Source organism: Coregonus clupeaformis, chromosome 31, assembly GCF_020615455.1.
Source record: "Coregonus clupeaformis isolate EN_2021a chromosome 31, ASM2061545v1, whole genome shotgun sequence".
NCBI classification, from domain to species: Eukaryota; Metazoa; Chordata; class Actinopteri; order Salmoniformes; family Salmonidae; genus Coregonus; species Coregonus clupeaformis.
This window is the reverse complement of record NC_059222.1, coordinates 10490158-10562054: the sequence shown is the minus strand read 5'-3', so window position 1 is coordinate 10562054 and position 71897 is coordinate 10490158. Positions and strand designations below refer to the sequence as shown.

Genomic DNA, 71897 nt, shown 5'->3' with positions numbered 1-71897 from the left:
CTCGATGCAGAAAAAGCTTTTAATAGACTAAAATGGTCATATCTCTGGTCTGTCTTGGAACATGGGAATTGGCTCTAATTTTATTCATATGATTAAAATACTACAAGCGAATCCCTCAACCACAGTTATAACAGGCAATATCTGCTCGGCTCCGTGCAGAATCACTAGAAGCAGCAGACAAGGTGATCCGATTTCTCCTTTGCTATTTTTATTATCCATGGAACCCCTGGCTCAGAAAATGTGTCAATCGAAGGAAATAACACACATTTTCCTCAAATCTACTGATCACTTCATCTTATTATATATACAGATGATATTTTACTATATCTAGACAATGTATTTCAATTGCTCCGAAACTCATTGAAGATCATAGATCAATTCAACTTAATCTCAAATTATACAATTAATCTAACGAAATCAGCCCTACTGCCTCTCAAGACCCTGATGGAGGACTTCATCTCTATTTATGGAATCCCAATTGTTTCCCATTTTAAATATTTGGGATTAGTTATATTTCCTTTCTTAGATAAAACCGTTGACAAAGAAACTTTAACAGAACGCTCAAATTGATTCAACCTGACCTCAGTAGATGGACTAACATCCCAGTTGCTTTAACCAGGAGAATATCTATTGTCAAAATGAATATACTGCCAAGGCTGAATTTCTGTAGTTCAATGCTTCCCCTTCTGGCTATTGGGATAAAATTCATAGTGCGGTTTCAAAATCTATATGACAAGGTAAGCGATCCTGGATAAAATTACCACATTTACAAAGAGGGAAAGACATAGGAGGACTATCCGTACCAAACCTTAAATTATATTTCCAGGAACTAGCATTTCACCCCATCCTAAATTGGTTTAGACATGATTCTTCCGCCCCCTGGCTGAATATAGAGATAAATATTGTGTCTCCTATTGCCCTGAAAGAGGTGGTCTTCACTGATATATCCCTTAAAGTCCCAATGCACTTGTTTTTATTAGTAGCGGTGCGTGGGTAAAATAACTGTGGAAGCCAGAACAAAATGGCATATTACAACAAAGGCTGAGACAAAAAGATGACACAGTGGCAGAATAAATTCAACCACACATTTGTTTCATCACAAAACCGGAGAGCAACCTTTGTCCGGTGAAGTCCACAAAGCATATTGCACGTAACAAACAGTTACATGACCTGCAGCATGGTCAAGCAAGTTAATGTTTCTTTTCGGACTACTAAACAACTATTGATTTAGAACCATGGAGAGATACCACAAGTCACAAAGAAAACAGGAGCTTCCTCCACTATTCCAGCACTATTTCAACTTCAACATTTCAACATCATCAAATCATCTATGCTTAGTGACAACTAAAATATACCAAAAACGATTTAATCCAATCAACATAAGCTAAATATGATGTGGTTTTCCATGGTTCTGATTTCTGTGTATGTGTGCTTGCATTCGTGCTAGTAGAAAAAACATGTTCACCCTACTTGTAGAGAAACGCCAATGCCATCCTCCTCTCTTTTATGTTGATGAAACAGTCTATGACTCTGTCATACAGTACACACTTTTAGTTTTTGTTGTCTTAGGCTACCTGGCTAAAATGCTTGCTCGCTAGCCTTCCATTCATGGGCAAAGATGAGCCAGCTAGTTAACATTACCCTACTACATCAAGCTGATCATGTTGAACTTCCATCCTCTCTGGCCAGGGGCACAATGTATGAATTTATGGTTGGATCAGAATCGTCGTTATAATCATTGGCCAGTACGGAGAATTAAGTAAAACCACAATCCAAATCCCTATCTCCATCCATGGCTAATTTAGGAAAGGGCCACTTTTAGCTAGCTAGCTACAACAACAAGAGATGCAACAATTGAATTTTTTTCTGTCAATTACGTTTTGCTCTCGATGTGATGTGATTGGTGTGAAGCAAAATCCAAACTGGCTTCCCTTGACATGTATTTTTGGTGCACCAGGATCATTCACAGTTGAGCTCACTCAGTTTAGCTCAATGCTGAATAGCTATTATTTTATACTTTTCTTATCAAGGGAGGCCAAATGCTCGCTGGCTTCCTTTGCATTCAACGCTACAGGCGGTAACAATGTCATACTCTTTTTGACCAGATAGCATCAGATAGATGGGCTACACATACAGAGACAGAGGGGCGCTGTTTCACTCGCTCAGATGCTTTCTCCGGTGAGATACATTCAGCCTCTTGCGAATTGAAGGAAAATTATGAAACACAGAGAGACGAAAGATAAATTATTTAATCTTTAAAGAAAACATTATTGGACAATTTTGGGGGGAAGCCTGGCTTTCCTTGGCATCCATGAATACACACCACTGTTTTTTATATCAATATCAAATCATTTCTGGGTAACAATGAAGTACCTTACTGTAATAGATTTCCATTAAAATGGGCAAAAATAGCTTTTTCGCAAAAAAACTATTTCTCAAGCAAGACTTGCTAGGACTGTCTGGGAGTGGTCTGAGTGGGGAGGGGGGAACTGTAAACTAGCTGTTATTGGCAGAGAGGTTTGGAACTCTTTGTTATTGGTCTATTAACCTATTTACCTCATGGTGATCTCACCATGGAAAGCCGAATCTCCCGGCAAATTATAAGTATTTTCAACCAGCAACTATCAAGAAATTACACAAATCATTTTTTTTTACACTTTTCAGTGTTAGTTTCATCAGCTGTCGTAAAATATGATATAAAACACAGGAAAAACTGAATTCTGACTGCACTGGACCTTTAAACATTGTAAACTATGCTTTGGTCCTATTATTGCTCACACAATTACTATTTGGCTCAAAATTTAAAATCAATGTAACTGGGAATGAAAATGGTATGCCCATACTCCAATAATTCACAATAATGCCTAGAGAGGCCGTCCTTTTGCATGCCCCCAATGGTCCAAATGTGGACTCCGTACCCTTACCGATATCATGGACAGTAATGGTTTGAGAATATTCCAGGATTTGAAAGACACATACACATTACCAGGCAACTCCTTTTTTCTATATTTACAACTTAGGTCAGCTATCCTGGGAAAACCCAACTACCGAACCATCCAATGATGGGATTTATAAATAAATTATCTGGGCTCCCCTGAAAGGACTGATCTCTATAATATATAAACAACTTTTGGAAAGCTCATATTCTAAGCTAGTCATTAAAAAAGTATGGTCCACAGATCTAAGTGAATCTGAACAGCCCTTTAACTGGAAAAATATGGCCTTGGCATCCTGTAATCCAAACCATCAACTTACACATTTTAAGTTTGTTCACAGACTGTATTTAAAACCAAGGAAACATTTAATTATTTTTTGCTTTCAGGCCCACGGGGAAGAAGTGGTATGGGGAGGGTTTTCTCTGGTCGCCAGGGGGATAATAATTTGGGGGGTGCTTATATTTGTCCTGTTACTGTCAAGGCGTCAGTGTAATGCGGTAGGCGAAATCAGGCGCAGGACACAGAGTTAATCAAAAGGCGTACTTTACTTGTAGGTAAAAGAATGAACAATAACCTCCACGAAGGGAGGGAACAAACCCGCACACTAACGACAACCAAAACATGAACAAACACGCACAACACACAGTGTGAGACAGAGGGTTAAATAGGGAAGACATAACTATATAATGGGAAACAGGTGTGACCAATTAAGACAAAATTAAGACAAAACAAGTCGAACATAGATACATGGATCGGTAGCAGCTAGTACTCCGGTGACGACGAACGCCGAAGCCTGCCTGAGCAAGGAGGAGGGGCAGCCTCGGCTGAATCCGTGACAGTACCCCCCCCTTGACGCGCGGCTCCAGCCGTGCTCCGACCCCGGCCTCGGGGACGGCCAGGAGGACGCGGAGCAGGGCAGGTCGGATGACTCTGGTGGAAATCCCTCAACATGGAGGGATCGAGGATGTCCCTCCTAGGGACCCAGCACCGTTCCGGACCGTACCCCTCCCACTCCACGAGATACTGCAGGCCCCCCACCCGACGCCTCGAATCCAAGATGGAACGGACCGAGTATGCCGGAGCCCCCTCGATGTCCAGTGGGGGCGGAGGAACCTCCCGTACCTCAGACTCCTGGAGTGGGCCAGCTACTACCTGCCTGAGACACATGGGACGAGGGGTTAATACGGTAATTAATAGGAAGTTGTAACCTATAACAAACCTCGTTCAATCTCCTCAGGACTTTAAATGGCCCCACAAACCGCCGACCCAGCTTCCGGCAGGGCAGGCGAAGGGGCAGGTTTCGGGTCGAGAGCCAGACCCGGTCCCCCGGTGCAGTGGCGATCGGCGCTCGCCTTTTGTCGCCTGATTGCCCGCTGCAGGTGTACATGAGCAGCGTTCCAGGTCTCTTCTGAGCGCCGAAACCACTCATCCACCGCAGGAGCCTCGATCTGGCTCTGATGCCAAGGTGCCAGGACCGGCTGATAACCTAACACACACTGGAAAGGCGTAAGGTTAGTAGAGGAGTGGCGGAGTGAGTTTTGGGCTATCTCTGCCCAGGGGATATAACCTGACCACTCCCCCTGCTGGTCCTGACAATAGGACCTCAGAAACCTACCCACATCCTGGTTAACTCTCTCCACCTGCCCATTACTCTCGGGGTGAAAACCTGAGGTAAGGCTAATCGAGACCCCCAGACGTTCCATGAATGCCCTCCAGACCCTTGAGGTGAACTGGGGACCCCGATCCGACACAGTATCCTCAGGTACCCCGTAGTGGCGGAAGACGTGTGTAAACAGGGCCTCAGCAGTTTGTAGGGCTGTAGGGAGACCTGGCAAAGGAATGAGACGGCAGGACTTCGAAAACCGATCCACAACGACCAGGATCGTGGTGTTCCCTTGTGAGGGGGGATGATCCGTCACAAAATCCACCGATAGGTGGGACCACGGCCGTTGTGGAATGGGTAGGGGTTGTAATTTCCCTCTGGGCAGGTGTCTAGGTGCCTTACACTGGGCGCACACCGAGCAGGGGGAAACATAAACTCTCACGTCCTTGGCTAAAGTGGGCCACCAGTACTTCCCACTAAAACAGTGCACTGTCCGACCGATGCCAGGATGACCAGAGGAGGGTGACGTGTGAGCCCAATAGATCAATCGATCACGAACCTCGAGCGGCACGTACATCCGACCCTCTGGACACTGGGGGGGAGTGGGCTCGGTACGTAACGCCCGCTCGATGTCCGCGTCAACCTCCCACACCACCGGTGCCACCAGACACGACGCCGGGAGTATGGGAGTGGGCTCAATGGACCTCTCCTCTGTGTCATACAGTCGGGACAGGGCGTCTGCCTTAGCGTTCTGGGAACCTGGTCTGTAAGTGAGAGTAAACACAAAACGAGTGAAGAACATGGCCCACCTTGCCTGACGAGGATTCATCCTCCTCGCCGCCCGGATGTACTCCAGATTACGATGGTCAGTCAAAATGAGAAAAGGGTGTTTAGCCCCCTCAAGCCAATGCCTCCACACTTTCAGAGCTTGAACCACAGCTAACAGCTCCTGGTCCCCCACATCATAATTGCGCTCCGCCGGACTGAGCTTCTTAGAAAAGAAAGCACAGTGGCGGAGTTTTGGTGGCGTACCCGAGCGCTGAGACAGTACAGCTCCAATCCCAGCCTCGGACGCATCCACCTCAACCTGGAATGCCAAGGAAGGATCCGGAAGAGCCAGCACCAGAGCCAAAGTAAACAGGTCCTTCAGATGCCCAAAAGCCCTGTCCGCCTCAGCTGACCACTGTAGACGCACCGGTCCTCCCTTTAGCAAGGAGGTAATGGGAGCCGCTACCTGACCAAAGCCCCGGATAAACCTCTGGTAGTAATTGGCAAAACCCAAGAATCGCTGCACCTCCTTCACCGTGGTTGGAGTCGGCCAATTACGCACGGCCGAAATGCGGTCAATCTCCATCTCCACACCTGACGTGGACAGGCGGTGTCCTAGGAAGGAGATGGACTCTTGGAAGAACAGACATTTCTCCGCCTTCACATACAGGTCATGCTCCAACAGTCTACCAAGCACCTGACGCACCAGGGACACATGCTCGGCCCGTGTAGCGGAGTATAGGAGAATGTCATCAATATACACCACTACACCCTGTCCATGCAGGTCCCTGAAAATCTCATCAACAAAAGATTGGAAGACTGAAGGAGCATTCATCAAACCGTATGGCATGACGAGGTACTCATAGTGCCCCTAGGTGGTACTAAATGCCGTCTTCCACTCATCTCCCTCCCGGATACGCACCAGGTTGTACGCGCTCCTGAGATCCAATTTCGTGACGAAGCGCGCCCCGTGCAATGACTCCGTCATACTCGCAATCAGAGGTAATGGATAGCTGTATTTTACAGTGATCTGATTTAGACCACGGTAGTCAATGCACGGGCGTAAGCCACCATCCTTCTTCTTCACAAAAAAGAAACTCGATGACACAGGGGAAGTGGACGGCCGAATGTATCCTTGTCTCAGAGATTCAGTGACATGTTTCCATAGCCGCCGTCTCTTCCTGTGACAGAGGATACACGTGACTCCAGGGAAGCGCAGTGCCTTCCTGGAGGTTTATCGCACAATCCCCCTGTCTATCCCTGTTCTCTCCTCTCCGCACAGGCTATACAAACGCCTCACACCGCGTGGCTGCTGTCTCTCTAACCTGGTGGTCCCTGCACGCACGACCCACGTGGAGTTCCAGGTCTCCGGCAGCCTCTGGAACTGCCGTTCTGCGGCCAACAAGGCAGAGTTCATCTCAGCCTATGCTACCCTCCAGTCCCTCGACTTCTTGGCGCTGACGGAAACATGGATTACCACTGAAAACACTGCTACTACTACTGCTCTCTCCTCGTCTGACCATGTGTTCTCGCATACCCGAGAGCATCTGGTCAGCGGGGTGGTGGCACAGGAATCCTCATCTCTCCCAAGTTGACATTCTCTCTTTTTCCCCTGACCCATCTGTCTATCTCCTCATTTGAATTCCATGCTGTCACAGTCACTAGCCCATTCAAGCTTGACATCCTTATCATTTATCGCCCTCCAGGTTCCCTTGGAGAGTTCATCAATGAGCTTGACGCCTTGATAAGTTCCTTTCCTGAGGATGGCTCACCCCTCACAGTTCTGGGTGACTTTAACCTCCCTGCGTCTACCTTTGACTCATTTCTCTCTGCCTCCTTCTTTCCACTTCTCTCCTCTTTTGACCTCACCCTCTCACCGCCCCCCCCCCTACTCACAAGGCAGGCAATACGCTTGACCTCATCTTTACTAGATGCTGTTCTTCTACTAATCTCACTGCAACTCCCCTCCATGTCTCTGACCACTACTTTGTATCCTTTTCTCTCTCGCTCTCCTCCAACACTACTCACTCTGCCTCTACTCAGATGGTAATGCGCCGTCGCAACCTTCGCTCTCTCTCTCCCGCTACTCTCTCCTATTCCATCCTATCATCTCTTCCCTCTGCTCAATCCTTCTCCCTCCAATCTCCTGATTCTGCCTCCTCAACCCTCCTCTCCTCCCTTTCTGCATCCTTTGACTCTCTATGTCCCCTATCCTCCCGGCCGGCTCGGTCCTCCCCTCCTGCTCCGTGGCTTGATGACTCATTGCGAGCTCACAGGGCTCCGGGCAGCCGAGCGGAAATGGAGGAAAACTAGACTCCCTGCGGACCTGGCATCTTTTCACTCCCTCCTCTCTACATTTTCTTCCTCTGTTTCTGCTGCTAAAGCCACTTGCTACCACTCTAAATTCCAAGCATCTGCCTCTAACCCTAGGAAGCTCTTTGCCACCTTCTCCTCCCTGCTGAATCCTCCTCCCCCTCCCCCCTCCTCCCTCTCTGTGGATGACTTCGTCAACCATTTTGAAAAGAAGGTTGACGACATCCGATCCTCGTTTGTTAAGTAAAATGACACTGCTGGTCCTGCTCACACTGCCCTACCCTATGCTTTGACTTCTTTCTCCCCTCTCTCTCCAGATGAAATCTTGCGACTTGTGACGGCCGGCCGCCCAACAACCTGCCCGCTTGACCCTATCCCCTCCTCTCTTCTCCAGACCATTTCCAGTGACCTTCTCCCTTACCTCACCTCGCTCATCAACTCATCATTGACCACTGGCTATGTCCCTTCCGTCTTCAAGAGAGCGAGAGTTGCACCCCTTCTCAAAAAACCAACACTCGATCCCTCCGATGTCAACAACTACAGACCAGTATCCCTTCTTTCTTTTCTCTCCAAAACTCTTGAGCGTGCCGTCTTTAGCCAACTCTCTTGCTATCTCTCTCAGAATGACCTTCTTGATCCAAACCAGTCAGGTTTCAAGACTGGTCATTCAACTGATACTGCTCTTCTCTGTGTCACGGAGGCTCTCCGCACTGCTAAAGCTAACTCTCTCTCCTCTGCTCTTGTCCTTCTAGACCTGTCTGATGCCTTTGATACTGTGAACCATCAGATCCTCCTCTCCACCCTCTCCGAGTTGGGCATCTCTTGCGCGGCTCACTCCTGGATTGCGTCCTACCTGACAGGTCGCTCCTACCAAGTGGCGTGGCGAGAATCTGTCTCCGCACCACGTGCTCTCACCACTGGTGTCCCCCAGGGCTCAGTTCTAGGCCCTCTCCTCTTCTCGCTATACACCAAGTCACTTGGCTCTGTCATATCCTCACATGGCCTCTCCTGTCATTGCTACGCAGACGACACGCAACTAATCTTCTCCTTTCCCCCTTCTGTTAACCAGGTGGCAAATCGCATCTCTGCATGTCTGGCAGACATATCAGTGTGGATGATGGATCACCACCTCAAGCTGAACCTCGGCAAGACGGAGCTGCTCTTCCTCCCGGGGAAGGACTGCCCGTTCCATGATCTCGCCATCACAGTTGACAACTCCGTTGTGTCCTCCTCCCAGAGTGCAAAGAGCCTTGGCGTGACCCTGGACAACACCATGTCATTCTCCGCTAACATCAAGGCGGTGACCTGATCCTGTAGGTTCATGCTCTACAACATTCGGAGAGTACGACCCTGCCTTACACAGGAAGCGGCACAGGTCCTAATCCAGGCACTTGTCATCTCCCGTCTGGATTACTGCAACTCGCTGTTGGCTGGGCTCCCTGCCTGTGCCATTAAACCCCTACAACTCATCCAGAATGCCGCAGCCCGTCTGGTGTTCAACCTTCCCAAGTTCTCTCACGTCACCCCGCTGCTCCGCACACTCCACTGGCTTCCAGTTGAAGCTCGCATCTGCTACAAGACCATCTGCTACAAGACCCCACCTCTTCAAGGAATACCCCCCCAAAAAAAATAAAAGAAATAATAATAATAATAATATTGTAAAGTGGTTATCCCACTGGCTATAAGGTGAATGCACCAATTTGTAAGTCGCTCTGGATAAGAGCGTCTGCTAAATGACGTAAATGTAAATGTAAATGTAATTGAGTCAAATCGGCATATTCAGGTGGAATGTGCATGGTGGGAACCTGGTTTGGACTTTCCACCGTAGTTGCCCCTACGGAAACACCTACACACCTCCCCAAGCACTGACTTGACCATCCCTTGAGAGCCCTCTGTTGCCATGAAATAGTGGGGTCATGAGAAGTTAACCAGGGAAGCCCCAACACCACTGGAAACGCAGGAAAATCAATCAGATATAGACTAATTATTTCCTCATGCCCCTCCTGCGTCTTCATCCAGAGTGGCGCTGTGACCTCCCTAATCAGACCTGACCCTAAAGGGCGACTATCTAGGGCATGTATAGGGAAGGGCACATCGACTGGCACAATAGGAATCCCTAACCTACGGGTAAACTGACGATCAATAAAGTTCCCAGCTGCACCTGAATCTACTAGCGCCTTATGCTGGGAATGAGAAGAAAACTCTGGAAATACAACATTAATACACATATGCGCAACAGGGAGCTCTGGGTGAGCCTACTCACCTGAAACGGTTCACCAGTGCTCTGCCTACTGCCTCGACTCCTTGAAGGTCCTCCCCAGCACCGACCAGCAGTGTGTCCTCTGCGGCCACAGTTGATGCAGGGGACGCCCCTCTACCAGTCTCCCTCATAGCAGCACCTCCGAGCTCCATAGGGGTAGGGTCGGAGGTGCTGGGGGATGGAATGGACGGCCCCTGATCCGGACGTCCGCGGGTGGCCAACAGGTTATCCAGTCGAATTGATATATCCACCAGTTGGTCCAGGTTTAGGTTGGTGTCCCTGCAGGCCAATTCCCGACGAACATCCTCCCTTAAGCTGTAACGGTAGTGGTCGATGAGGGCCCTCTCATTCCATCCTGCGCTGGCAGCCAGAGTCCGAAAGTCCAGAGCAAATTCCTGCGTGCTCCTCTTCCCCTGTCTGAGGTGGAATAGACACTCACCCGCCGCTCTCCCCTCTGGTGGATGATCGAATACCGCCCTAAAGCGGTGGGTAAACTCTGCATAGCTTACAGTTGCGGCGTCTATTCCCCCCCACTCGGCGTTGGCCCACTCCAGCGGTAGGCGAAATCAGGCGCAGGACACAGAGCTAATCAAAAAGCGTACTTGAACGAACAATACTTGAATGAACAATAACCTCCACGCAGGGAGGGAACAAACCCGCACACTAACGACAACCAAAACATGAACAAACACGCACAACACACAGTGTGAGACAGAGGGTTAAATAGGGAAGACATAACTACATAATGGGAAACAGGTGTGACCAATTAAGACAAAACAAGTCGAACATAGATCGGTAGCAGCTAGTACTCCGGTGACAAAGAACGCCGAAGCCTGCCCGAGCAAGGAGGAGGGGCAGCCTCGGCTGAATCCGTGACAGTTACACACAAGTGTGGAATGGAAATGTGTTTCTTGCATATCCCAACTCCCCCTGAGACACAAGTGCCTTGCTCAAGGGCACAGCGACAGATTTGTTCATCTTGTCGGCTCCGGAATTCAACCCAGCGACCTTACGTTTACTGGCCCAACGCTCTATCCTCGAGGCTACCTGCCACCCCATCATTATTACAAAATCTTGTGTGATCAAAATGATAATCTCTGTATGTATTTCTTACTTTTGTTTTTATTTTGAGTGTCAGCCTACGGGTACATGTGGTATAAACTGAGTGTGTGAATTGATATGAATATTGTACCTGTAACCCCCTCAACAATAAAAATGACAAAGCAAATAAAAACTTAGTAACTGGCTGACTGGCTGATGGGCTGACTGACTGGCTGACTGGCTGCTGGGTGACTGGCTGACTGACTGATTGACTGACTGACTGACTGGCTAACTGATTGGCTGGCTGACAGACTGGTTGACTGACTGGTTGGGTGACTGGGTGACTGACTGGTCACTAAGGCCATGGTTGGAGATTGGTCAGGAGATCAGTGGCTCAGTAATCTCATAGAAAGGAACTGGGAGAGAAAGAACAGGGATTTAGAAAAAGAGAGAGACTGGCTGAGGGAAAGAGAGAGAGAGACTGGGAGAGGCAGACAGGCAAATAAGCAGACACGAGTGAGAGGGAGAGAGAGAAACAGAGGGAGGGAAGCACAGAGGAAGAGCGTTAGAGTGAGACAGAGCCAAAGGTAACGATTGAGTGGGAGGAAGACTTTAAGAGAGGAAGAGAGAGAAGGGGAGAGGTAGTCTGAAAGAAGTTGTGAGAGGAAAGGGGAAGAGGGTGACATCACTCGTTGGATTGCAGTATTGAGTCCTGCTGATTACTATAATCCTGATTAGGAAACCGAAGGAAAAAAAACCCAGGAGCCCTGAATGACAGAAAGAGAGAAGAAGAGAAAGAGTCCCTCACTAACACCAGAGAGAGAGAGGAGACTGAGAAGGGAGGAGAGACAGAATAAGAAGAGGAGTAATTTGAAAGGAAACATTTTAATCTGGGAATTAGGAGCATAGGAATCACAGAAACTACAGAAAAGGAACCACATAACCACAGTAAGTAGATTATAAATATGTGTAAAAAAAAAGTCCCTGCATTATAGCTACCTTCCTCATTGATTTCTTCTCATATTTCATTGCCTCTTTCTGCCCACCCTTTTTACCTCACCTCATACTTGTCATTCATTCCCCCATGCCCTCCCCTCCCCACTCTCCCCCTCCGCCACACATTCTTCTTCCTCCCATCCCTCCTCCTCTTCCTCCCCCTCTCCCCTCCCTCTCCCCCTCCCCAGGCCAGGATGCCCACTAACGGTACAAACGGTCCGTTGAAGCTGCAGTTTGGTCTGATCAACCACGAAAGTCGCTACCTCACCGCAGAGGCCTTTGGCTTCAAGGTGAGATACCTCATCTGACACAGATTAGTGTGTGCTGGGAGTTGTGTTCCTGTCTAGACTGGTGCCAGTCTGGTTCTGCTTTAGCCAACTCCTTTGTCGTTTTCATGCCAGAGTAGAGTAGATGTCAAAGAAGTTTGGCTAAAGCAGGAAAGAGTTAGAAAGGGCAAAGACAGAGGAAGAGGGAAGGCGTATTAGGTAGACAAGTGGAAACTGTCTATTCCCAGTGCTCTTGACAGTGATCTCTCCTCCATCAGGTGAATGCGTCGGCCCCCAGTCTGAAGAGGAAGCAGGTGTGGACGTTAGAGCAGGACTCCCAGGATCCACAGGTGGTTTACCTCCGCAGCCATCTGGGCCGCTACCTGGCCTCCGACAAGGATGGCAAGGTCACCTGCGAGGCCGAGGGCCGGAACACAGACTGTCGCTTCCTAATCGCTGCCCAATCAGACGGCCGCTGGGCGCTGCAGTCGGAACCCTACCTGAGGTTATTCGGAGGTTCTCGGGACTACCTGTCCTGCTTCGCCCAAGTGATCACAGAGGCAGAGCTATGGGCGGTACACCTGGCGCTCCACCCGCAGGCCAACCTCCTCAGTGTCGCCCGTAAGCGTTACGCCCACCTGTCACCCGACGATGGCGAGATCGCCGTGGACCGGAACATTCCGTGGGGCGTGGCGGCGCTCCTGACGCTCGTCTACCTGGACGGGAAGTACCGGCTCAAGACCTGTGACAGCCGTTACCTAAGCAACGACGGGAAGCTGTCAGCGGAGAGTGGGCGGGGCACGGGGTACACGCTGGAGCTGAAGTGTGGGAAGCTGGCGTTTAAGGACTGTGAGGGGAAGTACCTGAGTCCGATGGGCCCCACGGGGACACTGAGGTCTGGCAGGTGCAGCAAGCCGGGGAAGGACGAGCTGTTTGACCTGGAGGAGAGCCACCCTCAGGTGGTGCTGATGGCAGCCAATGGGAAATACGTATCTATACGGCAAGGTAAGACATACACAGTATACACAGTAGAGAAAAAACAGACGTCACACACGCATAAATATACAGTATACATGTGTCACTTCTAAAACTACTCAACTACAACTACTGGCTGATGGGCTGACTGACAGGCTGACTACTATTACTACTACTACTACTACTACTACTGCTACTACAACTACTACTACTACAACCTCATATTCTCGTACCACTTGATACCTACTGTGGTAACTGAGCTTTCAGATGTACAGAAAATACATTAGTGGCCATATTGAATATGCATGGTGGTTCACTACTGCCATGCGATAGGGATGATTGACAGCCGATAGAGACTGTTCCATAATTATGGGTAATGTAGTCTTCAGGTTCCTTATCTTATTACATTGTCTGAGGTTGGGTGTTTCCTCAAAGACAAGATGAACGCAGTTGATATGTTGTCGTATGTGTGAGTGCGTGCGTTGATCGATTGTTCTGTTTCTAACATATTATTATTGTATTGTTAAAGGGAAATTATAGTGTTGTAGTATCATTCCACTACCTCCTTACAGTATCTTAACTTTAGAGTGCTTTGAAACCCACTCTGCAGCATACTGCTCTTTTTGTATTTCATGCTCAGGCTCAGAAAACTTGTGACCAGGTCAGTGAGAATGAGATTTGCACATTATAATGGCTGATTATTTCAGTGCAGCTTATGTGTAGACTTCCTCTCTGGCATACCCCGCATGCATAATCACTGTGAAAAGCGTGTTACTGATTAATAGTGTCAGCATTACTGTGTAATATGATAATGTAGTAACTTGTGCCTCTTTCCCATTGCCCGAGCCACAAACAACTACATTATCATAGACCCGGTAACTGATTCCAGAATCGACAGTGTTATTAGAATCTCATCTCTTAGAATTTAATCTCGAGGGAATCTATTCCTAGAATCTAGAGTGTTCTGTGTATGGTCCGTGTGTTTGATGATGTGGTCTTTGGCCCATGCCTCTTGCTCTGAGGTGAATATTCTTGTCTGAGGAGTAGTGTTACTCTAACCTGAGGGTTGTAACTGTAGCTGTGGTTCATTGTTCCTGGTTAGCACTACGATCTGCAATAACCAAATGACTGAGTGAGACAAGCAGAAAGAGATTACCTCGAGGCCTGGGGAGTATAGGAAACGTCATGAGGGTAGGGAAGATAGGGTGGTGACGCACCTCTCTACTAGTGCTGAAAGACACTCATGCAGGATACGCAAAACATTTTTGCTCGCAGACAAACACATAAAAACTTAGTTTTTCCACTCTCTCTCTCTCTCTCTCTCTCTCTCTCTCTCTCTCTCTCTCTCTCACACACACACACACACACACACACACATACAACAAGTGCACAGACACACATGCACTCACACACTTTCTCTCCCTCTCCATCTTGTACCTACAAACATACATTACACACACTCTCTCTTTCACAAACACAAGCTTTGTCTCTCTCTTTCTCTCTCACTTACACACACTCCTGTATTGGTGAGTGATGAGGTGCAGAGTGTGTTAAATAATTGATAGTGCCAGGGCGGTTGTTCATTGAAGGCGGGGAGTCTGTTTTCAGAAACCCAAGCCCTGCTCTAACTGTATGGGTCTCTGGCCAACAGCACACCATGGGCATAGCCCATAGCAACTCAGCCCACAAATCAGAAAGACAACTGGGTCAGTCAGTCAGCCACAGACCCCAGCCCAGGGATGGAGATAAAGGTGGAGAGGAGGACCCAGGGAGAGAGCTGGGAAGAGAATAGAGTAGGAGAGGGAAGGGAAGGCCAAGTGAGGAAAAAACTGTTCATGGAGAAGAGAAAGGGAAAGACTGTAGGGAACAGCAAGGGAAGAGGGTGGGGAGAGAGGGCTAGTGAGGTGGACAGGAGGAGAAGGGTGGAAAGGAGGAAAGCGTATATAGGGAGAGTGATGAGGAAATAGGTAAAAGAGAAAGTGAACAGAGAGTGGTTGTGAAAGTGCATGAGGAGGAGAAGGAGGAGGAGGAGGAGGAGGAGGAGGAGGAGAGAGAGCATAGAGCATAGTCAGATATAGAAGAAGTCTCAATGGACCTGAGGACAATAGATGTGTGAGACAGGTGTGCTGCACGCCTTCTCTATGTGTTCGCACATAAATCAACAGCACTGCCAGTTTTCCCTGAAGAGCAGACGTGTCACCGTCAGATTAGTTTACAAACACACAAAACGAGTGAAAACTAGGCTCAGAAACTGACTTTATACTTCTTTCTCTCTTCAGTCCACTTCCTCTCTCTCTCTTCCTCCTTCTGTTTCTCTCTCCTGCCTTCCCTCCCTCTCTCTTTCTATTATAGCGCCCATGTGGTGTGTGTGTGTGTGTGTGTACGTGTGTGCTTGCGTGTGTGCGTGCATGTGTACTTGTGTGTGTGTGCATGTGTGTGTACGTGTGTGCTTGCGTGTGTGCGTGCATGTGTACTTGTGTGTGTGTGTGCATGTGTGTGTACGTGTGTGCTTGCGTGTGTGCGTGCATGTGTACTTGTGTGTGTGCGTGTGTGTCAGATCTGTTATCATGTCTGTCGTCACCTCTCTCTGCTCCCTCGGGTACATCGATCTGGTCTGGCCAGAAATTGAAAGAGAGACGAACACTCAAATACACACACACACATCATCCCGCCACGGTCTGATAGACAGATAAAGGATGCAGTGAAATAAACAAAGAGAAAGAGGAAAAAAAATGAGAATAGCAATGGAGGAGAGCAAGTGAGAGAGACACAAAGGGGAGAAAGAGAGGGATAGAGAGAGGACGAGAGGGACAGTGGGCTGTGGCATCATTAATAATGGATGGCAGAGCGACTCTCTGATGGATTAGTCGTGCCTGATCCAGTTTTGGGTGGGCAAGCGGGTGGGCGGGCTTCCAGGTAGGTCAACACCAGGAAGTCTGCGGTCTGTTTTAAACCTTACACTACACTCTTAGAAAAAAGGGTTCCAAAAGGGTTCTTTGGCTGTCCCCATAGGAGAACCCTTTTTGGTTCTACCTGGAACTAAAAGGGTTCTACCTGGAACCAAAAATAGTTATCAAAAGGGTTCTCCTATGGGTACAGCCAAATAACCCTTTTAGGTTCTAGATAGCACCTTTTTTTCTGAGAGTGTAGACTAGCACACTCTACCCTAGGCCAGTAGTTTTCAAACCTCTCCTCGGGGACCCCCAGCCGTTCAATGTATTTGAACAATTCCACAGCTAGCCCTTGAATAAGTGAATCAGGTCAGCTAGTTCAGGGTTACAACAAAATTGATAAACGTCTGGGGATCCCAGAGGAGAGGTTTGAAAACCACTGCCCTAGGCTATGTAGCAGTCAGTGTGCACCATTTGGTATGCTTGATCAACTGTGGTGTCAGCAATGCCTTTCAAGATATCAGATAGACGCAGTATCAGATAGTTATAAAATCTTCTATTTGTACCCCGAGTTATAAAACCTTCTATTGATACCCCGAGTTATAAAACCTTCTATTGATACTCCAAGTTATTAAACCTTCTATTGATATCCCGAGTTATAAAACCTTTCATTGATACCCAGAGTTATAAAATCTTCTATTGATAACCCAAGTTATAAAACCTTCTATTTATACCCCGAGTTATAAAACCTTCTATTGATACCCCGAGTTATAAAACCTTCTATTTATACCCCGAGTTATAAAACCTTCTATTGATAACCCGAGTTATAAAATCTTCTATTGATACCCTGAGTTATAAAACCTTCTATTGATACCCCGAGTTATAAAACCTTCTATTTATACCCCGAGTTATAAAACCTTCTATTTATACCCCGAGTTATAAAACCTTCTATTGATACCCCGAGTTATAAAATCTTCTATTGATACCCTGAGTTATAAAACCTTCTATTGATACCCTGAGTTATAAAACCTTCTATTGATACCCTGAGTTATAAAACTTTCTATTGATACCCTGAGTTATAAAACCTTCTATTGATACCCCAAGTTATAAAACATTCTACTGATACCCACGAGTTACAAAACCTTCTATTGATACCCCCTGAGTTAGAAAAACCTATTATTGATACCCTGAGTTATAAAACATTCTATTGATACCCCCTGAGTTATACAACCTTCTATTGATACCCCGAGTATTAAAACCTTCTATTGATACCGAGTTATACAATCTTCTATTGACACCCCAAGTTATAAAACCTTCTATTGATACCCCGAGTTATACAACTTTCTATTGATACCCCTGATTCCTGTCTTCTTCTTCTCTCTCATTCTCTCCTCCTCCTTTCTCTCCTCTTTCTCTCTCAAATGGGCTGTAGTCTGATCACAGCTGAGCTCAGTAGACTGTTATGGTGATGGTGTGGTGTGAAATGGACACACACACACACATGAAATTGGACAATAAAGCGTGACGCAGTGCTGAGATGAGAGGGGAATCTGATCAAACAGAAACACAAGCCCTGGTGATAAGATAGAGAATCGTTTTTTTTTTTTTTACTAATAGTTGCTTTAGAAAGCTGGGCTGAATGTAACTAAGGAGGACCCCAGTGTAGGAGACTGGTTAGTAAAGTGAAGTGGCTGGCAGAATCTGCCTCCCTGTGTGCGTGCATGCCTGTGTCTGTAATTAATGTTAACGCTATTAGTATTGTGCATAATGGAAAGAGGTCTTTGACAGTATAGTTGGTTATGGGCCATCCACATGTGAGTGTGCAAGGGCATGCATGTGTGAGTGTGTAAACTTGTGTGCCCATGGATTACAGACAGCCTGTATTGACAGTTATGAGTATCAATAAAACTTGGATTGATTTCGAACTGAACACACCATAAACTGAATTTGACTGACCTCACACCTCTGGCCCCTCCCAGGAGTGAGTATCTCGGCCAATCAGGAGGACGAGACGGACCTGGAGACGTTCCAGATGGAGATTGACAAGGAGAGCAGGAAGTGTCTGTTCCGGACCAACGAGGGGAAATACTGGGCCCTGGTGGCCCACGGAGGCATCCAGACTACGGCCACAGAGAGGTAACCCTAACTCTAAACCAGGGGTGTCAAACTCATTCCATGGAGGGCCTAGTGTCTGCAGGTTTTTGTTTTTTATTTTCAATTAAGACAACCAGGTGTGGAGAGTTCTTTACTAATTAGTGACCTTAATTCATTAATCAAGTACAAGGGAGGAGCGAAAACCCACAGACACTCGACCCTCCGTGGAATGAGTTTGACACATGCTCTGAACCTAAGACTAACCCCTACCACTAACCCTAGCTCCAGTCACAACCCTAACCATTTATTATCCAGGTCTGCCAACACCATGTTTGCAGTGGAGTGGATTGGCCGCAGGGTGGCACTAAAAGCCAGTAACGGGAAATACATCTGCACAAAGAAGAACGGCCAGCTAGCAGCCATCAGCGACTCCGTAGGTAAGTGTTTGTGTGTGTATGTGTAAGTGGGTGAGTGGGTTCCATGCTACTTATGCTCTTTAAACCTAATATCCCTTCCTCTCTCCTTAATTTCTACCTCTACCTCTCTTCCTCCTCCTTCCCTCTCTTCCCCCTCCCTCTCTTGTCTACCTCTCTCTCCTCCCTGATCAGGTGAGGATGAGAAGTTGGTTCTGAAACTGATAAACCGCCCCATGCTGATCCTGCGAGGGGTAAACGGCTTCATCTGCCATCATAAGAATTCCAACACGCTGGATGCCAACAGATCAGTCTATGATATTTTCACACTGCAGTTCAGTGATGGGGCATACCACATCAAAGGTGAGGATATGATATGCACACTCTAGCTTATTGAACATAGAATTCAATGCATTTTTCATGAAGAATTTAAAAGTTTCATGCAACTGCTTGTATTACTCTATTGCTTTCTGCTTCAATCTGGCTTGACGTGTAAAGGCCTTTCGTATAGTGCTGCCAGTCCATGTTGTCTCTCTCTAACTAACTCCCTGCCTGTCTCACTCTGTAGGTGTGGGAGGGAGGTTCTGGTATGTCAACAGCAGTGGTCTGGTGTGTTCAGATGGTGAGACACCAGATGACTTCTCCTTCGAGTTCCTGGAGCACGGACGCATCGCCATCCGAGGCAAGAACGGCAGATACCTGCGGGGCCAGGGGGGCATGCTGAAGGGCGACGGGGTTACCCCCGACAGCTCTGCCCTCTGGGAGTACTGATCTACAGTACCAGTCAAAAGTTTGGACACACCTACTCATTCAAGGGTTTTTCTTTATTTTGACTATTTTCTGTAGAATAATAGTGAAGACATCAAAACAATGAAATAACACATATGGAATCATGTAGTAACCCAAAAGGTGTTAAACAAATCAAAATATATTTTATATTTGAGATTCTTCAACTAGCCACCCTTTGCCTTGATGACAGCTTTGCACACTCTTGGCATTCTCTCAACCAGCTTCACCTGGAATGCTTTTCCAAGGAGTTCCCACATATGCTGAGCACTTGTTGGCTGCCATCCGACTCATCCCAAACCATCTCAATTGGGTTGAAGTCAGGGGATTGTGGAGGCCAGGTCATCTGATGCAGCACTCCATCACTCTCCTTCTTGGTCAAATAGCCCTTACACAGCCTGGAGGTGTGTTGGATCACTGTCCTGTTGAAAAACAAATGATAGTCCCACTAAGCCCAAACCAGATGGGATGGCGTATCGCAGCAGAATGCTGTGGTAGCCATGCTGGTTAAGTGTGCCTTGAATTCTAAACAAATCACAGACAGTGTCACCAGCAATGCACCCCCACACCATAATACCTCCTCCTCCATGCTTTACGGTGGGAACTACACATGTGGAGATCATCCGTTCACCCACACCGCGTTTCACAAAGACACAGTGGTTTGAACCAAAAATCTCAAATTTGGACTCCAGACCAAAGGACACATTTCCACCGGTCTAATGTCCATTGCTCGTGTTTCTTGGCACAAGCAGGTCTCTTCTTATTATTGGTGTCCTTTAGTAGTGGTTTCCTTGCAGCAATTCGACCATGAAGGCCTGATTCACACAGTCCCCTCTGAACAGTTGATGTTGAGATGTGTCTGTTACTTGAACTCTGTGAAGCATTTATTTGGGCTGCAATTTCTGAGGCTGGAAACACTAATGAACTTATCCTCTACAGCAGAGGTAACTCTGGGTCTTACATTCCTGTGGCGGTCCTCATGAGAGCCAGTTTCATTATAGCGCTTGATGGTTTTTGCAACTGCACATGAAGAAACTTTCAAAGTTCTTGAAATATTCCGTATTGACTGACCTTCATGTCTTAAAGTAATGATGGACTGTCGTTTCTCTTTGCTTATTTGAGCTGTTCTTGCCATAATATGGACTTGGTCTTTTACCAAATAGGGCTATCTTCTGTATACCCCCGCTACCTTGTCACAACACAACTGATTGGCTCAAATGCATTAAGAAGGAAAGAAATTGCACAAATTAACTTTTAAGAAGGCACACCTGTTAATTGAAATGCATTCCAGGTGACTACCTCATGAAGCGGTTTGATAGAATGCCAAGAGTGTGCAAAGCTGTCATCAAGGCAAAGGGTGGCTATTTGAAGAATCTCAAATATAACATATTTTTTGATTTGTTTAACACTTTTTGTGGTTACTACATGATTCCATATATGTTAGTTCATAGTTTTGATGTGTTCACTATTATTCTACAATGTAAAAAAAAAAAAAAAAAAAATACTTGAATGAGTAGGTGTGTCCAAACTTTTGACTGGTAGTGTATATGGAGGCCACTCTCCTACCCTGCTGGAGTTTACTCCTAACCACAGATCTAGGATCAGATTGGGGCAGATTACCAGATTACCCTAACCCCCATGCCCTAAGATTAATGAACAGATTGGTAAAGAATATCTGACCCTGCCTGGACTAGTAGTTAGTGGCAACTTCTGCCCTCTTCCATAGGCCCCTTTCTGCCCCTGTCTCACCCCCTTCAACCTACTCCTGGCATGCCAGCCAAAGGAGAAGGCACAAAGAGAAAACAGACTCTTTTTACAAGGGAGAGGGAAGACAGATATCTTAAAATGAATGCACTAATTATAAGTCGCTCTGGATAAGTGTGTCTGCTAAATGACTAAAATGTTAATTTAAAATACAGCATGGGTCCCATGTTTTCAACTCAGAAGAGCCTGGTCAGAAGAAATGAATCATGTTTGGTGGAGTCAACACTTCAGTGAGTCAACGCCAGATTCCAAACAAAGCTACGCGTTATAGGCCTAGAGGATTTTTGTATGTTTCTTTTAATTAACATGTTATTAGTAAAAGTCAAGGTTCAGAGTAATTATCATACTCACACATAGAGGACTAGTCGTGGCTTGGGTTTTTATTTTGCAACATTGTTTTAGCTACAACAACACTATTCATGATACAGCAGTAATACAACAACTACTATTTCCATTGTCCACACGTAAGCTTCGTTTATACCTGGCGCTAACATGCGTCCTTTGTCCTGTTGTGGTCCACATTCTCACATTCTGATTGTGCCCACATTTTCAGAAATATGTCTACCACATGAGGTTGGTGGCACCTTAATTGGGGAGGACGGGCTCGTGGTAATGGCTGGAGCGGAATTAGTGGAATGGTATCAAATACACCAAACACATGGTTTCCATGGTCCTCTGTAGCTCAATTGGTAGAGCATGGCGCTTGTAACGCCAGGGTAGTGGGTTCGATCCCCGCGACCACCCATACGTAAAAATGTATGCGCACATGACTGTAAGTCGCTTAGGATAAAAGCGTCTGCTAAATGGCATATTATATTATTATGCCATTCCATTCGCTCCATTCCAGCCATTATTATGAGCCGTCCTCCCCTCAGCAGCCTCCACTGATGTCTACACATGGTATGAAAATGAGTCTGATTGTGGGTATGATTGTGATCAGATCTTCCTGACCACCTTCGGAGTTAGTCTCCAGTATGAAAAAATGTATGCACTCACTAACTGTAAGTCGCTCTGGATAAGAGCGTCTGCTAAATGACTAAAATGTAAATGTAAATGTAGTCAGGCACGCATTGTGTCTGTATATCTTACAAGTGTACACAGATCTGGGCCCAGTTTCCCAAAAGCATCTTAAGGCTAAGTTCAATTTAGAACCAAAGGATTCTAACAATTAACTTAGCCTTAAAATGCTTTTGGGAAACCAGGCCCAGATCCGTACAGACACAATGCGTGCCTGACTACCTCCGAAGGTGGTGAAACAGTGAAACCATTTAAATAATCTTTATCCCACCTTCTAAAATCATTGCCTGGTGGCACCATTGACTTTTGGCATCAATATGTGTCTTAAAGTGGCAATCAACTGTAGAAACAATAGCAAAGCATATTCCCTGCCCCTGTTTCTGTAAAAAGCTGAGGGATGGGGCTGGAGAAATGTAACCACTCTCAAATTCATAGACAGAGCTATAGATGCAAGGACTGACCATCCATGATATCAAAACTATACTTTTAACCATGTTTTGAGGCTATATAGTGTTTGTTTACATTGACTTTGTTTAGCAACAAACAATTTACTTTGTAGTAAAACAAGCTTATATTTTGGGTTCTGATGGGGTATGACAGTTCATGAGACATTTATAAGTTATATTAATCAAGAATCAGTGGGTACATATCCTTAATTTATAAGTCCAAAAATAGATGTAGCAACTGCTGATTGCCCCTTTAAAATAAATAAATACATATTATTTTGAAAGAATAGCTGTCAAATAATTTGCGTACAGGACGGGACCAGGAAATGTGGTCACAGTGGATGGATAAGAGACATTTTAATACCATGTTTAGACATACACTACATGATCAAAAGTATGTGGACACCTCCTTGTCAAACATTTCATTCCAAAATCATGGGCATTAATATGGAGTTGGTCCCCCCTTTGCTGCTATAACAGCCTCCATTCTTCTGGGAAGGCTTTCCACTAGATGTTGGAACATTGCTGCGGGGACTTGCTTCCATTCAGCCACAAGAGCATTAGTGAGGTCAGGCACTGATGTTGGGCGATTAGGCCTGGCTCCCAGTTGGCGTTCCAATTCATCCCAAATATTAAAGCATTAGACCTATCACTAAAAGCTTCAGTCATACAAAAGTTATACTTAAATCCGAACTGGTTCTCTACCAAATTAGTAAGATTGTCTCACCCAATGTTCAAGAATGGCCTTTTTCCCTTTATTCAGATTACAACATTTCACTTTAAGTTATTTGAAAAGGAAATAACCTCCCAAATATCACTATTTCTAAAACAAGCCATAGAAAGTTGGTTGCAATTTCAATTGAATCCTCCAGAAACGACAGAACAAATACTGCAACAAATATTGTGGTTAAACTCAAATATACTAATTGATAAAAAAAAAAAATATTTTGACAAAATGTTTAAAAAAGGTATAATCTTAGTAAATTATATTATCGGTAGGACTGGTGGAGTTATGTCGCACATGCAGCTAACAAAAACATATGGAAATGTCTGCTCTACCCAAAATTACAACCAAATAATTGTAGCATTACTGCAAAAATGGAAAAGGAAAGTGGAAGGGGGAAAAAGTAAGGAACTTGTCTGTCGGCCTTGCATTAAAGAATATAATTGGTTAAAGAAAATTGTGATAAATAAAAAAGTAATAGAATGTTATTTATATGGGGATACAATCTTCCCAGCTCTGCAGATTTTGCTGCGAAGAGACAGAATCATTAGATCATTTGTTTTGGTACTGTCCATTTGTAGCTTGTTTTTGGACACAGGTCCAGGAATGCCTAAAGGATTGCAAAATTTACCTGGAGCTAACCCTGCAGATAGCACTACTGGGTGATCAATAATATAATAATACTTATAGCAAAAATGTTTATTTTCAATTTACGATCTGTAGAAACAATGAGAATAGAAAGGTTCAGAACTTTTGTAAAACATCACAGTACAGTTGAAAAATATATGGCAAATAGAAATCCAATATGGATGGTGTTAAGAGATAAATGGGAGGTGTTGAATGGAGCAAAAGGATGGGACTAATAACAACAAGATAACTAATGTAAAGCATGCTGTGTCCATAATAAGTATATAGGTTATAGGTTGAGAGCTTTTGTGAAAGAGCACAGTTAGAAAAATATGGCATATAGAAGCAAACCAGATGGACATCATAAAAATGATTGGAGGAAGTTCAGGAGTAAAAACAAACAAAATATAATTATTGTAGAATTTGACTGTGTCCATAAAATGTATATAGTATGTATGGGCTGGAAGTAGAGGCCTAAGCGTTGTTGTTCACTAGTTTACTCCAATTGGGGAAGGGGTGGTGGGTTTGGAAAGTAATGAAGGGAAATATAATTTTAAAAAGGATATGTGTGTGTGTGTATGGATGTATGTATATACAGTGAGGGAAACAAGTATTTGATCCCCTGCTGATTTTGTACGTTTGCCCACTGACAAAGAAATGATCAGTCTATAATTTTAATGGTAGGTTTATTTGAACAGTGAGAGACAGTATAACAACAAAAAAATCCAGAAAAACGCATGTAAAAAATGTTATAAATTGATTTGCATTTTAAAGAGGGAAATAAATATTTGACCCCCTCTCAATCAGAAAGATTTCTGGCTGCCAAGTGTCTTTTATACAGGTAACGAGCTGAGATTAGGAGCACACTCTTAAAGGGAGTGCTCCTAATCTCAATTTGTTACCTGTATAAAAGACACCTGTCCACAGAAGCAATCAATCAATCAGATTCCAAAATCTCCACCATGGCCAAGACCAAAGAGCTCTCCAAGGATGTCAGGGACAAGATTGTAGACCTACACAAGGCTGGAATGGGCTACAAGACCATCGCCAAGCAGCTTGGTGAGAAGGTGACAACAGTTGGTGCGATTATTCGCAAATGGAAGAAACACAAAATAACTGTCAATCTCCCTCGGCCTGGGGCTCCATGCAAGATCTCACCTCGTGGAGTTGCAATGATCATGAGAACGGTGAGGAATCAGCCCAGAACTACACGGGAGGATCTTGTCAATGATCTCAAGGCAGCTGGGACCATAGTCACCAAGAAAACAATCGGTAACACACTACGCCGTGAAGGACTGAAATCCTGCAGCGCCCGCAAAGTCCCCTGCTCAAGAAAGCACATATACAGGCCCGTCTGAAGTTTGCCAATGAACATCTGAATGATTCAGAGGAGAACTGGGTGTAAGTGTTGTGGTCAGATGAGACCAAAATTGAGCTCATTGGCATCTACTCAACTCACCGTGTTTGGAGGAGGAGGAATGCTGCCTATGACCCCAAGAACACCATCCCCACCGTCAAACATGGAGGTGGAAACATTATGCTTTGGGGGTGTTTTTCTGCTAAGGGGACAGGACAACTTCACCGCATCAAAGGGACGATGGACGGGGCCATGTAACGTCAAATCTTGGGTAAGAACCTCCTTCCCTCAGCCAGGGCATTGGAAATGGGTCGTGGATGGGTATTCCAGCATGACAATGACCCAAAACACACGGCCAAGGCAACAAAGGAGTGGCTCAAGAAGAAGCACATTAAGGTCCTGGAGTGGCCTAGCCAGTCTCCAGACCTTAATCCCATAGAAAATCTGTGGAGGGAGCTGAAGGTTAGAGTTGCCAAACGTCAGCCTCGAAACCTTAATGACTTGGAGAAGATCTGCAAAGAGGAGTGGGACAAAATCCCTCCTGAGATGTGTGCAAACCTGGTGGCCAACTACAAGAAACGTCTGACCTCTGTGATTGCCAACAAGGGTTTTGCCACCAAGTACTAAGTCATGTTTTGCAGAGGGGTCAAATACTTATTTCCCTCATTAAAATGCAAATCAATTTATAACATTTTTGACATGCGTTTTTCTGGATTTTTTTGTTGTTATTCTGTCTCTCACTGTTCAAATAAACCTACCATTAAAATTATAGACTGATCATGTCTTTGTCAGTGGGCAAACGTACAAAATCAGCAGGGGATAAAATACTTTTTTCCCTCACTGTATATATATATATATATATATATATATATACACAGTGGGGAGAACAAGTTTTTGATACACTGCCGATTTTCCTACTTATAAAGCATGTAGAGGTCTGTAATTTTGATCATAGGTACACTTCAACTGTGAGAGACTAAAACAAAAATCCAGAAAATCACATTGTATGATTTTTAAGTAATTAATTTGCATTTTATTGCATGACATACAGTGGGGGAAAAAAGTATTTAGTCAGCCACCAATTGTGCAAGTTCTCCCACTTAAAAAGATGAGAGAGGCCTGTAATTTTCAGCATAGGTACACGTCAACTGTGACAGACAAAATGAGGAAAAAAAATCCAGAAAATCACATTGTAGGATTTTTAATGAATTTATTTGCAAATTATGGTGGAAAATAAGTATTTGGTCAATAACAAAAGTTTCTCAATACTTTGTTATATACCCTTTGTTGGCAATGACACAGGTCAAACGTTTTCTGTAAGTCTTCACAAGGTTTTCACACACTGTTGCTGGTATTTTGGCCCATTCCTCCATGCAGATCTCCTCTAGAGCAGTGATGTTTTGGGGCTGTCGCTGGGCAACACGGACTTTCAACTCCCTCCAAAGATTTTCTATGGGGTTGAGATCTGGAGACTGGCTAGGCCACTCCAGGACCTTGAAATGCTTCTTACGAAGCCACTCCTTCGTTGCCCGGGCGGTGTGTTTGGGATCATTGTCATGCTGAAAGACCCAGCCACGTTTCATCTTCAATGCCCTTGCTGATGGAAGGAGGTTTTCACTCAAAATCTCACGATACATGGCCCCATTCATTCTTTCCTTTACACGGATCAGTCGTCCTGGTCCCTTTGCAGAAAAACAGCCCCAAAGCATGATGTTTCCACCCCCATGCTTCACAGTAGGTATGGTGTTCTTTGGATGCAACTCAGCATTCTTTGTCCTCCAAACACGACGAGTTGAGTTTTTACCAAAAAGTTATATTTTGGTTTCATCTGACCATATGACATTCTCCCAATCCTCTTCTGGATCATCCAAATGCACTCTAGCAAACTTCAGACGGGCCTGGACATGTACTGGCTTAAGCAGGGGGACACGTCTGGCACTGCAGGATTTGAGTCCCTGGCGGCGTAGTGTGTTACTGATGGTAGGCTTTGTTACTTTGGTCCCAGCTCTCTGCAGGTCATTCACTAGGTCCCCCGTGTGGTTCTGGGATTTTTGCTCACCGTTCTTGTGATCATTTTGACCCCACGGGGTGAGATCTTGCGTGGAGCCCCTGATCGAGGGAGATTATCAGTGGTCTTGTATGTCTTCCATTTCCTAATAATTGCTCCCACAGTTGATTTCTTCAAACCAAGCTGCTTACCTATTGCAGATTCAGTCTTCCCAGCCTGGTGCAGGTCTACAATTTTGTTTCTGGTGTCCTTTGACAGCTCTTTGGTCTTGGCCATAGTGGAGTTTGGAGTGTGACTGTTTGAGGTTGTGGACAGGTGTCTTTTATACTGATAACAAGTTCAAACAGGTGCCATTAATACAGGTAATGAGTGGAGGACAGAGGAGCCTCTTAAAGAAAAAGTTACAGGTCTGTGAGAACCAGAAATCTTGCTTGTTTGTAGGTGACCAAATACTTATTTTCCACCATAATTTGCAAATAAATTAATTTTCCTCATTTTGTCTGTCATAGTTGACGTGTACCTATGATGAAAATTACAGGCCTCTCTCATCTTTTTAAGTGGGAAAACTTGCACAATTGGTGGCTGACTAAATACTTTTTTCCCCCACTGTAAGTATTTGATCACCTACCAACCAGTAAGAATTCCGGCTCTCACAGACCTGTTAGTTTTTCTTTAAGAAGCCCTCCTGTTCTCCACTCATTACCTGTATTAACTGCACCTCTTTGAAATCGTTACCTGTATAAAAGACACCTGTCCACACACTCAATCAAACAGACTTCAACCTCTCCACAATGGCCAAGACCAGAGAGCTGTGTAAGGACATCAGGGATAAAATTGTAGACCTGCACAAGGCTGGGATGGGCTACAGGACAATAGGCAAGCAGCTTGGTGAGAAGGCAACAACTGTTGGCGCAATTATTAGAAAATGGAAGAAGTTCAAGATGACAGTCAATCACCCTCGGTCTGGGGCTCCATGCAAGATCTCACCTCGTGGGGCATCAATGATCATGAGGAAGGTGAGGGATCAGCCCAGAACTACACGGCAGGACCTGGTCAATGACCTGAAGAGAGCTGGGACCACAGTCTCAAAGAAAACCATTAGTAACACACTACGCCGTCATGGATTAAAATCCTGCAGCGCACGCAAGGTCAATGGGGTTGAGGTCAGGGCTCTGTGCAGGCCAGTCAAGTTCTTCTACACCGATCTCGACAAACCATTTCTGTATGGACCTCGATTTGTGCACGGGGGCATTGTCATGCTGAAACAGGAAAAGGCCTTCCCCAAACTGTTGCCACAAAGTTGGAAGCACAGAATCGTCTAGAATGTCATTGTATGCTGTAGCATTAAGATTTCCCTTCACTGGAACTAAAGGGCCTAGCCCGAACCATGAAAAACAGCCCCAGACCATAATTCCTCCGCCACCAAACTTTACAGTTGGCACAATGCATTGGGGCAGGTCGCGTTCTCCTGGCATCCGCCAAATCCAGATTTGTCCGTCAGACTGCCAGAGAACGTGTTTCCACTGCTCCAGAGTCCAATGGCGGCGAGCTTTACAGCACTCCAGCAAACGCTAGGCATTGCGCATGGTGATCTTAGGCTTTTGTGAGGCTGCTCAGCAATGGAAACCCATTTCAAACAGTTATTGTGCTGACGTTGCTTCCAGAGGCTGTTTGGAACTTGGTAGTGAGTGTTGCAACCGAGGACAGATTATTTTTATGCACTTCGCGCTTCAGCACTCGGTGGTCCCGTTGTGTGAGCTTGTGTGGCCTACCACTTCGCGGCTGAGCGGTTGTTGCTCCTAGACGTTTCCGCTTCACAATATCAGCACTTACAGTTGACTGGGGCAGCTCTAGCAGGGCAGAAATTTGACGAACTGACTTGTTGGAAAGGTGGCATCCTATGACGGCGCCATGTTGAAAGTCACTGAGCTCTTCAGTAAGGCCATTCTACTGCCAGTGTTTGTCTATGGAGATTGCATGGCTGTGTGCAAAATTTTCTACACTTATCAGCAACGGGTGTGACTGAAATAGACAAATCCACTAATTTGAAGGGGTGTCCACATACTTTTTTATATATAGTGTATTTCTGAAAATGTGGGTACAATCAGAATGTGGACAAGATCAGGAAAAAGGACGCATGTTAGCGCCAGGTATAAATGAGGCTATAGAGTTGACATGGCTTGGGTTTTCAGTTTTGTGGTGTCTACTGGTCATCTGTAGCTCAGTTGGATACCATGGCACTTTGGTGTTTGCTACGCCAGGATAGAGGGTTCGATTCCTGGTACCACTCATACGTAAAATGTATGCACGCATGACTAAGTCACTTTGGATAAAAGCATCTGCTAAATGGCATATATTATATTAGTACTACAGCAACTACAAATACTCCAGAACTACTATATACACACTGCTACAAATACCTATAGAGATGCTCTGGTGTAAAACCAAGGGGCCTTAAACCAATTGTCTATTACACTCTGTTCCACCCCTCTCTCTCTCTCTACTCTGTGGTTTTCCCAATTGTTCCTTTCCTCTCTTCCACTCCCGTTCTTCCCTGTCGTTTTGCCAATTCTGACTTTGTAAGCGAGTGACAGTGTTGAGAGGTGTGTAAGAATAAACTCAGAAAGTCATCAACTCATCGTAGCTGAGTCATCATTAGCGGACAGCTTCCTTAGCATCGTAACATTAACAAGCATGACAGGCGGGGCAGTAAGCCCAATTCTAGCCACATAGGGTAATGGCTTCAGGTCATAAGTAGGAGCCCTCTATATGGGATATAGGAGTGTAACGGGTGTCATTTGAGATTTGTACAGGGTTTCCCCTACAATCAAACCATACAGTAACACGTCAGTTGTAACACGATCATCCTAGAAAAGTATAGTGCTAGTGATTTACAGCCTGTCACTTGAGAATGATACATATTTAATTTGTCTTTGTCTTCCTTTTGTTATTTTTATTTCTTTTTCTGAAAAGCTTTGAAAAACGATAATAAAAATAATCTCTCTCTGAGATGTGTAAAAGTTATGTTTTGTGTGTGGATAATGTTGTGTTGTTGTCAGTGAAGTCACTATCTCAAGTAACTATCTTCAAATCAGTTGTTTTAATTTGACAGGTACACTATAATCCACACACAATACATTTTAAATATACAACAGCACCTGCCTGCTATGTACTACCTTGCAAACATGACTTGATCGTTCAACATTCACAGAAATAAATGCTGTTGGTGTACAGAAACAGCAGAGGGAGACAAACAGTCATTCATTTCTCCTTTGCAGGAGAGGTATTGGATAGTGAGTGTGGGGCTGAGAATGAAGATGAGGAGCGGATTGTATATGTGTGGATGAGGATGTTATGGATGAGGAGCGTATGTGGGATGGTAACGGTGTCAGAGGATGAGGAGGGGGTTCTCTCTGAGTTGCCTGTAAATGCTGAACAATGTCTTGGTGGTCTGTCCCGTGGTCATCCCCAGTCCAATGGCTTCTGCGATACGAGCCTCCTGGAGAAGCTCAGATAGGGCCTGGCAGGGGGGAGGAGGAGGAAGATAAAGAAGAGGAGGAAGAGGTAAGGCTATAAACACACAGAGGAAAAGTTTAGAAAAGACCACAGATTGTCTATTTCTTTGTGTGTTTGTGGATTTCTTTCAACCATTATGTTACCAGGTGTGTAGAGGCCCCAAAAGTTTGTTAGTCGGGTCTCACCTGTGCCCGCTCTAGGGCCTGTCTCAAGCCCAGTTCCTGGACTCCCATAGAGGACTCCTGTGTGCCAGCAGCACCCTGGAGCAGAACCTTTCAACACACAGGTAGGTTAGGGAGGAGAGGATGAAGTAGCAGACAAGCTCAAATGTTTATGGCACATTTTGGGAATCCCTACCTGTACACGGCATAACACAGCATGGTGTAATCCACACACGGCTGCCATGGAAGAGCACTGCACCTGCACCTCCACAGCCTCCTTAACCTCCTTCACACTGGTGTCCCCTACGGTTACCTGGTCAACAACATACAGGTACAGTCATTCTCAACACATATACCTCATACAATAGTCTCCCAGGAAAGTTAAACATGAATTTAAAGTGAGTCTAAAAGGATAACAATCGATACAACTATAATAATACACCTTTTTTTTTTATTATCCAAAGCGACTTAGTCATGCATGCATACATTTTATGTATGGCTCGTCCCGGGAATCGAACCCACTACCCTGCCATTACAAGCGCCATGCTCTACCAACTGAGCTACAAAGAACCACAACTGATACACCCAGTATCAATACAATCATGTTTTCATGATATGTAAAAATATTATTACATATCCCACACACCTCTTTGGCTGTGAGTTTGACAGTGTGTCGCCCTAGACACCGGGCGTAGACCACAGAGCTTTCCTGTCCTCCCTTGTCCCCTCTGCTCCTCCAGTCCTCTCCTCCAGGCACCTGAGACAGCAGCCAGCTCAGCACAGAGTCACACACACCCTGAGAAGGGCCCTTTGGCACCTGGGGGCCTGCGGAGCCTGGTGGCTCCAGTCCTAGTGTCACTCTCAGTAGTTCTGTTGAGACCTTGATGCTTGCTGAAAACAGCCCCCCATCAGACGCTACCGTCCCCTCTCCTCCGCCTTCTCCATCCCCCCTCCCAGAACCCATAATCCTACGGGTGCTCAGGAAGGCCTCGACGATATCCATCGAGACGGTATCCAGGGAAACGGAGGGTCTGTTGGGGTCCCTGTGAGGGGCCGTGGTCCCGGTCACCTGCAGAGTGTCCAGCCAATCCACTATCAGCGTGTCCAGGGCCAGACTGACCCATCCACCCTCCAATCCCAGACGAGATGCCGGCTCCCCATTGGCCAGGAGGCGGGACAGCTCTTCAGGCCCCAGCAGGCTTTGCAGGGAGTAGGTGAGCGAGCAGCTAACCGTCACAGGGAAAGACGTGTCCCCCGCCGTTGTTAGGGGCAACGACACTTTCATTCTCCCACCCGGCTCTAGTTTCTGGAATGGAAATGAGAATGTTCGAGAGGTGTTCTCCACCCCTGCAGTAAGAGGGTAGGATAATGGTAGAACTCGCACACAGAACGTCCAGTTCTGTTCTAAAACGTAAGGACTAGAATTGTCCAGAACACAGGTCAGATTCAGGGAGTCTCTCTGTAGCAGGCGGCTCCACTTGGCAACAATGTGACACCTGATTGGCTTCTTGCTGACCCGAAGCTGCTCTCCACTGTTCTGATTGGCTAGCAGTAGGCAACAGACATTGAGCACCTGATTCAGGTGTCTGAGGGAGTGGGTTTTGGACTGGATGGTGCTTTTCAATACAGAGGCTCTAAGGGACAAGCAAGAGCACATGTAAATTAACATGTAAAATAAGTACTATTCATCTTGAATAAAACGTGTGTTAGATCTACCATTAAATCTACTGCATGCCTCCTCACCTCTCACACACATCTCCGATGGCTGCAAGGAGGTCCCTGACTCTCTGTCCCACCTGTGATAAGGGGAGCCTGGGTACGCCCCCTCCCTCTGTCCCCTTAGGCAGGGTCAACCGCTGGAGCCTCCCTCGGAGAGACAACGCCACCAGCTGCACTATGCCTGTAACACATACACAAACATGATCAGTAAGAAAATAAACTTGATAACAAAAATCGGTCGCAGAAAATATTGGTTGAGCTGAACACACACACACACACCTTACCTGAGGCATTGTGTGAGGGCCCAGCCAGGGCAATGACCCTGCAGACATTCAGGCTGACAGGACTCTGTAGGGCAGCAGACTCCCTGGGTCTCACCATGGCCTGTCCCTGGACTTGCCTCTCCCCGTGGCCCACCACCAGGCTCTCTCCTGGGCTTGGAGCTCCCTCTCGCACCCCTGGGAGATCCAGGGCTAGAAGATCTGAGCCTGTGCTGTAGTACAAGCCCTCCCTGCCTGCACACACACACACCACAGGCCCCGACACACACCCCTCCGTTAAGGCTGCTACCTTGCCCCCCTCCTCTGGCCCCCCTTCACAGGTCCTGACCAGCACCACCCTCCCCCATCGGCCTACTGCCACCAAACACTGTGGACCATCATTTGTCCTGGTCGTGGTTCCGATAAACGTGATTGGCTGCTCCAGGCTGTGTAGAACTCTAACGCGGGGGCCTGGTGGTCCCGGGAAAAGTAAGGGGAGGGAGCAGAGACGCCCATCAGGCAGGCCGCAAAGGATCATGGGGGAGTTGATGAGGGCAGCATCGACGCCGAAGAGGAGCTTGAAGAGGAGAGGCTCCAGGAGAAAATGTTCGACACCTAGTGAGGATGATGATGACAAAGGTGGTAGTTTTGTTGTTGTTGAGGATGATGAAGATGATGACGAGGGTGGTGCATCACTGCTGTAAACGCAAGCTAACACAGGTCGCATGACCAGTCCTGTGCCGCCATTTTCCTCGGATTCGACATGGTGACCAACTGAAACGACAGGTAGACTTAACTGAGTCAGTTTCTGGTGGTCAGCTGCTTTATAGAGAGTAAACCACCAGGCTGCGTCTCCCAGGGAGACGGTCACCAAGGTCCCTCCGGACCCTCCCACCTCAATCAGAGAACACACCCCCTCGTCTCTGGCTGCCAGCGAATTAGACGACACCTTGAACAGAGCAGGGCCAGGGAATTGGTCAGCTGGTGGAGTGGGAGACCTGGTGAGACAGGACAAGGGGGAGAGGGTAATCAAATATACATTTAATTTTTGCATGGTCAGTCTCAGTAGTTCAAATGAAGAGGTTCATACCTGGGGTTCAGAGTTGGTAGACTGACACAGTATACCCCATCACTCTCACAGACAGCATAGATGGACTGCTTGTCCTCACTCAGTACCACGTGACACACTGGACTCAGGAACTGAAGGACAGCCTGGAATAACAGACAATAATCAACAAAAGAGGAGTGTTTCTTGTCCATGAAGAATATCACATATAGTTGACAGCCAAGTTCAAATAGACCCTGTTACTACAACTTCAGTGTTAATCAATAATCGGTTCACCTGTTCACAAATAATCAGTTCCTTGTAATTGTATCACCTGCCTCTATTCATCTCAGTGTTTATCAATAATCAGTTCCTTGTCATTGTATTACCTGCTACTCACCTGAGTGTTCATCAATAATCAGTTCACCTGTTATTCACCTGTGTGTTCACTGTTCATCACTAATCAGTTCCTGTTGTTCTTTATTGAAGTGGGCGAAGTGTTTGGTTTGAGATTCAGCCTTACCGTCAGTTTCAGCTTTTGTGTGTTGAAGACGGACACCTCGTCGCTCCCAGTACAAATCAACACATCTTCCCCAGACCAGATCACTTTAGCAGCTGTACCCGGCGAAGGACATCCGAACTCAGCCCAAGTCTCAACAACAGCACATCTCGCCTCCATAGCCGAGAACTGGAAAAAATAACAGGTCAGAACCAAGAAAGATTCTTCAAGTTCAAGTTATCTTTATTGTCCCAATTGGGATATTTCTTGTGTAGTCAAGGTTCTGGTAGCACTAAGACGCTTTTCAAGTAACTTATTTGCTAATTAGTTATGTCCATTATACCTATTTGTAGGTAGTTTCAGTGCTGTAGCTTGATTGAAAATGCATCAACAGGTTGTTGACGGATGCAAAACTCCGCGGGTGTTGTTTCTGACCAATCAGCGTTCAAAACCACATTACCCAAGCACCAAGACCGAAGTATAACGTCATGAGCCTACCACCAATCACAACATCGCAGGCAAACATCCGCCGAAACTTCTAAAACGTTTTCGTGCGGTACTATCGTGAGCTTTTAGCTATTGTAAACTCTTGGTTGAAAGCGTTATGTATGGAGCCAGATAGTTGCCAAAAGGTTGAACGTACGTATTGTTAGGAAAAGCCATGTGTGAAACGTGAAATGTAAACTTTCATCTGTGAACATACAAACACCATGTTACGATTAAGGGCTAACATTTTAGGCTTGAACAAATCTTGTTGCAATTCTGACATACAATAATACCTTTCCGAGTTTTGGCAGTTTCATCTCACCAACAAAAAAATAAACGTACACCAAACGGCCTGTGAGGAGTGCTACGCGAACACACCGTGCCGCTTTCAACACCGACTGCGTCATTGCGTTTTGGTACACCAGAAGTAGGCTACATTCATTCCCAATGGAACGCTACGTTTGCCTTGCAGCATTGCATTGCAGAGGCAGTTGCAGTGCGTTCTGGTGTGGTGCATACTTTGGATTTATCGAACGTATGCTTCAAACTGTATGCGTAAACGGGTTGACAGAAATGGTAGCAGAAGGTGAATGTTGAACTTTTGTTGCACACATATCTAGATGATGCCCAATAAGGTAGTCGGTGTGTTCAACGCGTACACAGTATAAAAAAACGGAAGTCAGGGAAAACATAAGGTATCCTGCACATTTTCAAGTTAAAAGTCTCCATTCTCTCTTACTCCTCAGTTGAGTTTACTTCACATTTAGGTAGTTAATGTAATTGATTTGTTTGCCACCGCAAGTCTAGATAGCACTAGCTGTATTATGCCTACAACAGTGAAGTTTCAGTCCGCTAGGTGTATCTCTACAGCATGGGCATACCCATGCATGCACCTTATCAAAATATGACTAATTCAATTTTGCACCATCCAATTCTCTGGGCTCTGTCTGCAATCACAACCAGTAGTATATACCAGGAATAATGACACGAAGAAGAAGAGATGTTTGGTGAATCTATGAATTATGTATGACCACTGGAGTCTTTGCCACTCAATATTTTATTATTGAATATTTTGACATTTATTTAATAGGGGAAACAGTAACCGAGTAAAGGGAGACAAAGTAAGAATTGAACATGTAAATGTTCATTCATAGTCGTAACATAGGGTTTGTACATTTACATATCTAATTTAACGGTTACGTTTCATGTTTCACGCATGGCTTTTCGTATGATCCTTACAATTTACGTATGGATTTTCATACGATCCTAGCGATAGGTACGCTGAAGGCCCAGGTATTTTGGCAGCTATTTGGCTCCATAGTTATGGATTCCCTTTAGTGAAAAGCATACGAAAATGTACTTTTATGAAACCAGATTGAATACCTACGTGGGGTGGCCATTTGAAGAGGGCTGTGATTGCACTGCTGACGCGTAGCAAAAATAAGTGGCTAACGTTAGTTAGTTAGCTGGACCAAGACTTTCAGAAATGCACGTAGTAGCTAGCTAACTACGTAAATAAAGTTGCCCATAATTGGTGATTCACTTTTATATCTGTTAGGTTACACTAAATGATGCTTATGCTATTGTTTCACTGGTCTAATCTACTATCATTACTTTGCTGCTGGCTTTCTAGATGGCCAAATCTACATCAATCCACACCCCAACAGAGAACAGGCCGAACCTGAGTATGTGAGCGGTGTAGCGCGGTCTGCAATCTCGCTCATTGAGCGGTGCGCAAGGATCCACTTCCTTTCCAACCTCTCCGCTAAAAACCCTTCTGCGCTCACAGAAAAAAAACTGCAGCCCCATTCATTAAAATCACAATTTAACGAGCACCCTTTTATTTTTGTGACTACTTGGACCTACCGTTTGGTTTTGAAGTGTTGAAACCAAACCATATGATTTGAATGGAAAGTATTTTAATAAACATGACAAGGTGAATGTAAAATAATGTAATTAAGAAATATATCAATGTTAGGATGATCAATGTCTGAGTGGTATTGACTAGAATACAGTAGACTACAGTATATACATATGAAATGAGTAAAACTGTCTGCAAACATTATTAAAGTGACCAGTGTTCCATTATTAAAGTGACCAGTCTTCCATTATTAAAGTGACCAGTGATTCCATGTCTATGTACAGTTGAAGTTGGAAGTTTACATACACTTAGGTTGGAGTATTTAAAACTTGTTTTTCAAATTTCTTGTTAACAAACTACAGTTTTGGCAAGTCAGTTAGGACATCTACTTTGTGCATGACACAAGTAATTTTTCCAACAATTGTTTACAGACAGATTATTTCACTTATAATTCACTGTATCACAATTCCAGTGGGTCAGAGGTTTACATGCACTAAGTTGACTGTGCCTTTAAACAGCTTGGAAAATTCCAGAAAATGTCATGGCTTTAGAAGCTTCTGATAGGCTAATTGACATCATTTGAGTCAATTGGAGGTGTACCTGTGGATGTATTTCAAGGCCTACCTTCAAACTCAGTGCCTCTTTGCTTGACATCATGGGAAGATCAAAAGAAATCAGCCAAGACCTCAGAAAAATAATTGTAGACCTCCGCAAGTCTGGTTAATCCTTGGGAGCAATTTCCTAATGCCTGAAGGTACCACGCTCATCTGTACAAACAATAGTACGCAAGTATAAACACCATGGGACCACGCAGCTGTCATACCGCTCAGGAAGGAGACGAGTTCTGTCTCCTAGAGATGAACGTACTGGTGCGAATCAATCCCAGAACAACAGCAAAGGACCTTGTGAAGATGCTGGAGGAAACCGGTACAAAAGTATCTATATCCACAGTAAAACAAGTCCTAAATCGACATAACCTGAAAGGCCGCTCAGCAAGGAAGAAGCCACTGCTCCAAAACCGCCATAAAAAAGCCAGACTACAGTTTTCAAATGCACATGGGGACAAAGATCGTACTTTTTGGAGAAATGTCCTCTGGTCTGATGAAACAAAAATAAAACTGTTTGTCCATAATGACCATCGTTATGTTTGGAGGAAAAGGGGGGGGCTTGCAAGCCGAAGAACACCATCCCAACCGTGAAACACGGGGGTGGCAGCATCATGCTGTGGGGATGCTTTGCTGCAGGAGGGACTGGTGCACTTCACAAAATAGATGGCATCATGAGGAAGGAAAATTATGTGGATATATTGAATCAACATCTCAAGACATCAGTCAGGAAGTTAAAGCTTGGTCGCAAATGGGTCTTCCAAATGGACAATGACCCCAAGCATACTTCCAAAGTTGTGGCAAAATGGCTTAAGGACAACAAAGTCAAGGTATTGGAGTGGCCATCACAAAGCCCTGACCTCAATCCTATAGAAAATGTGTGGGCAGAACTGAAAAAGCGTGTGTGAGCAAGGAGGCCTACAAACCTGACTCAGTTACACCAGCTCTGTCAGGAGGAATGGGTCAAAATTCATCCAACTTATTGTGGGAAGCTTGTGGAAGGCTACCCAAAACGTTTGACCCAAGTTAAACAATTTAAAGGGAATGCTACCAAATACTGAGTGTATGTAAACTTCTGACCCACTGGGAATGTGATGAAAGAAATAAAAGCTGAAATAAATCATTCTCTCTACTATTATACTGACATTTCACATTCTTAAAATAAAGTGGTGATCCTAACTGACCTAAAATTGAATTTTTACTAGGATTAAATGTCTGGAATTGTGAAAAACTGAGTTTAAATGTATTTGGCTAAGGTGTATGTAAACTTCCGACTTCAACTGTACATAGGGCAGCAGCCTCTAAGGTGCAGGGTTGAGTAACCGGGTGGTAGCCGGCTAGTGATGGCTATTTAACAGTCTGATGGCCTTGAGATTGAAGCAGCTTTTCAGTCTCTCGGTCCCAGCTTTGATGCACCTGTACTAACCTCGCCTACTGGATGATAGCGGGGTGAACAGGCCGTGGCTTGAGTGGTTGATGTCCTTGATGATATTTTTGGCCTTCCTGTGACATCGGGTGCTGTAGGTGTCCTGGAGGGCAGGCAGTGTGCCCCTGGTGATGCGTTGGGCAGACCGCACCACCCTCTGGAGAGCCCTGCGGTTGAGGGCGGTGCAGTTGCCGTACCAGGCGGTAATACAGCCTGACAGGATGCTCTCAATGGTGCATCTGTAAAAGTTTGTGAGGGTCTTAGGGGCTAAGCCAAATTTATTCAGCCTCCTGAGGTTGAAGAGGTGCTGTTGCACCTTCACCACACTGTGTGGGTGGACCATTTCAGATTGTCAGAGATGTGTATGCCGAGGAACTTGAAGCTTTTCACCTTCTCCACTGCGGTCCCGTCAATGTGGATACGGGTGTGCTCCTTCTGCTGTCTCCTGAAGTCCACGATCAGCTCCTTAATTTTGTTGATGTTGAGGAAGAGGTTATTTTCCTGGCACCACTCCACCAGGGCCCTCACCTCTTCCCTGTAGGCTCTCTTTTTGGTAATCAGGCCTACTACAGTTGTCGTCCGCAAACTTGATGATTGGGCTGAGCACGCACCCTTGTGTGTTGTTTCCTACCTTCACCACCTGGGGGTGGCCCATCAGGAAGTCCAGGACCCAGTTGCACAGGGCGGGGTTCAGACCCTGGGCCCCGAGCTTAATAATGAGCTTAGAGGGAACAATGGTGTTGAATGCTGTTCATTGACTACAGCTCAGCCATCTTACATAGCTATTCCTGTTGTCCAGATGGGATAGGGCAGTGTGCAGTACTTTTGGCGATTGCATCGTCTGTGGATCTATTGGGGCGGTATGCAATTTTAAGTGGGTCTAGGGCAGGGTTCTCCAACTGGCGGCCCGCAGGCTGAATTTGGCCTGTTGGTGGTTTTATTTTGCCCCCAAAGTTTTCTGAGCAAAAAAAAGAAAACGTTGTGGAATTTGCATTCTTGGACATAAAAAGACTGTAAGAACACCAGGAAATCAGCTCCAAGTGATTTAATTTAAGACATCTGTTCCCAAGTATTCCCACGCATAATAGAGCGACATATGATCGTATACAAATGTAAGCAAGGTTTAAAATGATTATGTTTTAGTCAAACATTATATCTGTTTGGGCTTCTTGCGGTCAATTTGCAGTCTACAAATATTTGTAATTATGTTCCGGCCCCCCAACCATCTGGCCCAGAAAAAATCAACCCGCGGCTGAATCTAGTTGATGATCCCTGTTCTAGGGTGTCAGGTAAGGTGGAGGTGATATGATCCTTAACTAGCCTTAAACAGCATAAAACCCTTTAAATAGGTCAGGAGCCAGACAGGGAGCCTAAGAAGGAACGAAAATGAATTATTTAGGCTATATTATGTCAAGGCTATAGCCTACAAAGAAATACATTGTGAAGCATTTGCGAGTATGACACACTAGGCTGGTAGGGAGTGTCGCGTCTGCTGTTGGTGGCTTATTGCTGTCAATCAAAGAGTCCGCTTAGGCTGCACCGTGATTAGAGGCTTTTATTAATATCACAAGGTTACAGCATAAGTTACAGACCCGCGGTGTCTGGAGAAGCCCCGTCCCAAATTAATCTGAATGCTTCTGACTCTTCTTCATTTTTCCCCCAGTATATATAATCTCCCCAAGATGTGGGTGGCTCCCTCTACTGTCCAATCCCCTGTCTACAACACACTTCCTGTCTGTTGTATGTGGCGTTACACTAAAACATTCCCTCTTGATACTAAAATCAACGTCCTCTCCGGTTCCACTTAAAACATTAACAACGTCATAATCTTCATATACGATATTCCCCCCTTCGAGACTAAACAGTCTCGAAAACAAACAGAATAGGATTATGACAAGTGACAATTTATCTTATTGAGTATCTTTAACATTAAACCAAAAACATTCTTCTCTAGAGTGTAAATACCTTTCTATGAAATATGAATAACTGTTTATGAAGTGTGAATACATTACTATGAAATATGAACAAATCTTTATGGAGTGTAAGAGCGAAAAACTGTCCGGCAGCCATCTTTCCAGATATCCATCCATCAATCAAGACAGTAAAATTCTCTCACGGTTCCTCTGCCCCAGGCAACCACCTAGATACTCCAGATAAACTCATAAACCATGTAAATGCATTTGAAACTATGATGCAATTAAATACACATGTAAGCCCCTGCAAACAAAATACTATCCAAAAATGTCCACTCTAAGGCTGGTCAACCCATTGGACCCTACAGTGGACCTCTCCCTGCCTAGACTCCCTGTCCCTAAGCATCAACGAAATAAACAAAAACATCTAAGATCCTCACATGTATTCAAAAACATCAAATATCCTTCTACAAAAATTAATACCTAAGAATATGACACAAATTATGTATTACACATGCAAATATGTCTATATTTCATTGCAGACACTGGAATGTAGTCCACTACACTTCATCTCCCCGTAGTCTCGACTTCCAATGGATTGTTGATGATGGAATGGGAACCTTTCCACACCCTCCTTGTTTCATCTCCTCCAGTCATTGTCCTTTCATATTGTCCTTGTTTGAGTATTTCAATCTCCACATATTCCCCAAATGCTTCTGGAAGAAAAGAAAAGACCAAACAGTATCTTTTGCAAAACAACACTTTCAAATTAAACATCAATATCAACTAAGAATATAAAAATGATATATAAATGATGTATGAATCACATTATCCTCTTCCCCCCCTTTGATTCATAAAATCATACTAAAAATCACACTAATATTGAAAAAAATTTTTGAAACATGATCAAATAATCAAAAAGGATATTTATCCATTAGTACTCCATCCAGACCCCCTTGTCCATCTTCATCCAGATCAGGAACAGTCAACAACGGCATCTGAGTGTTGTCTCCAGGCATCACTCTCCAACCTATTCCCATAGGGTAATTCATTTAACCAAGAACATCTAAACCTAGGCTTAAACAAATGTTTTGACAACGACATTATTTTATCTGTTACTGATTGTTGTTGCTGATACAACAGTCATGACAAAGCATAAGATTGACACATACTTGATAGAGGTCGAGCGACCGTCTCTAAAATGTTTGACTGGAATTCTCAACAGACATGGACCCTCAAGATTCCTCACTGATCTTACAGAATGAGCTGCTGGAACCAAAGATTCCTACCTGCTATCTTTAATTTTTCACAACAGAAGAATCAAACCCATCCATTTAGTTTCTCTCTTCCCTAACGAGCGGTACTGATCAGATACCTCTCCTTGTCTGTCATTAAAATCAAAGACCTCATCCTGTACCTCCATGATAGTATCCTTCACTATTTCAGATGAATCTATATTGCGCTCTACTACTATCTGCTCTCCTATTTTAACCCTATTCGTACTATCATTGACAGCACTCTCCATCCGTAACATAAACCCCTGAGTCCTTCTTGCTACCCCCTTTAATTTCAGAAAAGTTGTTGTCGGTGTCATACTTCCTACATTTGCTATTGCCATCGTATCATTAATCCCTTCCAAAGTTACCATTAAAGTAGTTGATTTAGTTGATGTATCAACCTTAATTATTTCTAGTGGGAAGGCTACCGATATCCTATGTGCATTATTTACTGTTGGAGTGACTACTGTAATCTACTCCTCCTGAACTCCCTCGGTGACTGCGGAAGCTTCAACAGATTTCAAATCTTCCATTATAGGCGTCACTTTACGAATTACATAGCCCTTTAACCAATAATTCTTAACCGGAACAAATTTTAATGCTTGCACTAGATAAGTACACATATTCTCCCTAATCTTCTCTTATCATTTACGCAAAATAAGTGAACAATCACTCATAACCCTCTTCCCCTCCATATTGTTGTACAAACTATACCTCCTTTGACTAGGGGCACCGCTTCTACATCTGGTCCTGATAACAATACTTCTTCTCCATAATTATCTCTCCATGTGGGAGGAACGTCCCCATCCTAACCCCAATAAGTATTTTCCTCTAAAATTGGTGCTGGAGCCATTGGCTCCCTTATAATCAAATGCGATATATTTATGGCTTTAATAACTATCAATGTTGAAAGAGTTAAATTGCTTCTCACTGTTGTTTTAATAGACTGAAGTGTTAATGTCCTTAGTTACTTCATCCATTTTCCCCAAAGCTTTGAAGTCTTTGCTTGTACTTCCATCTATCACCACTAGTGTCACTTTTTCCAACTCTCAGTCCTACCTCTAATCCCTGACTTTCAAACTTTTGATTATAAAAAATACACCTATAATTACCTTGATCTCCCTGCTGGGAACTGTAAATATAGATACTCAATCACCCTCAATCTTCTCTTATCATTCAGCAACACATACTTTCTCAATGCATCTGCTCCTAACAGATCTAAACTCCTACTATATCTTCCCACTAAACTCTAAAATGTCCTTCACCACTGTTCTCTCTCTCTTACTACTAACTTTGAAACTTAGCTTACTGTCTTAGAGTTCCTTCAACCTAGTTCTCCTAACTTATTTTAATCTAATCTTTTCTCCTAACTTTTAAAAACCTTTTCCACTGATTTATTCACAAAATCCCTTTACCACCAATTTTTAGAATATGTGATTGGGAAAGTCCCCACCTGCTTCTGACTTCTTTACACACAGACTTGGCAAACGACTAAACACCTTTTAGCCTAGCCTGAAATCTCTTGGTGTAAGAATGTAACCCAGAATAACAGTCACCCCTTTTAACTTTATTTTTCAGACAGATTGTCTAATAGGCAGTCTAATAGATTATCATCCTTCCTATGATATTATCTTTTTAAGCAAATATGATTCCCAAAAACCCTACTTTTTAAAATCTTCTACCAGACAGCCGTCTAGTGTACATCTTATTGTACAATTCAATTTAAACAATGCATCTCTTTCCAACACTGCAATAGGTATATGTCCTAATATTAGTATGTCTATTTTAATTTCTCTTTGAGTTCTATAGCAGAGCTCAATTGGTTCCTTAAGAGTAATTAGCTGTTTACTACCTCAAATCCCTATCCTAATTAGTTAATTTTACATAGTGAGATGTTTAACCTCTTTAGGCTGAACACAGATAAAAGCTTTTCCACTATTCACCATCACCTCTATATTTTCTTCCTAATTGGTGCTACCAGCTGACACCCCCCTTCGTATCTTCTAGGCTCTAGAATCCTTAGGGTTCACCTGGAGAACAGGTGATCTTGACTTGCTCCTGTATCTTCCTTAAAAATGTTCTCTGTTGTTTCCTCCTGGCCCATTGCACTCACAGGTAAAGTAACCAACCTGTCCATAATTATAACAGTCTTCTGAGAGTTGCTGGAAGTGTAGCTGAAATCTTCCTCCTTCTAAGCCTTCTCGTCCTCTTCCTCTCCAATTCTGTGTCTGTCCAGAAACTGTCTGTGGATATGAAACACCTGGTACCCCCCTTGGCTGGTACAATTGCATTTGATATTGTTCAGTTGAAGCTGTAACAGTGATTGTTGATTTGGTTCACTCTGATTCTTCATAACCAAAGCTTCTCTTCTCCACCAGTTGTATGATTGAGTTTTCTGAGAGTTTCTTGATCCTGTTCTTTCTTGCTGTTGACATATCAGGATTCTTCAAAAGCTTATATTCTAAGTTCTGTCCTCGAAATATCATCTTCCATCATCTTCTTACTTTTCTTCAGCATCTTGGCCTCAATGTATTCTTCTCCTCCAATTCTTGGGATTATTTTCTCAGCAGGTTTCTCCTTCTGGATCTTGTGTTACTTCTTCTCTTCCAGACGTCTCATTTTCTTCCTTCTGGAGTTTTGGATTCATCTTCATTGTCGTTTCTGCTTGTCCTCTATCTATTATTCATCTTCATATCTGATGCAACAATCACCCTCCTGGATGATCCCTGGAAGCTGAGGATAAACATCCCTAAGCTCTACTTCCTTCTCATAAGGTGGGTGTCTTTTTGCTGAATCCGTGTGTGAGAAAGGTGTACTAACTTCTGCCATTAGTTTTTCTGTCACCTTCTCTATACCGTTGTTTATCTTATCGCTGGAATCTTTTATCAGTTTTTGTTTGAGAATGAAGGGCAACTTTTGTTTCATTTGCCGGATAACCTAACACTACTTTAGTTAAAGGATTACCATTTTGTACTATATCAACCGGTGTAATGACTTTCATAGCCTTGATGTAGTTTTTCCCCATTGTAACAACCCTTTTATATTCCTTTATCGTGAATTATTTTATTTTAGACTATATAGCCTATGGCTTCCCCCTTTAATTATTAATATAAACCAAACAACCAAATTTTTTTTTTTTTTTATAAATAAACCAACCAAAATATGAATATGACAAAATTCAATTAAATTTTTTTATCAAAACTATTTCTAATTAAAATAAAAAATCAATTAAAAAATCAATTAAAAATTATGAATAATTAAAACCAATTTTTTATTTCTACATCCTATGTCACCAATTTATCAATTAGTGGTGGCTATCTTACCACAACCCATCAAATGCAAGTAGTCAACTTCAGACTACAATCCTAAAAACAAAGACTTCCAATCTACAACCCTACCACACTCATAAACCCCCTTTAATTATTTAAATTTTTAAAGAATAATGTCAGTCCTTGATTCCCAACACAATTCCAATCAAATCCAGAGATGCACATTTTATTCAAATGATCAGTCTGTTGCCAAGCCTCTGCGAAATTGTCATAACATCAAACATCCTGTAGGGGAAGATTTTGTGAACAAAAAAGCACTGGCCTGATTTTGACTGATCCTCTGCCTGCGTCACACCTTGTCACGTGACGCACGTCAGCCCCTCCCCTCTCTCTCCTCTGCTCTCGTCCTATCGCCTCTCATTTGACAAAAGAACAGAGACACAGGAAATGATTTTAGTAGTTAATGCAATACTGAGTTACTTCAACCATATTGAATATTCCCCCACTCACATTCGCTTTAAGACTTAATTCAGGACTAAATAGATCGCTCAAAAACATTTTTATTTTATTTTAATCCGTCATTTAATTTAATTCATTATACTCCGTCAACATATATTTAATTTATAAATTCACTACATCTCAACAAATAGTTTAATGTTCGAACAACCGTCACTTTAACGATTTAGAAGATTCGTGTCCAAATACCTCTTGTCTGTGGCTATTTCTCCCCCTGCAGTGTAACCCCACAGAAATATGACCCTTTACCCACAATCCCCCTGTTGTAGTTTTAGTACCGTAACCCAACGTCTCATAATCTCGTGCCACAAACTCCAACTCCCACGTTTTGTAGTGTAGTGTCATAAAATTAAACGCATGCGCAAATGCATTCAATGATACGATTCCCAGACAATAGAACGATAGCATTACGCTACAGCTTCACTATTTTACACTTATAGTCAGACAATTACACATAACAGAGCTCACATTTGCGTAGAACTCTGAATTCCACACACACACAAACAAGTTTAAGAGGCTTATCTCATCGCAATGAGACCTCTAAGGACACGTTAGCATGTAGCACGCAACACAATTAGCCTTAGCATTTAGCATTAGCCGCTATGTACAATGTAGCATGAAACCCAATCCAGCATTTAGCATTAACATTAGCCTTTAGCTAACTGCGGCCTACCACACACAAATAAGCATCCTGCGCTGCCCTTTTCCTTTTTGACATATTTTCCTACCGTTTTGTGCTACCGTGGGATTTAATGACCATTCACCGAGAAATTAGACCCAAGCAGACCCCCCGTCGGACGAAAGTCGAGCAATAATCACAAATCAGATAAATTCCATCAACCCGAGTTTTCCTTTAAAAAACACACCGGCTTGCACATTCTATCGTGCAAGCGGCTTTTCGGCCCATTCTAAATGGCCCACTCCGGGGTCTTTACGCGGTACAGCGCTCTAATGTATGCATATCTGCCTTAATTGTACACCTTCAATACTTAATTCCTACCGTTTTATGCTCTAAAATTCCAATTATCTGCCGTTTACCAATGGAATCACATTTTAGAATATTATTACAGACTCCTAGTCGACAGCAATAACGTCACATCAACAACGACCCAAGTACTTTTAACTGTACACCTTCAATGCCCTCTCATAAATCAGCGGAATAACTAATGCCCAAATTTTGTGAGTAATCTCACCTTTAAAGCCGGCTTGGGCAGTAGTCAACTCGCGACTCAGGAAAGGAACCAAGAACGATGAAATCAGAATCCCAGACGAGCCCCCATTTGTCGTGTCGCGTCTGCTGTTGGTGGCTTATTGCTGTCAATCAAAGAGTCCGCTTAGGCTGCACCGTGATTAGAGGCTTTTATTAATATCACAAGGTTACAGCATAAGTTACAGACCCGCGGTGTCTGGAGAAGCCCCGTCCCAAATTAATCTGAATGCTTCTGACTCTTCTTCGTTTTTCCCCCAGTATATATAATCTCCCCAAGATGTGGGTGGCTCCCTCTACTGTCCAATCCCCTGTCTACAACACACTTCCTGTCTGTTGTATGTGGCGTTACACTAAAACATTCCCTCTTGATACTAAAATCAACGTCCTCTCCGGTTCCACTTAAAACATTAACAACGTCATAATCTTCATATACGATAGGAGTCAGGGACATTAAGCGCTCAGCATTTAAACAACATTTTGTTGTATTAAATCATTATATTCTATAAATTGCGCAGGCTTTGACTTACTTAGAATTAAATACAAATTAAATGAAACTACAGTGCCTGGAGAGCAGGCAGGCAGCTGAAAATATTCTCTCCGCGCTTGCAGAGCCACTGGGGATGCTAAATACCCCTTTGGCCACCCTTGCCAGGCTGGCAGGGATGCAGAGTATGTGTATATATATATATAATTTTTTATTTTTTCTATAGGTAGGCCTAAAGGTTTTTAGGCAAAATAACCCAATCAAAACGGAAAGCTCCTTGACAGTTGGAATATGCCAGGCCTATTGGGCCAAAATCAATTATGGCCTATTGTGTAGATAATAGAACAAAAATGAAGGAAACTTTTAAGAGATCTTATTTTTAGTTTATAAATACTTTGCTACAATGACACACTTAATTAGCTACCCACCTCGTTCATTTCTTTTAGCATGTGCACGTAGTAAATAGCCTTCCATATCATGCTTTCGGGATATGTATTTTCAGATTCCACAATGATTCTTTAGTTGTGGACACTACATCACCGCACTCCCTCTCTTGCTCTTGGTTCTCATCTTTGTGAGTCACCTTGATTTTGCATGTGTGTTTTATCAGTTTCTTTATGAAAATATTTAGCTTACTCCATGACAGTAGCTAAAGCAAGGGTCTATAGCAGCACACAAGTAGACTACAAATGCATGCTGGGCCAGGCATGCCATGAGCTTGTGAAGTGAGCGCTACTTTGGATCGCTATTGGAGTGGGCGAGAAGGCCGACACTCCAGCCTTTGGGTATCTCGCTCCGCACTCCAGTCAAATTGGGCACGCTCTGAATCTCGCTACGCTTCTCGCTCCGCTCACATATACTCTAGCCCAGACATAGCCAAGTGCTTCTTCTGTCTCAAAGACGCCAAAGAAGCCTAAATTGGTTATTTGTGTCCTTTTTATTTCTATGTGTGTAACGTTAACAGAAGAATGCCGCCAGAAACATGTAACTGGTGATGTTGTGCCAAAACAACTGGGAACTTGGAAATCTCCGACTTTGGTGCGTTCAAGACAACTGGGAACTCAGGGGAAAAGCAAGCTCAGACTGGGAAAATCGTTTTGAATGGTCATCCAATTCGAAATTCCAAGTCGGAAACTCTGGTATCTTTTGCCATGTTCAAAACAACTTGGAAATCTCCGACTTCCGTGCGCTCAATGCCACGTTCAAAACAGCTGGGAACTCGGAAATCTCAGACTTCCGACTTCATGGATGTTACTTTGAATGTTCAAAATCATAGTGTAAGAACACTTTTTAAAGCCTCAAAGTATAAGACGATCCAACTTTCAAAACAAGTCCTTTTTGGCTAGCCACTGTAGTCAGCTAGGTAGCTGTTTAGCTTTCTAGCAAATTCACTCATTTGTAAACGATTAGCAAGCTAGTTAGCTACCACATGTTTTTGTCAAACTGTCAACAGAGTAGCTAGCAAGCAACAAGATATGCCAAATAAGTCTAAAAACCACTTCACTGCAAATTAATCAGATTTGACCATGGCCAGGAATCACATTTCAAACTACCAAGGTGGTTTGAAATGTGGCTTGAAATATCTGATTCCATGGACTTTTTGGCTGTTTAGACTGCAGGAAAAATTTTTGATTAGAATCGGATATGCAAAAAAAATGTGAACATGTATTCATGTATTTTCAGGTAGAGATGCTTTTGGTCATGTAGTGTATGTTGACACCTGCTCGTTGAACATCTCATTCCAAAATCATGGACATTAATATGGAGTTGGTCTCCCCTTTGCTGCAATAACAGCTTCCACTCTTCTGGGAAGGCTTTCCACTAGATGTTGGAACATGCTGCGGGGACTTGCTTCCATTCAGCCACGAGCATTAGTGAGGTCGGGCACTGATGTTGGCCGATTAGGCCTGGCTCGCAGTCGGCATTCCAATTCAACCCAAAGGTGTTCGATGGGGTTGAGGTCAGGACTCTGTGCAGGCCAGTCAAGTTCTTCCACACCGATCTCGACAAACCATTTCTGTATGGACCTCGCTTTGTGCACAGGGCATTGTTATGCTGAAACAGGAAAGGGCCTTCCCCAAACTGTTGCCACAAAGTTGGAAGCACAGAATCGTCTAGCATGTCATTGTATGCTGTAGCGTTAATATTTACCTTCACTGGTACTAAGGGGCTAGTCCGAACCATGAAAAACAGCCCCAGACCATTATTCCTCCTCCACCAAACTGTACAGTTGGCACTATGCATTGGGGCAGGTAGCGTCCTGGCATCCGCCAAACAAGCTCTCCAGGAACAAGGTTTTAGCGATCTCTGCGATGTGCACATTGAGCTTACAGGAAAAAAACGAACAAAATGGAATTCAAATAATTGTGCCGACATCGGTCAATTAGTTGTTTAAAAACCGAAAAATAACCGACATTTTGGTTAATCACTCAGCACACAACCAAAAGGCAAATGTTTTTATGAATTTTTACGATTTTGGCTTTGTGGCTGTGGTAACTAGTGGAAACCGTTTTGCCTGTTTTGGCGAGCTAAGCCAATAGGCCAGGGTTCTGGTCTGGAAGCAGGCTTTTGACTGCACTTACAGAATTGCTTAGGTACTGCTGTTTAACTGAATCATGGCCGAGAAAGACATTTCCCATTGATGGCCCCTTAGAAAGTCAAATTTGAAAATTCCTAATAAGACACTTTAGTCATCAACTTTGTGTACAAAACAAAGGCACTCCTTCGATATAAAGTGGTTTTTAACTAATATTAAAACGTGTCAGTTTGTCCCTTTCAAGAGTTTGGAGTAATAACAGGTTCAACTACTTAAGACATTGGCTTGAATTGGAGGATCGGAGTGGAGCTGGGGTGGATCGAGTTTCGCTGGAGCGGATGTAAATTTGTTTCGAGCTTCGTCCTTCTCTCCCGCTCCAATTCGCTCAGCCATGAGCTCTGGCCATGCTCTGCCCCAGCATTTTTCATTTCCTTCATCACTGTTCTTTTAATTAGGCCTTTACTGTCACCAAGAAGGAGAGTGATGGAGTGCTGCATCAGATGACCTGGCCTCCACAATCACCTGACCTCAACCCAATTGAGATGGTTTGGGATGAGTTGGACCAGCATATGTGGGAACTCCTTCAAGACTGTTGAAAAAGCGTTCCAGGTGAGGCTGGTTGAGAGAATACCAAGAGTGTGCAACGCTGTCATCAAGGCAAAGGATGGCTACTTTGAAGAATCTCAAATATAAAATATATTTTGATTTGTTTAACACTTTTCTGGTTACTACATGATTCCATATGTGTTATTTCATAGTTTTGATGACTTCACTATTATTCTAGCAAAAATAAATAAAAGCCCTTGAATGAGTAGGTGTGTCCAAACTTTTGTGTGGTGTGTGTGTGTGTGTGTGTGTGTACAGTTGAAGTCAGAAGTTTACATACACCTTAGCCAAATACATTTAAACTCAGTTTTTCACAATTCCTGACATTTCATCCTAGTAAAAATTCCCTGTCTTAGGTCAGTTAGGTTCACCACTTTATTTTAAGAAATGTGAAATGTCAGAATAATAGTAGAGAGAATGATTTATTTCAGCTTTTATTTATTTCATCACATTCCCAGTGGGTCAGAAGTTTCCATACACTCAATTAGTATTTGGTAGCATTGCCTTTAAATTGTTTAACTTGGGTCAAACGTTTCGGGTAGCCTTCCACAAGCTTCCCACAATAAGTTGGGTGAATTTTGGCCCATTCCTCCTGACAGAGCTGGTGTAACGGAGTCAGGTTTGTAGGCCTCCTTGCTCACACACGCTTTTTCAGTTCTGCCCACACATTTTCTATAGGATTGAGGTCAGGGCTTTGTGATGGCCACTCCAATACCTTGACTTTGTTGTCTTTAAGCCATTTTGCCACAACTTTGGAAGTATGTTTGAGGTCATTGTCCATTTGGAAGACCCCATTTGCGACCAAGCTTGAACTTCCTGACTGATGTCTTGAGATGTTGCTTCAATATATCCACATCATTTTCCTTCCTCATGATGCCATCTATTTTGTGAAGTGCACCAGTCCCTCCTGCAGCAAAGCACCCCCACAGCATGATGCTGCCACCCCCGTGCTTCACGGTTGGGATGGTGTTCTTCGGCTTGCAAGCACCCCCTTTTTCCTCCAAACATAACGATGGTCATTATGGCCAAACAGTTCTATTTTTGTTTCATCAGACCAGAGGACATTTCTCCAAAAAGTACAATCTTTGTCCCCATGTGCAGTTTCAAACCGTAGTCTGGCTTTTTTACGGCGGTTTTGGAGCAGTGGCTTCTTCCTTGCTGAGCGGCCTTTCAGGTTATGTCGATTTATAGGACTCGTTTTACTGTGGATATAGATACTTTAGTACCTGTTTCCTCCGGCATCTTCACAAGGTCCTTTGCTGTTGTTTTGGGATTGATTTGCACTTTTCGCACCAAAGTACGTTCATCTCTAGGAGACAGAACGCGTCTCCTTCCTGAGCGGTATGACTGCTGCGTGGTCCCATGTTGTTTATACTTGCGTACTATTGTTTGTACAGATGAATGTGGTACCTTCAGGCGATTGGAAATTGCTCCCAAGGATGAACCAGACTTGTGGAGGTCTATAATTTATTTTCTGAGGTCTTGGCTGATTTTCTTTTGATTTTGCCATGATGTCAAGCAAAGAGGCACTGAGTTTGAAGGTAGGCCGTGAAATACATCCACAGGTACACCTCCAATTGACTCAAAGATGTCAATTAGCCTATCAGAAGCCATGACATCATTTTCTGGAATTTTCCAAGCTGTTTAAAGGCACAGTCAACTTAGTGTATGTAAACTTCTGACCCACTGAAATTGTGATACAGTGAATTATAAGTGAAATAATCTGTCTGTAAACAATTGTTGGAAAAATTACTTGTCATGCACAAAGTAGATGTCCTAACTGACTTGCCAAAACTATAGTTTAACAAGAAATTTGTGGAGCGGTTGAAAAAACGAGTTTTAATGACTCCAACCTAAGTGTATGTAAACTTCCGACTTCAAGTGTGTATGTGTAGGTGTGTATGTATATATATATATATATACAGCGACCTTTTGGTTACTGGCCCCATATATGCGTGGGCATACTCTTGGAACAGATTTCCTAAATTAAAATCACTTGGAGCTGATTTTTTATTTTTTTTGCTCAGAAATCTTGGGGGGCCAAATAAAATCACCCGCCACCAGTTGGGGAACCCTGCCTTGAGTACATTATTGGGCTAGCTAGCTACATACTCTGAAGAGGTCTGTGTGTAACAACAGGGTTGCTGGTTCATGTCTAGCCTGATTCATCAGCCAGTGATAGCTAGCTTAAGCTGACATACCATCTGAGCTATAGCTATACAATCATTTGAAAAGGAGCCTTTTAGGACCTCTACAAGACAATGTTGATTAAAATTACATTTGAACTCTACCGGTTGTCTGGGTGGTTGTTCTTTATGCAGCTGTAAATTTGAGACAAAATAGGCAGAGGCTAGACTTTCACTACCTGATTTATTATCTGGTGATAGCTAGGGGGTAGTGCGTTCAGATTTCTATCACCAGAAAATGAATCAGGCTACCAGTAGTGAAAGTCGCCACTGCCCAGTGAGCGAAGACTGGGAGCCTAGGCTAATTCAATCCCTGTTCTGGCTGTTGCTCCTCAATTACTACACTAGAAATAGGATACAATTTAGTATTGTTGTTTCTGTTGATCCCATTGATAATGTTTTTCTCATCATGGCATTACTCTCCTTGTTTCAGGAAGGAGCATAAGTCCCATTCACCCAACTGCAACTTCATCTCTCTGAAGAAGAGTGTGAACGAACTGACTGTGGAAGAGAAGCAGAAGTTCCGCATTGTAAGCTGAGCTACGACTAGGTCTTTGGAAATCCAAGGACCCAGATAGTGGGCGCACAGGAGTAGGCGTTTACGTTCCTGAATTTGATGTGCAGATATGTAGAAGACTAACAGATGAACTGTCAGTATACTCAGTTGAATTATTGGCGATAATAGTTGCCCTCCAGTGGGTGGAGGAAGTACAACCTGTTAGAATTATAGTATGCTCAGATTCTCTGTCTGTATTGAATAGTTTATAATCTGGTAAATCTAATAGGCGTGACCTAATATTGGATGTATTAATGTTATTATTGAGAATTGAAAGAATGGGTATATTAGTGAGATTCTACATTTGCTAAAATTTCTAAACCAGTTTTTGCTTTCTCATTATGGGGTATTGTGTGTAGATTGATGGGGGGGACAATTTAATCTATTTTAGAATAAGGCTGTAAGGTAACAAAATGTGGGAAAAGTGAAGGGGTCTGAATACTTTCCGAATGCACTGTATATGGGTAGAACAAGAATGTCAACAACTACATATAGCCTAGTCTAGATGCAGCGAAAACACTCCACATCCTAGGTCTTTACTAGTGCTGAGAATGTTATTTCTGAACAGTCTGTAACTTGTGCGAAAAAAATCATAATGCAGCAGAACACGCATCAGGTGATGTTGAGGCCAAACGTCTCCTATAAATACAGGCATATCTTTGAGTAAAAAATGTATTATCTGAAGATACGTGTGTGTGGACAATTATGATGAGAACACCAGCTTGAAATGTTTTTTATTTTCCACTCACAGAAAAAAACATGCAATGAGGCCATCACTAACTTTGAGTAGGAGGCAAAAAGCAGAAGAGGAGAGATCATCAAGACTGCCATGGATGAGAGAGGAGGAGAGACTGGACCTGTTTGAGTACTTTACAAATGTTTTTCGGCTCTGTTTGGAGTAATCACTGGTAGCGCAGTAGCCTATTGTAAATATTGTCTGTCATCATTATGTTGGTATGTTTTTATCAATACATATTTTATTTCCCAATTTGAATATCTCATGTTCCATTTGTCATATATTGTGTTCATTTGTTAGAACTGATGATATAAACTGGGAATGTGAGGATCTACTGGTAAACCTGCTAACAAATTGTAGTAAATGGTGAGGTAGGGAAGCTAACCCGGGTCGCTGGAGTGAAAGGCAAACACCCTACGCATCGCGGATCGCTACAATATTTTTGTGCTTTGCACTAGTTGATGTGCGTAATGGCCATGCGTAAAAGGGAGATAGAGACATGTGCGCCTGGCGCCCATAAAATAAAAGGACCCGCCTGCTTGTACTCTGCTGCTGCGCAGAAAAAAATATTTTATCCCTCAGCGTTGTGGTCAATCCTCGAAACCTCATTGTTTAAGATCTATTGAGCGGTGAACTTGCAGGATATGCCGTGAAAGAGCGTCATCCTGAAGATATGGAAATAAAGATTACCGGTGCGACCTCCCAGTGGAGATGATTTTGATTAGTTATGATATTTTACTTCTAACTTCACTATAATCTGAAGTACTTTCGCCTTTTACTGGCATTAACCCCTCTAGTCAACACAGAAAGAGTGCGTACAAATAGGGCATGTTACCAGTCCCTATACCGGTTGGGAGTTGAATCGAGGCGCACTTTTTTTTATTTTTTTTTATCTGAGCAAATCCTTTACATCAATCAGGTGAGATGAAGCTGTCCTATGGTTCTCTGGTGGTCACCGCCGGCATCTTCGGTATCCTCAGTTTCGCGTTCCTGGCTGCGGCGATCGGGAGTGACTACTGGTACATTATTGAGGTGAACAGAACCAACCGGACCGATACAGACGTTTTGGATTCCCATTCTGGACTGTGGATAACTTATGAAGGTATGCATTCATATGCATGTGGATTTAGTAATTTGAAACCAATGCCTTTCTTAGATGGATGACTTTATAGTATCAGGGGCTCCCGAGTGGCGCAGCGGTCTAAGGCACTGCATCTCAGTGCTTGAGGCGTCACTACAGACCACCTGGTTCGATTCCAGGCTGTATCACAACCGGCCGTGATTGGGAGTCCCATAGGGCAGCGCACAATTGGCCCAACGTCGTCCGGGTTTGGCTGGTGTAGGCCGTCACTGTAAATAAGAACTTGTTCTTAACTGACTTGCCTAGTTAAATAAAAAATAAAAATGTATGTCATTTTTCCTGTAGCAAGACACTGTTTTATTGTCACAATGAAAACTGAATAAAATCGGTGGATAATCCATATGGTCCTCTGAATGTGATTATCCATCTTTACAGGTCAGAAGGTGTATTCTTACACATTTAACTCCTCCAACTACTCTGAACCTGAGATGCACATGTTGAGTGAGTTACTTGTCTATTATCACCTTATTAAACAAGACATTATAGAATAAAACATTTACAGCTATTGTTATTTTGGACATTTCGAATAGATTCTCTTATTTATGAAGCATCTGTATCTGTCTCAAATGTTGGAATATTGTCTGTGTGTTTCTCCAGACATGCACAGTGCGATCGTGGTCCTACTGCCTCTTAGCCTGGTCCTGCTGGTGTTCGGAGGCATCTGTGGATTGATCAGTTCCCTGGCCCGGAGCCCCGTTCTCCTCACTGGCACCGCCTCCTATCTCCTCCTCTGCAGTATGTGTGGCCTCCATCATCATCTCTCATCCTTAGGGCCCTAACACCTGGTCTTAGTGCCAGTCTGTCTGTGTTACCATGCCAACTCCTTGTTACTCATTGTCATGTTTGGCATGACAAGAAGTTGACATGATAGCACAAGCAGATCTGGGACAAGGGCAAGGCTACCTAACACCTAAATGCCCAAGTCCAAATTCACACCTATGCAACATACTCCCATCCATAAAGTCTTTAGAGCAATGTTTCCCAACTCCAGTCCCAAGTAACCCAAACAGCACACATGTTTGATGTAGCCCTGGACAAGCACACCTGATTCAACTTGTCAACTAATCATCAAGCCCTCAATGAGTTGAATCAGGTGAGTTTGTCTCGGGCTACAACAGAAATATGTGCTGTTGGGGGTGCTCGAGGGCTGGAGTTGGGAAACACTGCTTTATAGCCAGCCCATACACTTAGAGTTGTGTGTGTATATCAATCTTACAAAGGAGACAAGAGGAGGCATCAATGTAATTTTAGATGATTGAGATGCACCCCTGTAGTTTCACAGTTGAAGTGAGAGGGTGGTGGTGTGGTTAATTGGAGCACAGATACAGAAGGTCTCACACCATCTGGCTCGGCCTCATAGAACAACTGGGAAAGGTCTTGTTATTGTCTGCAATGTTATTTACCTCAATGTCAGTCTCCACACACACTAAACTATCTCCATGTGGCTAGAGCTAGACTGATAATAATGGGTTTGATTTGACCACAGAGGAAAGGAGAAGATTTTAAGATGGCTGTTCTCTCCACTGCTGCCTGTCCATCTCTCTCCTGTGCTTACTGGAAATGTTGGTTTGGTTGCCTCCCGGATAGTAGATGGATTACCAGTATTAGTATATATGTTACTGATCTTTGGGGATGGCCAACACTGCAATATCCCTCTGGTTTCACACACGCACACTCTGTCCTTTACACACTTTCACTGCCTCATTTCATTTTGATGAAAGGGGACTGCTGAGGAGAGCAATGATTTGGTTCTATCCACTGAAATAAATAAAAGTGATTTGAGTAATAGAGTGAGGAGGAAAAAGGAGTGGACAGAATAGAAAAGGGATGGGACTGGAGAGCAAGATATGGATGGGAACGGCTTCAGCCAGCTTTAGAGGAGGAGAAAGAGGTGGAGGTTATTGGCCTTAAGGATGGAGAACAAGAGAGGTGGGGTTATGGGCTTTAAAGAGGAGGGAGATGAAGAGACGAGTGTTTGGGATTTAAACGAGAGATTTGGGTATGGAGAGAGATTGAAAATGTAAAGGTTTGGAGAGAGCGAGAGAAATAGGTTGAGAGAGATGGATGATGATGGACTGACACTGCACACAGATCCACATTACAAGGCCAGATCACTGGGATGGAACAGACCACAGATGGCTTGATGGCACCCCTGCCTAGCCTGTTGATTACCAATCCAGTTATGAGGATGACCTTCTCAACCGTACAGTATACCCTTTATTATCTTTATGGAGAGGCACTTGGAGCTAGAGTTGTAAAGACCTTCTCTATGGAAAGTGCAAGTACACAGTATTGTATGTCCTCTGAGTGAAACATAAATTAATTGGACAGCACACTTGAAAGTGTTTTCCTTTTCATTGTTGGACAGTATTACCAGGATTTAGCACCTTAATCTTTAGGGGCCCGATTCTGACTTAGGAAATTACGCCTTTCTTGCACACGCCATTCTTACGGTTCTCTTGCACGCGCTGAATAAATGTAATTCAACTGCTGAAAACCCTCCCACTTGCTGGCCAACAGATCTTCGCGTTGAGTTTTCATTCAATGACGTATTCAGTACATTTCTCTTAAGTGATCCCTTTAAATATGGTATACCTTTAATTAGAATTTTGTCGACAGACTTGTAGCGGGTGATGTTGGACGGAGTCAGGGGCATGAGAGGAAATCACGGAATAAATTGTTTATTCAAATAAACAGAGGTACGCAGCAATGCGTAATATACACCAGTGCGGTAAACGGCACCCTGGGGAAGACAAGGCACACGGGTGAATATCCCGGCGATACACAATACAAATCTAGCTCCAACGAGCTATATATCCTCTACAATGAACAATCACACACAAAGACAAGGGGGCAGAGTGAACACTTATACAGGTACTGATGAGGGGATATGAACCAGGTGTGTGTAATAAACAAGACAAAACAAATGGAATGATGAGATGAGGAGCGGCAGTGGCTAGAAGGCCGGTGACGACGAACACCGAAGCCTGCCCGAACAAGGAGCGGAGGCAGCCTCAGAGGAAGTCGTGACAGTGCCAGAACCGGCTGATAACCTAAAACACATTGAAATGGCGATAGGTTAGTGAGGAGTGGCGGAAAGAGTTCTGGGCATATTCGGCCCATGGCAAGAACACCGACCTCTCCCCCGGCCAGTCCTGGCAGTAGGACCACAGGAACCTACCCACATCCTGATTAACCCGTTCCACCTGCCCATTAGACTCGGGGTGAAAACCAGTGGTCAGGCTGACCGAGACCCCCAGACGTTCCATGAACGCCTTCCAGATCCTGGATGTGAACTGGGGACCCCGGTCAGACACTATGTCCTCTGGCACCCCGTAGTGCCGGAAGACGTGTGTAAACAGGGCCTCCGCAGTCTGCAGGGCCGTGGGGAGACCGGGCAGAGGAAGGAGGCGGCAGGCTTTAGAAAAGCAGTCCACAACAGCCAGGATGGTGGTGTTACCTTGAGAGAGGGGAAGATCAGTAAGGAAGTCAATACACAAGTGGACCATGGCCGTTGTGGAACTGGTAAGGGCTGTAACTTACCCGCTGGGAGGTGCCTGAGTGCCTTACTCTGGGTGCACACCGAGCAGGAGGAGACATACACCCTCACGTCCTTAGCCAAGGTAGGCCACCAGTACTTCCCGTTCAGGCAGCGCACTGTACGGCCGATACCTGGGTAACCAGAGGAGGGGGACGTGCGTGCCTAATAGATCAGACGTACTGGACAAGAGCCGGCACCTACCGCAGCCCAGTTGGATACTGAGGTGGAGATGGCTTGGTACGTTACGCCTGCTCTATGTCCGCGTCCACCGCCCATAGTACCGGCGCCACAATGCAGGAGGCCGGGAGCATGGGGGTGTTGTCTCTGGGCCTCTCCTCTGTGTCGTACAGCCATGACAGTGCGTCTGCCTTCACGTTCTTAGTACCCGGTATGTAGGACAGTGTAAAATCAAACCGGGTGAAGAACAGGGCCCACCTGGCCTGGGGAGGATTCAGCCTCCTCGCTGCCCTGATGTACTACAGGTTACGGTGATCAGTCCAGACGAGGAAAGGGTGTTTCGCTCCCTCGAGCCAGTGCCTCCACACGGTCAGGGCTCTGACAACAGCCAACAGCTCCCGATCACCAACGTCGTAGTTCTGCTCCGCTGGGCTGAGCTTCTTGGAGAATAAGGCACAGGAGCGGAGCTTGGGTGGCGTGCCCGAGAGTTGAGATAGGACAGCGCCTATCCCTACCTCGGACACATCCACCTGCACTATGAACGGTAGTGATGGGCCAGGACCGGGGCTGAGGTGAACAGAGCCCTCAGGATACTGAAGGCCCTGTCAGCCTCAGCAGACCAGCGGAGCCGGGACGGCCCACCCTTCAACAGAGAGGTGATGGGAGCTGCGACCTTGCCAAAGCCCCGGATAAACCTCTGATAGTAGTTGGCAAAGTCAAGAAAGCGCTGCACCTCCTTTCACTGTGGTTGGAGTCAACCAATCACGCACGGCTGAAAAGCGGTCTCCCTCCATCTCCACACCTGAGGTGGTAATGCGGTATCCGAGGAAAGAGACGGACTGCTGGAAATATAGACACTTCTCTGCCTTGGCATAAAGGTCATGTTCCAACAGTCGGCCCAGCACTTTGCGAACCAGGGACACATGCTCGGCGCGTGTAGCAGAATACAACAGAATGTAATCGATGTAGACCACCACACCGCGACCAAGCAAGTCCCGAAACACCTCGTTCACAAAGGACTGGAAGACTGATGGACCATTCATCAAACCGTACGGCATCACCAGGTAGTCGTAATGCCCCGTGGTTGTGCTGAATGCTGTCTTCCACTCGTCCCCTTCTCGGACACGCACCAGGTTGTACGCGCCCTGGAGATCTAATTTTGTGAAGAAGTGTGCCCCATGCATTGACTCGATCACAGATGGAATGAGGGGTAGAGGATAACTAGAGTTGAAGTCGTAAGTTTACATACACTTAGGTTGGAGTCATTAAAACTCGTTTTTCAACCACTCCACAAATTTCTTGTTAACAAACTATAGTTTTGGCAAGTCGGTTAGGACATCTACTTTGTGCATGACACAAGTAATTTTTCCAACAATTGTTTAAAGACAGATTATTTCACTTATAATTCACTGTATCACAATTCCAGTGGGGCAGAAGTTTACATACACTAAGTTGACTGTGCCTTTAAACAGCTTGGAAAATTCCAGAAAATGATGTAATGGCTTTAGAAGCTTCTGATAGGCTAATTGGCATCATTTGATTCAATTGGAGGTGTACCTGTGGATGTATTTCAAGGCCTACCTTCAAACTCAGTGCCTCTTTGCTTGACATCATGGGAAAATCAAAAGATATCAATCAGCCAAGACCTCAGAAAAAATATTGTAGACCTCCACAAGTCTGGTTCAACGCCTGAAGGTACCACATTCATCTGTACAAACAATAGTACTCATGTATAAACACCATGGGTGTCATGAATGTCTGTGGAATGCGGTAGGCCAGAGTCAAGCGCAGGACACAGAATGAAATGAAAATCTACTTTACTGTATAGTAAAGAAACAAGCAAAACCTCCAACACAGGGAGGAGCAACCCGCTCACAAACGACACTCGTAACAAGTAACAAACACGCACAACACACAGTGGGAGCGAACAGGTTAAATAGGGAAGGACATAATACATAATGGGAAACAGGTGTGCAACACTAGACAACAACCAGATGAACATAAAACATAGATCGGCAGCAGCTAGTACTCCGGTGACGACGAACGCCGAAGCCTGCCCGAGCCAGAAGGAAGGGCAGTCTCGGCAGAATCCGTGACAATGGGACCACGCAGCCGTCATACCTCTCAGGAAGGAGACGTGTTCTGTCTCCTAGAGATGAACGTACTTTGGTGCGAAAAGTGCAAAACAATCCTAGAACAACAGCAAAGGACCTTGTGAAGATACTTTTGTACCTGTTTCCTCCAGTATCTATATCCACAGTAAAACAAGTCCTATATCGACATAACCTGAAAGGCCGTTCAGCAAGGAAGAAGCCACTGCTCCAAAACCACCATAAAAAAGCCAGACTACGGTTTGGAACTGCACATGGGGACAAAGATCGTACTTTTTGGAGAAATGTCCTCTGGTATGATGAAACAAAAATAGAACTGTTTGGCCATAATGACCATCGTTATGTTTGGAGGAAAAAGGGTGGATTGCAAGCCGAAGAACACCATCCCAACCGTGAAGCACGGGGGTGGCAGCATCATGCTGTGGGGGTGCTTTGCTGCAGGAGGGACTGGTGCACTTCACAAAAGAAATGGCATCATGAGGAAGTAAAACTATGTGGATATATTGAATCAACATCTCAAGACATCAGTCAGGAAGTTAAAGCTTGGTCGCAAATGGGTCTTCCAAATGGACAATGACCCCAAGCATACTTCCGAAGTTGTGGCAAAATGGCTTAAGGACAACAAAGTCAAGGTATTGGAGTGGCCATCACAAAGCCCTGACCTCAATCCTATAGAAAATGTGTGGGCAGAACTGAAAAAGCGTGTGTGAGCAAGGAGGCCTACAAACCTGACTCAGTTACACCAGCTCTGTCAGGAGGAATGGGCCAAAATTCACCCAACTTATTGTGGGAAGCTTGTGGAAGGCTACCCGAAACGTTTGACCCAAGTTCAACAATTTAAAGGGAATGCTACCAAATACTAACTGAGTGTATGTAAACTTCTGACCCACTGGGAATGTAATGAAAGAAAGAAAAGCTTAAATAAATCATTCTCTACTATTATTCTGACATTTCACATTTCTTTAAAATAAAGTGGTGATCCTAACTGACCTAAGACAGGGAATTTTTACTAGGATGAAATGTCAGGAATTGTGAAAAACTGAGTTTAAATGTATTTGGCTAAGGTGTATGTAAACTTCCGACTGTATAACGAATAGTCCCCTTGTTCAGTGCAAGGGCGCAGACCTCAATCCTTCATCTTCACAAAAAAACTTGAGGCCGGCGAAGTGGAGGGACGTATGAACCTCTGGCCCAGGGACTCGAAGACGTATGTCTCCATCGCCTCCGTTTCAGCCTGCGACAGGGGATATACATGACTCCTGGGAGGCACAGCGTATACCCAGAGGTTTATCGCGCAATCCCCCGCCCAATGAGGTGGTAATTTAGTCGCCTGCGTTTTGGAAAACGCGTGCACCAAATTGAGGTATTCAGGGGGGAATGCGCACAGTGGAGGTAGTGTCTGGACTTTCCACCGTGGTTGCACCAACGGAAACAGCCAGACACCTACCCTGACACTCTCGCGACCACCCCGTGAGAACCCTCTGCGGCCATGAAAAGGTGGGGTTGTGTAGTGCTAACCAGGGAAGACCCAACACAACAGGGAAATCAGGAGACTCAATAATAAAAAAGTGACTTGGTCTCTTGTGTAACCATCGTGACTGGGGCTGTAACCTCCCTAACGAACCCTGACCCTAATGGTCGACTGTCAAGTGCTTGGATGAGCAGTGGAATGGATAGGGGAACCAATGTAATACCTAGACTATGTGCTAACGACTTTGTCCATAAAGTTCCCAGCTGCGCCTGAATGGACTAGCGCCTTACACTGGGGAACTACCGTGTAGTCAGGGAAGTGGATGTGTAGGGTACAGTGCGCAGCAGAGGGCTCTGAATGAGTGTTGGTGTTCGATACCTGGGTTGACGTGAGAGTGCCCTGCCTGCCGCCTCCAGACCCAAAAGAACGCAGACGACAGCGTGCAGTAGAATGTCCTCTTGTGACACCAGATCGCCGCACCACCCAGCTCCATCATCTCGTGATCCGGGTTGGGGTTGGAGTTGGGGGGGGGGGGGGTGAAATGGGCAGGCCCCTCTCAGGACGTCCTCTAGAAGCCAGCAGGTTGTCCAACCGGATGGTCATGTCCACTAGTTGATTGAAGGACGACGTGGTGTCCCGGCAAGCTAGCTCCCTTCGGATGTCCTCTCGCAGGTGGCACCGGAAGTGGTCGATGAGGGCCGCTCATTCCACCCGGATCCAGCCGCTAGAGTCCTGAACTCCAGGGCAAAGTCCTGCGCGGTCCTCGTCCCTTGCCTCAAATGGACCAGCCACTCGCTCACCTCTCTCCCTTCGGGAGGGTGATCGAAGACGGCCCGGAAGAGGCGAGCAAACTCCCCGTAGTTGTCCAACGCAGCTCACTCCAGACTGCTTTGGCCCACTCCAGGGCTTTGCCCGAGAGGCAGGAGACGAGGGCGGACACCTTTTCCCGCTCCGAGGGAGCCGGGCTGATGGTGGAGAAATAGAGTTCCATCTGCAGGATGAAACCCTGGCAGCGTGCCGCTGCCCCGTCGTACTCCCTCGGTCGGGAAAGGTGAATCCCTCTGGTTGTGGGTGGCTGGATCCGGTCGCTCAGCTGGTCTCGAAGGTCGGGTCCTCTCCTCTCCAGGCGTTGGACGACCTGGAGAACCCGATCCATCGCCTCGCCCAAGCTGTTCCCGGACCCGCTCCACGACTCCAGACATATTCCCGGTTCCTGCTGACTCCATGTTGTTCAGGTGTGTGATTCTGTAACGGGTGATGTTGGACGGAGTCAGGCACAGGAGAGGAAATCACGAAATAAATGGTTTATTCAAATAAACAGAGGTACGCAGCAATGCGTAATATACACCAGTGCGGTAAACGGCACCCTGGGGAAGACGAGGCACACGGGTGTCACGACTTCCGCTGAGGCTGCCCCCCCTCCTGGTTCGGGCAGGCTTCGGCGTTCGTCGTCACCGGAGTACTAGTACTCATCTATGCTTCTTCGTCTCCATTTCAGCACCAACTGGTAGATAAAAAAATAATCTGATCTTGTAGATTTAATAAGGTATATTCTAGGGTTAGGAAAGTATGTATGAATCTAAATATCTAAGTTCAATCCATTAAATATTGGAAGGTGGAAAAAAGTGTACAATAGGGGTTGAACAATAGTCCTGTGAATCTACCCTAATTCTCACTAATCATGAAACTGTATGACAACGGTCCAGTCGTCGTGAACCGTGCGCAAGGCTCCAGGTTTAACCTGCTATGTGTGGTCATTCCCATAATGATTCAAATTGGCTACATGTCCCAAATTATTGCACAACGTTAGCCTAATATGATCCACAAATGCTAGCGACCCTCAGGGACAATTTACACGAACGTGACAGAGGAAAGAAAGGGAAACGGAATGGAATGATGCAAAATATAAGCTATAAATGGAAGAAAACGAACACTAAAGTAACAGTTATAAATGTATGTGGGTATTACTGACGGTGGCTCCCGATCGTGGCTAATATTTAACATTATAAACTGGGTGGTTCGAGCCCTGAATGCTGATTGGCTGACAGCCGTTGAATATCAGACCATATACCACGTGTAAGACAAAACATTTATTTTTACTGCTCTAATTACGTTGGTAACCAGTTTATAATAGCAATAAGGCACCTCGGGGGTTTGTGGTATATATACCACGGCTAAGGGCTGTGTCCAGGCACTCCATATTGCTTCATGCTTATGAATAGTTCTTAGCCGTGGTATATTGGCCATATACCACTCCTCCTCGGGCCTTATTGCTTAATTATACAAATTTTAAATAAAACTGAGAAAAGCCCAGGCATAGGCTATAATTAAAACATTCTAATGCGCATACATCAACTACAGAAGCCTTTAGCTAGGGTGTCCAAATTTAATTCACGCAAATTGAGGGCACACAATTAATATTCGTAATAAAGGCACAGTTATTGGTAGCCTATTTCACTGTGACATGTCATGTTGATTTTCAGTTTGATTCCATATGGCTGGTTTCACATTCGTCTCCAAGGATCATAATGAAAAATCATTACAAAACAATTGCTATGTGTATTTACAATCCCCTTCTCGAAAAGGATTACTCATTTTCCAGTTCTTATCAATGGCTCTTATCCATTTATAAATTACAGTGCATGGAGAACGCTATTATTTATATCGGGGAAAAGAAAGTACATGGAACCGGCAGGTTCGCTCCACCTTATTCATGGTTTCCTCGCGCTTAAAGGTGGAATTATGAGGGAATTAAGCCAAGGTCAGAATACGGTTTATCTGTAGACACACCTCAACCACACCTTCATTTCTTAGATCTCCACCCGAACAAATAGCGTTTGAATTGCATGCTATTCGCATGCTTAAATTCAAGCTCAGAATACGCATAGCGAGAAAAGTGCATAAAATGGGAATTACGTTTGTTTTACGTGCGCTTAACTCCGGTCCGAAAAGCCTAGAAGAAGGAATTTGAGGGTAGAGCATTGTTTACTGTTTTTACTTAATCAAGAGTGACCAATGCAGCAGCTCCAGCCAAGCTAACTCTCAGCTCCTGACCGATGGGCGTCCCCATAAAATTTGAATGAGTGGAACGAACATTCTAGATTCTACTAATTCTAATTCTACTGGTGCCCTTTCTCTCCCCGTGACCCTGCCAGTTAGGCCTAGAATAACCCTGATAAAGAAAGCCTTGTGATGCAGGAGAACTGAGTTAACAAACAAGACTCTTCATGCCTCCATCCCGAATTAACAGCACATGGCGATGTGTGAAATGGAATCAAGGCTGGAATTATACTGAACAAAAATAGAAAAGCAACATGTAACAATTTCAACTGAGTTACAGTTCATATAAGGAAATCAGTCAATTGAAATAAATAAATTAGGCCCTAATCTATGGATTTCACATGACTGGGAATACAGATATGCATCTGTTGGTCACAGATACCTTTAAAAAAAGAAATAGGGGCGTGGATCAGAAAACTGGTCAGTATCTGGTGTGACCACCATTTGCCTCATGCAGTACAACACATCTCCTTTGTATAGAGGTGATCAGGCTGTTGATTGTGGGGGGATTACAGGTATTTTGTGAGCATCTTTGTATTAGTCGCCAGACAGTCCAGTGTAGATGGAGCCTGAGGGAAAAGTGAGGGTCTCTGATGGTCCATTTGAGGATTGTAGGTCAACTCAATAATAACTGACTCTCTCACACACACACACCTTCCACTCCTTCCTCCCTCTCAGCTCATGACACCCTTGGGTGACATAGGGATACATTAAAATTACGCCCACTTAGCCCCCCTGCCAGCAATATGTGGTGATTTGGGCTGCCGGGTGCAGGGAGCCGGATACAAAGACGTTATAGTTTATTGACTTTGCCTATTCCTCTGTGCCGGAACTAAAGACAGGAGGTTCCTCCATGGCAACATAACAGAACTCTGAGGGCTCTTAAACTCTGATGTCATCAGATGGTGCCTGCATCAGTCTACTTCTTGTTTCTCCCGTTCTCTCATTGTGATATGTGGGTTTTATAGTCTTTTTCAAACCCACCTTGTGGCTAGTCTTCCTAGAGTCCATTAAAGATAAAACGAAATACAACATTCAAGTGTTCCTCCCTTTCGCTGGCTGTCCTTTTGATCCTATGCTTTTATGTGTAAGAAGCTGATTAAGTGACTGTGGTGTCTTTGTCCTCCATTGTCACCGCCTTTTAAGATGGTCCTGCTCTCCAAGCCAAGTGTATGGCGTAAGCACTTGTACATACTTTGTGCTTACGTGAACCAGAATGTTTCATCTCCCTCTCCAACTCCATGTGTGCGCATTTGGTATATTAGCAATGCCTTACTGTTATTGTGTGTCTCCCCAGGTTTGCTGACACGCTTCAAAGTGAGCCCCAACTACATCAATTACTCCCGTGTGTGTGTGTGTGTGTGTGTGTGTGTGTGTGTTCCTCAGGTGTCCTGACCCTCTCCGGTGTGAGCCTGTACATCAGCTACTCCCAGCAGGCGCTGGCTGAGACTGAGAGGCTGGTGGGGGCTGAGCGTCTGGCCCAGGTGGTCAGCACCTCCTTCGGCTGGTCCCTCAGCTTGGCCTGGCTCTCCTTCTGCCTGGAGGTCCTCACTGGCCTGCTGCTGCTGCTAGCTGCCTGCCCAGCCACCCTGCAGGATGGACCACAAGGCCACGGCTGGCCTCTCCATGTTGTAACCTAACCCAAGAGCCAGAAGTGTCACAAGAACTGGCTAACCAACTGGCCCAGAACTGTACCTTCAATTTTCTAAATATTTTTCATGTGCTCGTATCTGGCACCACAAATGAAGTTCCCTCTGGAAAAATTGTTCTTTAAGTATTTTTTTCATCCAAAATGCCTTTTGTGGCAAAACAGCTGACATTTAGTGCCATCTTGTGGTGTGATAAGTCACTACATTTCAATTGACAAAGGCCCTCAAATACCAAATTGCTTATTGTGGTCCTATAGGATGAGAAATTAAGCCTACTAGACCTATGGGCCTCAACTACAAGTCACTCTGAATGGCTGTTAGCTGTCACGTGGTTGCATTTTAGAACATTGGCAAGTGAAGGGCTATAGGAAAGAAGTATGTATCATGAGTGGATGTCCTCAAAGCAAAAGCCATAGTAGGAGGGTGCATCTCAATAGTCTGAAGAAGATGCTCCCTCTCCTTCATCTGCACTGATCTGAATACATTGAAAGTAGTTGAGAGCAATGAAGTGGACATGTCAGTGGACGTCACGTCAGTGTCCACCTGAAGATTTGTTTTTTCAGTTGTTACTGTGGAAACTACACAGTGGCGATTTTAGCATGTAAATCTTGGTGTGGCAAACTCAACATTTGTTTTTTAGATGCATGCCAGCAAAGCCACTACACAACACAACACTAAACAATACATTAATTGCCCTATAACGGTGACAACAAACTGTTGGGGCCTACATAAAGCTGTCCCAACAGCAGAGCTTTCTTTTCAGCACCATGGAGTGAATCCACTACACCTGGCTATCAGTGGAGCCTTGTCTGGCAGCAAAACAGTACATTCAGCCTCATTTACTGCCTTTAAACAAATGTGGTTTCTACTGACAACTGAGATGAACAAACTATGGGGCATAAGGGAACGATGAGCGGATAAGAGGCAATCCGTAATTTCGATTAAGATATTAATGAGCGAGCTAAGACGGACGTAGTCAATATAACAATTTGTTCAGCACTTTTGAAATGTACAGCGAAAGATTTCAGAACATGGGCCGTTCTTACAGTATTCTCCCTGTACACCAAGTCAGAACCGTAGGATAAATAAAGGGGGCATATAAGCACACAATGAAAGCTCTTACAATATTCGATGATTACATTTCTCTAAAACAGGCTATAGGCTACATGTGCACCACCAAGTCAGAACAGTAGGCTAAGTTATGAAGGGGAAAGGGACCAAATGATTAGGGTGAGGCACATGGGCTACTAACAGCTTACTACACAACATGCACAGTACTACAGTACCAGTCAAAAGTTTGGACACACCTACTCATTCAAGTGTTTTTCTTTATTTGTACTATTTTCTACATTGTAGAATAATAGTGAAGACATCAAAACTATGAAATAACACATATGAAATCATGTAGTAACCAAAAAAGTGTTACACAAATCAGAATATATTTTAGATTTTAGATTCTTCAAAGTAGCCACCCTTTGCCATGATGACAGATTTGCACACTCTTGGAATTCTCTCAACCAGCCTCACCTGGAACGCTTTTCCAACAGTATTGAAGGAGTTCCCACATATGCTGAGCACTTGTTGGCTGCTTTTCCTTCACTCTGCGGTCCAACTCATCCCAAACCATCTCAATTGGGTTGAGGTCGGGTGATTGTGGAGGCCAGGTCATCTGATGCAGCACTCCATCACTCTCCTTCTTGGTAAAATAGCCCTTACACAGCCTGTAGGTGTGTTGGGTGATTGTCCTGTTGAAAAACAAATGATGGTCCCACTAAGGGCAAACCAGATGGGATGGCATATCGCTGAAGAATGCTGTGGTAGCAATGCTGGTTAAGTGTGCCTTGAATTCTAAATAAATCACTGACAGTGTCACCAGCAAAGCACCCCCACACCATCACACCTCCTCCTCCATGCTTCACGGTGGGAACCACACATGCGGAGATCATCCGTTCACCTACTCTGCGTCTCACAAAGACACGGCGGTTGGAACCAAAAATCTCAAATGTGGACTCATCAGACCAAAGGACAGATTTCCACCGGTCTAATGTCCATTGCTCGTGTTTCTTGGCCCAAGCAAGTCTCTTCTTATTATTGGTGTCCTTTAGTAGTGGTTTCTTTGCAGCAATTCAACCATGAAGGCCTGATTCACACAGTCTCCTCTGAACAGTTGATGTTGAGATGTGTCTGTTACTTGAACTCTGTGAAGCATCTATTTGGGATGCAATTTCTGAGGCTGGTAACTCTAATGAACTTATCCTCTGCAGCAGAGGTAACTCTGGGTCTTCCTTTCTTGTGGCGGTCCTCATGAGAGCCAGTTCCATCATAGCGCTTGATGGTTTTTGCGACTGCACTAGAAGAAACGTTCATTTTCCGGATTGACTGACCTTCATGTCTTAAAGTAACGATGGACTGTCATTTCTCTTTGCTTATTTGAGCTGTTCTTGCCATAAAATGGACTTGGTCTTTTACCAAATAGGGCTATATTCTGTATACCACCCCTTATAATGACACATGGCGAGACCCAGATGCAGACACAGGAGGCAGATGGTTCGAGTCTCTGATATTTATTAAAATACAAGGGGCAGGCAAGAGGCAGGTCGAGTACAGGCAGAAGTTCATTAACCAGGTCAGAGTCCGAAAGGTACAGAGCGGCAAGCAGGCTCGAGGTCAGGCTGAATGGTCAGGCAAGCGGGCTTAGTGTCAGGGCAGCCAGAAAAGGTTGGAACCAGGAGGGCTCGAAAACAGAGACTAGGAAAAACAGGCGCACGGAAAAACATGCTGGTAGGCTTGACGAGACAAGACGAACTGGCAACAGACAAACAGAAAACACTGGTATAAATACACAGGGGATAATGGGAACAAATGGGAGACACCTGGTGGGGGTGGAGACAAGCACAAGACAGGTGAAACAGATCAGGGTGTGACACCCCTACCAACTGATTGGCTCAAACAAATTAAGAAGGAAAGAAATTCCACAAATTAACTTTTAACAAGGCACACCTTTTAATTGAAATGCATTCCAGGTGACTACCTCATGAAGCTGGTTGAGAGAATTCCAAGAGTGTGCAAAGCTGTCATCAAGGCAAAGGGTGGCTACTTTGAAGAATGTCAAATATAAAATATATTTTGATTTGTTTAACACTTTCTTGGTTACTACATGATTCCATGTGTGTTATTTCATAGTTTTGATGTCTTCACTATTATTCTACAATGTAGAAAATAGTAAAAAATAAAGAAAAACCCTGGAATGAGTAGGTGTGTCCAAACTTTTGAATGGTACTGCATCATTTATGCAGCAGCATACAATAAATTTTTGGACTCACATAGTTGTGCTTACTTGAACAGGAAGGTGGCGTGGCGGTGCTTCTTGTGGGCAAATTTTGTCATCAAACTTTGTCATCAAAGTCTGCCATTATCTGGATTTATGGTGCTTTCAAGACAACTCGGAACTTGGAAAAAAACAAGGTTGAATCATGACTTCAGTGAGCTTCAGGTCGGAGCTCTAGAAAGAGGCCCAAATTCCCAAGTTGGAATTCCATATTGGATGACCGTTCAAAATGTATTTTCTCAGTCGGAGCTTGTTTTTTTCAGAGTTCCCAGTTGTCTTGAACTCACTGAAGTCTGAGATTTCCCAGTTCAGAGTTTCCAGTTGTTTTGAATGCGGCAGAAGTCATGCTGGATTGACAGCATGGCCAATGTATTCAACCTTTTTTGGCCCATGGTGTTGCATGTGAATGTTTATCCTTTTAAGCTTGGAAAAGAGAGCCTTAAACCCAGACTTGGACCACGCACCCTCTCCACTTAATAGCAAGCTAGTGGTTACTTTGCAATGCTTGCAGTTAGCCACTGATTCCTTCCAAACCACTCATTGTTGAATTTGTGATTTCCAACTTGTTGTGTAATGTTTATGTCCAATGGCCGATGAGCACCAATACGTTTTATCTATAATTTATCTTCATATGACAAGGATTGAAAAGGATTTGCCAGTAGATTGTCGACTTGATTCATGATGATGCTCTGCCCCACCTGCCCTGAATGACGGGTCGGCACTGAAACTACAACATTGTCATCACAAGAAAAGGAAAAGGGCCCGGATGAAATCCAATCAGCAGTTTATCTGCGTTATAGCACGCTTTACATTTAAAGGTAATTTCTGATTGAGTAGACCTATGCCGCAATTACTGTGAATGTGATCTCCGTGGACGCTGAAAAATATTTGCTTTTAAAAGGTGCATAGCTGGCAAAATGCAAACATAATTAATCCCAGCCAAGGACACAGCAGCCTACATACACACAAAATAAAAAATCAAGATTTAAGTGTTCCGGAGGATAATAATAGCAGTGGTTGTGGTGCGCTGTGCGGGGGAGGGAAGGTCAGAGCCGAAAGGCTTTTGAATGACTGCTGCTTGACCTTTATCAACAATGGGTCAGTGGGAGAGAGAGGTAAACTTCTCAGCAGCCCAACCTTGTCCCTGCTTGCCAGTAGCTGGCTCTGAGCTGTGCTTTGCTGCTCTACAACCAACCTGGTCTCAGAGCATTTCGAATTATTCTTTATGTAAATCCGAGACACTACATTTAGTATGATGTGTTACGTT

General features: G+C 44.5%; 3 protein-coding genes and 1 long non-coding RNA gene across 4 annotated transcripts; 3 read left to right on the top strand and 1 right to left on the bottom strand.

Moving 5' to 3' along the window:
• The first annotated feature begins 12111 nt into the window (after nt 1-12111).
• LOC121547539 (fascin-2-like) lies at nt 12112-19360 on the top strand. Its single transcript, XM_041858874.2, has 6 exons — nt 12112-12207; nt 12462-13188; nt 18029-18185; nt 18459-18580; nt 18752-18919; nt 19125-19360. Exons 1-6 carry the CDS (start codon nt 12112-12114, stop codon nt 19325-19327), a joined length of 1473 nt encoding a protein of 490 aa, XP_041714808.1. The 3' UTR covers nt 19328-19360.
• A 10025-nt stretch (nt 19361-29385) lies between these two features.
• faap100 (FA core complex associated protein 100) lies at nt 29386-34903 on the bottom strand. The gene is made up of 9 exons (XM_041858133.2): nt 34829-34903; nt 34510-34674; nt 34032-34153; nt 32966-33939; nt 32706-32862; nt 31609-32596; nt 31159-31275; nt 30987-31073; nt 29386-30805 (listed from the first exon to the last, which is right to left on the bottom strand). Exons 2-9 carry the CDS (start codon nt 34663-34665, stop codon nt 30674-30676), a joined length of 2733 nt encoding a protein of 910 aa, XP_041714067.2. The 5' UTR covers nt 34666-34674; nt 34829-34903; the 3' UTR covers nt 29386-30673.
• A 9884-nt stretch (nt 34904-44787) lies between these two features.
• On the top strand, nt 44788-54364 carry LOC121547558. Its single transcript, XR_005996528.1, has 3 exons — nt 44788-44827; nt 53294-53390; nt 54168-54364. It is a non-coding gene; the product is annotated as an uncharacterized LOC121547558 (long non-coding RNA).
• A 467-nt stretch (nt 54365-54831) lies between these two features.
• Nucleotides 54832-67957, top strand: tmem235b (transmembrane protein 235b). The gene is made up of 4 exons (XM_041858883.2): nt 54832-55254; nt 55669-55734; nt 55891-56028; nt 67040-67957. Exons 1-4 carry the CDS (start codon nt 55077-55079, stop codon nt 67291-67293), a joined length of 636 nt encoding a protein of 211 aa, XP_041714817.1. The 5' UTR covers nt 54832-55076; the 3' UTR covers nt 67294-67957.
• Nucleotides 67958-71897: the final 3940 nt, after the last annotated feature.

What these genes read in the sequence shown, in the direction of transcription:
- LOC121547539 (XM_041858874.2), top strand. Translation starts at nt 12,112, where the DNA reads ATGCCCACTAACGGTACAAACGGTCCGTTGAAGCTGCAGTTTGGTCTG. An exon ending in CAGAGGCCTTTGGCTTCAAG is followed by an intron (nt 12,208 to 12,461) that starts GTGAGATACCTC and finishes CTCCTCCATCAG; the next exon opens with GTGAATGCGTCGGCCCCCAG. An exon ending in TGGGGCATACCACATCAAAG is followed by an intron (nt 18,920 to 19,124) that starts GTGAGGATATGA and finishes CTCACTCTGTAG; the next exon opens with GTGTGGGAGGGAGGTTCTGG.
- faap100 (XM_041858133.2), bottom strand. Translation starts at nt 34,665, where the DNA reads ATGGAGGCGAGATGTGCTGTTGTTGAGACTTGGGCTGAGTTCGGATGT. An exon ending in GCCCTCACACAATGCCTCAG is followed by an intron (nt 32,863 to 32,965) that starts GTAAGGTGTGTG and finishes TATGTGTTACAG; the next exon opens with GCATAGTGCAGCTGGTGGCG. An exon ending in TCAAACTCACAGCCAAAGAG is followed by an intron (nt 31,276 to 31,608) that starts GTGTGTGGGATA and finishes GTTGTTGACCAG; the next exon opens with GTAACCGTAGGGGACACCAG.
- tmem235b (XM_041858883.2), top strand. Translation starts at nt 55,077, where the DNA reads ATGAAGCTGTCCTATGGTTCTCTGGTGGTCACCGCCGGCATCTTCGGT. An exon ending in ACCTGAGATGCACATGTTGA is followed by an intron (nt 55,735 to 55,890) that starts GTGAGTTACTTG and finishes GTGTTTCTCCAG; the next exon opens with ACATGCACAGTGCGATCGTG. An exon ending in CTCCTATCTCCTCCTCTGCA is followed by an intron (nt 56,029 to 67,039) that starts GTATGTGTGGCC and finishes TGTGTTCCTCAG; the next exon opens with GTGTCCTGACCCTCTCCGGT.